The sequence below is a fragment of the Parasteatoda tepidariorum genome, chromosome 1 (genome assembly GCF_982258835.1).
Source record: "Parasteatoda tepidariorum strain Cologne lab strain chromosome 1, Ptep-v5.0, whole genome shotgun sequence".
Taxonomy (NCBI): Eukaryota; Metazoa; Arthropoda; class Arachnida; order Araneae; family Theridiidae; genus Parasteatoda; species Parasteatoda tepidariorum.
The window spans coordinates 125,737,191-125,796,703 of NC_141755.1; the positions used below are offsets into that span (position 1 = coordinate 125,737,191).

General features: G+C 29.0%; 1 long non-coding RNA gene across 1 annotated transcript; it reads left to right on the top strand.

The window, feature by feature from the left end:
- Positions 1-441: 441 nt before the first annotated feature.
- LOC147816900 (uncharacterized) lies at positions 442-59,303 on the top strand. Its single transcript, XR_015429484.1, has 4 exons — positions 442-854; positions 46,087-46,137; positions 48,944-48,985; positions 55,395-59,303. It is a non-coding gene; the product is annotated as an uncharacterized LOC147816900 (long non-coding RNA).
- The last annotated feature ends 210 nt before the right edge of the window (positions 59,304-59,513 follow it).

Here is a 59,513-nt window from a genome sequence, read left to right on the forward strand (position 1 = left end):
ATATAATTTTGGGTTACTTATAAAAACTCGTACCAACTAGATTGTTCTATCTGCATTCTTTATTTTAATTCTAAATTATTATGAAAGTAAATACCATTTTATTGTAAAATGGTTAATAAGTTTTTTGAAAAAATGATAAGATCATGGGATTACTTTGTGAGAGTATTCATACTGAATCGGCCACTTTGATATCCGGCCTGACTGTCGTTTTTACCCTTAAGGGGGATCTGTTATTTGCGCATGAAATCACATGCATTTGAATTCGAGTATCATAACGAATTTCCAGACAGTTAAAACGATTAGAAGCAACGAAAATAAAAACCCGGTGTTTCCCTTTTTGCGGTGAGGAAAGGATAGGAAAAAATAATAAATAAATAAAATAACCAGGTTTTTATCACAGCACTGTCCAAAGCAGGCAGACAGCATTGTTGGTATATTCAACCTTGAATTCCTTTTTTTCTTCTTTCCCCCGCACATTTATTGTTTTGTTTTTATTTCCTCGCTGTTTTGGACTTTTCGAACGTTCTTTCACGCAAGGCGCGCGTCGGTTAGAAAGCGTTTGTTAAAGGGAATAGATCATATATTTGAAAATAAAAAAAATCGCGCGTTCACTGACCCATTCCACCTCCTCTCGCAAAATCTTGCAGAAAACGCAAGATACGAACAAGGATACAAAAAATAAAAAAGAGTTGAATCGATCCTTCGGTATCCCGGCAGCAGTCTAGACACGAGTCTAGACGGCCATTGTACTTGTAGAAGCCCGCCTCTGCTGCTCTACGATCGATGCCGCTTACAGCTCACCGAGGCACTTCGCTCTACGACTCCAGCCGCCATCTTCCACCGGAATTGGGAAGGTAAGAATTCATCTTCTTCATCCTCTTCTTCGGGGGTGACTACATCCCTCTGAAAGGGGTTGGAATCCACAAGTTGTTCTTTTTGGGGCAGACGTTTTTGAATTCCTAAAACATCGGACTTCGAAATTCTTCGGCTACCGCGATCGGTTGAAGCAGACGATACTTTTCTTTCTTAGATCGTTTCTTTAAAAAATAAATAAATATTTAAGAAAGTAACGGATGAAAGCAAACGATGTTTTCTTTTCTTTATTTTAATAAAACAATGCTGTAAATAATCGAAGATTGGGAGATGAATATATTTTTAAGCTTGTTTGCATTGATATTGTTCTTTAAAGTTGCACAACAATTGCCCAGAAAAAAATTTTCTAATGATAAGAATAATAAAAAAATCGTCCTTTTTTTTCTTTTTTAAGGAAGGTTTTAAAAAGTCTCTATCTTGTAAAAATACTTTTTTTTTTTTTTATTTTTTTTTTTACTGTTATTTTCTGAAAATGTATGTTGATAATCAAAATGGGTCAAGTTTTTGTTTATGGTCTAGGATAATATTTGTTATCTTATCAACCTAAAAATACTTATCATTTGGAGTTATCATTATAGTGTAGAACTATTATTGAATATTTTTAGATTTATTTTTCAAATAGACCAAAGCATTACTCAAGATGTTCTAATTATGCAATTATTTCTCAAATTAAAACGCTTGTTTTCTCTGTCGCTTTTTTTTTAAAAATTTTTTTGTTAAGTTGCCTAAAGGTTATTATAACTTAGTTGTTTTTTAAAATGTGTATACTAATTTTAAGTATGGTACGTTGCAATGTTTCTTTCTTATAATTTTTGAACATTAGTTTGTTACATAATGTTTTTCAAAAATATACAATTTATGGACGTCCCATCGTGAAAATATTTAAATACCAATACTAATCATAGTTTAAAATATTCGTTATCTAAGTTTTTATACGATTGTAAGTTGATACAATTTTCTGTTATAACTATTTCTTAAGATATTGTTGTCCTTTAAATATTTATTTTTATTCACTTTTTATTTTACGAACATATCAAATTTGTTTCATTGATTAAGGAAAGATTACAAGTATGTATTAAATGCTTATAATTTATATCAATGACCAAAAAAAAATTGCTATTTTTACTCTTATTTGAACTGAAAATAATAACTTTGGATAAAATGAACACCAGTCCATTAATTGTTTGGAATATTTTGTTCTGCGCAAAACTTTTTTTTTTTAATTGCTAAGAAATATCACTTTTTATTTCTTTTGTATTTAATTGGACTATTTATAGTCGTTTACTTAAAATTTCTTACTAGACTCCAGGTAGAAAAGAACCCCCAAAATTGATTATACTTTTTCAGCTAAAAAAATATTTGAAAATAATAGAATGTTTAAAAAAGGGCTGCATCACTAAATGCATATGTTTTTTTAAATATAATTTTCAAATCTATCCTATTTTCTAAGTTATTTAATTATAAAACTGTTTGTAATTATGAATGCATTTATTATGTTTGCTGTAATAATATTTTCATTGTGATAACAATTCTTTTTTATCTTTTACTGATTATAACTATACTTTCTTTTAATTTTTTCCCACTATATTTTACACCAATTCTGTTTCTGGTTAAGAAAATAAAACTACTATACAGTATTTGAAACGTTCAGTTGGTAGTGTTCATGCGGATATTGGAAACACAAGTTATCAAAATTATAATTTTTATTACCCCATATTTTATGAAAAGTACAAAACTGAAATCAAATAAATAGTTTTTATGCAGTGATTCTCACTTTTTTGGCGTCACTTTTGTGATTTTAGAAATTATATAGTTTAAAATTTGTAATGCTTTTTTAATTGCGAGTAAAGTTTAAATTTATATACATAAATATATATATATTTATATATAAGTTAAAATATTGCGAAAATATGGAAAATAATAAAAAATAATGACAGTAGAAGAAAAATTATTAAAATTATTTTTTTTAAAGTATTTAAAAAAATATTTTTTATTTATCTAAAAAAAAAAGTTATTAAAAATCCGGAAACAATTTGCACTTTTTTTTAACTTTTCCGCTCTTTAACGACGCGAACATCTTTGTCTTCGATAGTCCTGTCTCTGACAATCTTAAAATGTTAAAAAGATTCATTAACAAAAGAAAGAAATCTAAATATTAACTTACAAAAGGAAATAAAAGCTAACAATTAAAACAAGTTATACAATTAATAGTTATAAAAGCAACATTAACAGAGGATAACTAACAAAAAAAAAAACAAGTTGACACGCTAACAAAAAACAAGCTAATAATTAGCAAAAAAAAAAAAAAACAAGTTAACAAGGAATCACAAAAAATAACAATTAATGTAAAAAAAAACTTAACAATTAATAAATCTAAAAAACAAGCCAACAATTAATAACCAGCAAGAAAAAATTTTTTACGACTCAATATTATTGAAATTATCAAAAACCATCAAGCATTTCTCATTAAAGATATTCTTATTATTAACTTATAATGAATCCCTTAATAAAAGTGTTTTTGTAGTACATATTATTTCATTTCACATTCAAGATTATTATCATAAACTATATTACACTGTAGGGTAAGTAAACAACTTTTAAATTGTCAAATTTCAAAATAGTTAAATGCGACAAAAAAAAAATGGTTGAGAATCACTAGATAAAATTTCCACATTTGCCGGAGTTCATCACTCATTATAAAATCATGCCGGTGAAAATTACACACAAATGTTTTTCTTCATGGGTCTGTTTAGGGAAATTTGTGAAGTTTCCGTTAACGGACCCTTCACAAAATATCTTTCCATAAAAACGGACACTTCACAAAATAATTTATCTTTTAATCCGACCCTTCACAAATTTGTTTATCTTCATTATTGTTTTGTAAATTGAATAAACCTTTCCCGTAACAACAAAGAAGGAAGAAAGTAAGTTTCCCTTTTTAGTTTAAATTCTAAATGTAGTATTCTAAGAAAACATTTCTACTGTTACAAACACAGTGTGCACTTTCTTAATCAATGACATTTTTTTGCAAATAAATAATTGATAAATTCATATTTACTCATAAAATTAATTAATAGAATATTATGTAAATAAAAACTAATTTTAGGCAATTTTCTAAATAAAATTTTATAAATTTAAAAATTTTTTCGATTTGCTTAATGCGCAACACATGAAAAGTGATACATAACTGAGTTGTGTTATTTAAAATATGCCAATTGAAAATATTGAAAAGGTGAGTGATTTTTGTTTCCATTATTCGTCCGAAATGAATATTCTGCGTTGAGCAGTATAGGCTAAATGCCAAATATTTGTATGTTGCATCTCTAATTTAGTAGCAGCCATTGCTGAGCATAATCTTGTATCTATTTACAATTTAAAAATTTCTTGAAAAGGTTTTTTAGAAATTTTTGCAATAACAGGACCCTATTTGCACGAAGTTCACAAAAGCAGGACCCTGGTTGAAAGAATGTGACTTAAAGCTTATTTTATATTCACAAATCATGAGTAGTTTTTTTAAACAAAAAACAAAAATTACTAATTACTACTTATTTACATTAAAACAAAAAATCTTTACAAAAAACAGGACATTTCACAAAATCTCTGGACAGACCCCTGGGAATTCTCCCCCAATCAAAATGAACAACTTTGATGACTGTTTGAAAAGGGTGTGTTTAGAATACAAAACTAAAAATTGACACAATATTATTTCACACATCATTAAAACTGAGCAAGTTTTGAAAAAACATCAATATTTACATTTTAAACTAATTTAAAATATGAGATTAAATTATTTAATCGCAGAAAAAAAAAATGAAACTCTTAACATTCATCTAACTGGTTATCAGTCTTTTTGTCTATGAATGGCTCTTATTATACACATTTCACAATAATAATCACAATTTCTTTTAAGTTAAATGTTCAAAAGATCTCAAATTGAATCTCCTTGAGAAAGAAATTTTTTTTTCTTCCTCCAATATGAAATCGTAAGAATTTTTGGAAATCTATAGCAGCTGCATTAAGCTATATAAAATAGATTATTTTTACTATTGAAAATAAACAATGAAAGAGTTTTTTAAAAAAAAAAAGGATGTAAAAGAAAGTAACGAGTTTTCAAACATCACAGCAAATATTTAACTTTTTCTTTTGTCTGATTATCGCCAAGGCCCGATTATCGCCTAGGCCCATTAGGCATGAGCCTAGGGCCCACAATTTCTGAGGAGGCTCAAAAATTAATTGAAGGTCCTCAATGTTACTATTAAATACTTGAAGGAACAGTTTTAGAAAAATGCATTTTCTTTATATTATGATACAACCAAAGTCACGTAAACATTGCACTAATCAAATTCGAAAGTATGGTGCTTCATGTTAATTTAACTAATGACACAGCGAAATCCATGATAGTTCTTGTTTGTGAATGTTTTTAACTATTTTTATTTGAACACAACATGGTTTCATTTTTTATAATTAGCTTTTATATATATTTAAGATCAAATTTTAAAGCAGGAAAAATGTATACGTTGAATCGGAACAAAACAGGAAATTCTCATTCAACTATTTGTTGAAAAAATGTAATAAAAAATCTTTTTTAAAAGTCTATTGCATTGAATACTTTTAAATGTATCTACTATTGAATACTATTAAATGTTTTGAGTATAACTCTTTCATTGATTATGAATTTTAATTTTTTAAAATGTGTTATTTCTAAATAAACGTGTAATTTTCTATGAGTTGATATAATTTTGGCTTTTTTGGATATTTTTTATGTGTTAATGTAATTTTTAATCAAAATTATAATGCATACATGCTGAACTTATCGTTGAAACTAATAAAAGCTGGGCTAACTTTGTGTTGGTTTAAGTACTAAATTAAAACTAATTACAGCTTACAATAAAAAATAATTCAGCTAATCAGTGACTTTAAGCAAAAATCACTGATATCAATTGTTTGTGATCACCAAACTATTTTTATTTTGACTTAACATTGTTTTGTTGTTTTATATTTTGCTTTAATATATGCATGCGTAAACTTTATCTTAAAAAAAAAAAAATCTTGAATTGTCTGCTTTCGAAATTTCGTAGAATGTTTCTCTTGAATCATGCAGTTCAACAGATTTTTTTTTTTTATTGTAAGGACTACTCTTTAGTTATTTAATTTCAAAATGGTGGGCCTGTATTTGACTTGATCGGTCCCTGATTATAGCAGCAAATTTGGCAGTTTCGATAGTATGAAATCTGAAAAGTCATCAAAGGAATGCGAAGGCACAATCAAAACTTTGCCCTCAACATAGATTTTTATTTTTGCTTCAAAAGGTACGCGAGGAAAGATTAATTTATTGATCATGAAAATTGCAGCTCACAAGTAAGATACTGTTTTTAAATTCAATACCAGGACCAGGGCTCGAAAAACCACCCGTCCGCCCGTCCTCGGCGGTCAAAAATTCCCCGCGGACAACGAATTTCTCGAATCCGACGTCCGCGCGGACGGCCCATTTCCCGTTAATGTTCGTGATACATTTTCAGTTTTTGTTGGAATATATCTTAAATTTTAATGGTTGTCATTAAAATTTAAGATACATAACATCGTTAAACACCAGAAAATTTCAGCCCTCCAGCGAAAATTCAGCCCATAAAGGCCTAATGCAGCAAAATGACCCACAATACAGCAACATACAGCGCATGGTGGAATTGATGTTTTCTCTGTCTGGAAGTACTGCAACAGTTGAAATAGGCTTTTCAGCGATGAACTTACAAAAAAACACATTATATACTGTTCTTAAACAAGAATCGTTAAAAGCAATTATGAACATCTATCTAAATGGAAAACCCCCTTCAGATTTCTGTGCAGAAACCTCTAAAAATCATTGGCTTGATTGTGGAACTGGCAAACGTCCTACTTGATTCTTTAAAAAACGCTGTACCCTCGGATAAATTGACATTCCAGATAACTTGACCTTTGTCATTTAAATTATTTCATAAAAGAAATAAATTATTTCATAAAAGAAATACTAGATTATTATTAGTAACTTAGTATTTCATTTATTACTGTATAATGTAATCCTAGTATTTTTAATCCTTGTAACTACTAATTCATTGTGTAATTTATATAAATGTTAGTATTAAATAAGAGAAAATTATATTTTTATTTATTTAGAAGCTACGGGTTAATTTTAAAGGAGGACGGGTACGTTGTTGGGCAAGCCGTCCTCGGGGACGGGTGAAATTTCTGAGTTTTTTCGAGCCCTGACCAGGACCGTCTTAAAAGCAGGGCATCGAAATATTTTGGGTTCCTATAACATGTCATATACTGCTAAAAAATTTCACATGCATAAAATAAAGCATTTTTAAGGTATGCAATAATTTTAACAAACATATATCACCCCAAAAAATTCAATGCACATGAAATAAACCATTTTTAAACTATGCGTACTTTAAAAAAAAAATGAGATGCAAACCAATTGTAATCTTAAATAATAAAATAATTTTCAAAACCATAGAAGCTAATTAAAGTAATTAAATTTAAAAATAAAGGTTTAACAAATACAAAAAAAAATCGAAAGGTATGAATTCACAACTATTAAAATCAGTTATTAAAACATCTTCCAATGCAAATAACCAGTTTTAAAAGTTTCTCTCCTCATTCTTTCGATGTGATTACTTTATTTAACTCATTATAAATACTAAAGAGAGCATGCTAGGGAGACATTATGAGAGTTAAGTACCTAAAAACTTCATTTTACCGTAGAAAAATATATTTTGGTTGACTTTTTAAGTTTTCCTGGTGATAAACAATTCAAATTATTAGTGTTTGCTTGATAATCAATCACTATTGGTTGAAAAAAAAAGGGCTCACTTTTTACGCGAGAATATTTTTATTTTAAAAAATATATATATATAATTCAATGTTGTTTATTCCTAGTTTTTTTTTTTTTAATACACTTTATGAAAAGTGAGATTCTAAATGCCGCCCTGAGTGTTTGGTTCCCCCGGGGCACTGCCAAGATGTGCCCATGCTCAAGGACGGTAGAACTGTTGAATCATCCGATTTTATCTAAAATGTTTTACTGTACACGAAAATTCATTTCTGTGTTATGAATCGAAAGTGAGTAAGGGAGTTGAAATATTATTCTAGCCAGAAAGGAAATCAGCTTTTTATACCGATATTTATACAAAAAAAAAACAAATCATCTAAATGTAATTAAACATATAGCACTACTATTTCAGCCAAAGCACATCGATTATTATCTCTGTTGTGAAAATCCCCAGAGAATCTAAAAAGGAAAAAAAAAATGTAAGTAAGAATTAATAACAACTGGAACTGGCTGTAATTGTGCCACAATTAATTTGAAAAAAAAAAAAAAAAAACATTTTAAACGTTACATTAGCAAGAAGGGGTCCAAACCATGGAGGCCCTATTGTACTACCTCCTTTATTTTGGGGGCAGAAAATAACTAAATTTGCAATTTTTCTTAAATGTGTTTCTAAAAAATTCTTCTCTATTTTCTTCGACAACTAAGCAGATTTGATGATTTCATTATCCGTAATGCTTTGTTGGAATTCGATAGCCTTCGTGTTTTTCGGTAGTACTAATTTGACTTCTCATAAACACCCCTAACGTATGTACTTTTTTTTTTAAACTTTATTTATAAAGTTATTTTTTTGACTTCATATATAATTTCTTATAAACTACTTCATTCAAATACTTCATTTACATATTTCGCATTTTCATCAAAAAAAATACATATTAAAAGTTACGGAACATCCTGGATATGATTCCCAAATTATGAAAAATATTCCGAATTTATATCTTAATTCTAAGAGATAATACCTTTTCCATGATTATTTCACCATGCCCTTTGCTTAAAAGGTTTAAATCTTTCATCCTCTCCCAGCACCCCTTACCATGATAAAAAATTTAGTATTATGAGAATTTTAGTTGCAAGAACAGTTTTGAAATACTTTTAGAAAGTAAAGTCTGTATTTTGTTAAAATATCTTTTTAAAAAAATATTTATTTGATTTCGAAAAATTCTCGAATTCAATAGCCTATGTGTTAAAATGATAGCAATCAAAGTACTTGTATATTGAAATTGTAATATTTTATAATTATAATATGAATAGTAATGTATTATAATTACAACACATTTTCTTTACAATTAAAATTTTTGTAGCAATTTACCACAAAATTTCCTGCCTGAATTTCTCGCTCCATCCTCTGCCTTACATTTCGAAGGCAAATAAATTGCGCCTAATTCGTTTTATCTTTTTTTTTTTTTTTTTGTTTGTCAAATCGAAAATGAATCCGATTAATGCATTATTCATCTAGTTTTGTATAAAAATATAAAATTTTTAAAACATGTAAAAAAACAACAACATAATTTTGATAACGCAAAAAATATTCATTCATTCCCGATAAAAGTGAAAGGTTTTTCAGATAGGATAGGTATAAAGAGAGGTTTTTTCAATGCGGCCAATGTGAGAAAACCCACTGGGTCTTTTCGGGTTGTCCCCATCTTTGCGAACCCTGCCTGAAACCACGAGTTTATTTTTTTATTTATAGTTATGATTTTAAAGCGTGTTAATATAAAATTAAACAATTTATAATCGACGGCAATTGAAATAAAATAAAAAAAATTGTACTGAAATCAAAATGAATGGAGAGATGGTACTAAATCGCTGAAGGTAAATGTGTTAAAAAAAAGCCAATGATAGTCAATAGTTATTATTTGAAGTAAAATAGTGTACTAAATGAAGAAATGGTACTAATGAGTACAGTCAGACTAACCGATCTTCCTCTCCATGTAACGTTTTGATTCCAAATCTATTTTTATGTTTATAACATGATTCATACAATGTAGTGCCGCCACTCTATGTAATACAACATCGGGACAAAGAAATATATTAAAAGGCTGCTAGAAGAAGTACCGATACTCAGGGTGCCTCTCACCATAGTTTAATCAGGAACACTGTGTGAGTGATTTAAAACAATATTTTCAGAAAGCGGGAAATAGAAACTATGTAGCTACAAAGTAGGATTTTTTTTTTTTTTTTATGAAACTAAAAGAACCGTTTTAGCGTGGAACAAATTAAAACTGTTCTTTTCGTTAACCATTATATCCAGCAAAGAGACATTTTCTATTGATTTTTGAAAATTTCGAGATTACTTTCATAAATGACTGCTGCTTCGTTGAAAGACCAAATAACTGCTTATTGAATATTATTAATTATGTTTTATTACATTTTTCGCAATCATTAGGTTTCTAAGAAAACATAATTAATAAAATAGGTGGAATAAAAAAAAAACTTTTAAGTATTTATTGCCTTATCCCTATTACCTATCAGACTCATCCAAATATTCTTAATTGCGATTTTGATTAAATTCTTATTAATATTTGTCTTTTTAAACTTGACAATGGAAAATAAATTTTTCTTCAAATAGATGGAATACCTCAAGGCTTTTTCATCACTTCTAGCTAATTTATTATTCACACCATTCATGATTCACATTCATTTAAATACTACTTTTAATCAAATAAATAGAATGAAAAGAATTTAAATTAATGTATATTTATTCAAAAAACATAGAGACAAACAGTTCCAAAATTTGATTAAAAAAAACAATGATATCCAACTAAGGTAATTACATTCTATATAAAATCATTAATTGTATGTTATAATTAATAATGAGTTTATTAAAAATTTATTTCTTAACTAAATTTACATTTTAACGTTGTGCAAATCCAATCCGGGCAAATCTGTGGCTAAAAATCTTAAGATTAAAGGATTTTTTCAGTCAATTGTTTATCAGTAAATGTTTATAATTTCTCTAAAAATCATTCAAATTAAAATGTTATCATTAAAATTCGATATTTTATTAGTTATTAACTTTGAATTATCCAGTAATTACCTTCCGCACATTCAGTTTCGAGCCAATCCAGGGTAACTGTCAAACGTTCTGAACTTCAGCAAAAACGCGCCATAAGAAATATCCCATTGTCATTTATTTAGTATTATCTTTTATTTTCATAATTTGCAATCTGACAAACTTGTTAAAAAAAATTTTAAATAATTTTTGCAAGATGCGGTAAGTGAAAGGACATTCGCTTTGTATATTTTGTGTTATATCGTGTGAATTTTTCTTGAATTTTTATTTTCTAATTTTTTACTTGATAAGTTTTATTTTGTATTTTTCGATTAATATGTTTTTTTTTCCTTCCAATTTTTCTTGTTTCGTTGCGTCTTCATTGTCTGTTACAGTTTATTGTAAATTTATTTGTAATAATGTACAAAATAAATTTTTATAAATTTATTTGTAATCTACTCACGTTTTTCTCTCATTTTTTATAATATGCTTTAGATATAAGTCTTGGAACATAAACAGAGTTATTAACAATAGTAAAATAAATATTTTTCACGAATGCAAGATATGTTTTTAAAAATGGTTATTATAGAAAACTTTGGTTATTTTAGATAACAATAAGAGGGATTTTTAAAAAGGTCTCGTGTTGATTTTCAATAGACGTCACGATTTCTTGAAAAATATTTTCAATAAGAACATTAGGTAAATTATAATTTTAGAGTTTTCTCTTTTATTTCCAATAGTTAAGTGCAATGAAGCATCAAAAGTCTTACCAACTTTTTCACATTTTGTTGTTTTAGATAATAATAATCTAATTTTCAATGAAAAACACTGAATTATCATTTTAAAGTTGAGTTTTCTCTTTTATTTCCAATTGTTTAGGATATTGAAGCATTAAAAGAGATTTTTTTAATTAACAATGATTTTTAAAAAGATCTCGTGTTCACTTAATAGAGGTCACAATTTCTTGCAAAGATATTTTCAATAAGAACATTAAATTATCATTTTAGAGTTTTCTCTTTTATTTCCAATGGATATTGAAGTATGCGATAATGTTTATGGAAATGGGAGATAAAGTGGGATTTTGGATATCACCTTTAAAAATATCGATATTTCATTATAAATAACTATATATTAATTTATATATTTAATGAATTAGTTTATAATTTCTTTCAACCTAACTCATTTAAATGATGATACATGGGTCGCTATATTATTATATTCAATGACAGTATTCACAATCAAATATTTACGGTGTTTAGTAAAAATGATTTTAAAATTAAAAAATATTGATATTTTTCGATTTATTGGGAGTCAAAATATGCTTTTAAAAGTACTTATTTTCATTCTTAGGATGCACGTTTTAATTTTCATAAATCTTGGACCTACAATCTATAGTATATCTATCAAGAAAACGATAATACAGTTTGTTTATGTGAATTTAATAAATATAAATAAAATCTTGTAAAGTACTCGTGAATTCTTTTTTTATAACCGTCGTTGAACAACCTACCCAATTTACTCATGTTCAACTCCGTAGCCTTGTCATTTTGAACCCAATCCAGAAGACAAGGAAATTCCTGGATCAAGTATTGGCAGACATTTGCCTTTCGTGGATGACTCTTTGATGGAACTAATCCACATTTACGTGGAATGGAACACCACGAAAACCTCCCGCGTTTAGTCCGGTGGCAAGGTTACTTCTCCCATGATCCCACTGAGGATATTTTACGTCAGCACTGTGGTGGGTGCAAGCTGGAATTCGAACCCGGCCCCCGCCTCATTGAAAAGCTCTGTCACGGACCAAGTTATTGGTATCAAAAAAGTTGTCTAATTTCATGAGTTTACTGATGATTTTAGTGTGGCAGGATAAATGATTAGAAACCTTTAATTATTTCTTTCATGGTGTGAATATTTTTAGACTACTTATGGTGCAGCTAATTGATGCTTAGTTATAGATAGTAAAGGTTTTCCCACCTCTTAATGCTATTTTGCCAGACATCTTTCGTCACAGACACATTTATGCTCAAGAGGTTATGGTTGGAACCCTTCTAAGATTCCACCCAATATACGCCTAATGAATTTAAAATAATATATATTTTTTTTTATCATTTTATTGTTTCTAAATTTTAAAAAATAAATAAACGTCTCTATTTCGAGCGATCTTTAACATTTCATTGGTGAAAACTGCTATCAAATCATCCCTTACTCTTCCCCTCCCCCCATCAGAGGAAATATTCGTCCCTATTACTGACCGAGGCAGTGGCTATGTTTTGGGGATGAAACCCCCTCCGAAATGAAGCATTACTTGAATAATGAACTAGTGTAAAGTGAGAAGGATGTAAATGTAAAAAAGTTCTCATTATTTATATATATATATATATACAAAGTGCAAAAATAAATAAATGAACAAGTAAAAATCTGGAAAACGAGAGATATAATCTTTTCATCAGCTCACACAATTATATCCGCGAAAAAGAGTGCACTCCCTTTTGCGGATATAATCGTGTGAGTTGACGAAAAGATTATATCTTTCGTTTCCCAGATTTCCCCTCTTTTTTTCGGATTTTTATTATTTTTATTTTTTTCCCTTTTTTTATTGTTCTGTAATTTTTTCCATGTTTTCTCTACATTTTGAACTTATTTTATGAGTTACTTTCTTATGCGCAGTAAATAAAACGTATTGTTTTTCTTAATTTTCTTCGTTTTTTTTTCCTTTTTGTGTTTATTTATTATGCTTATATATTAGATGGAGATAACAGAATATGAAGTAAAAAAAAAAAAAACGATGGTTAACGAGGAGATTCTTTTCAGAACATCACTGATAATAAATCACACAAAAAAGATTTAAAAAAAAAAATAAATTTAGTTTCCTCACATTGAATAAGCCGAGAATATAACCTTAAAGTATATATAAAAAATGAATGAAAACAATGCTTTCGAAAAGCAGATACAAAAATTGTACATCCTTCCTAACACACACGACTTCTTCACTCATTTGGATTGTTTTAAAATACGAGGAGATAGGCCGCCATTTGGAACATAGTTAAGGCACGAAAAGTGGTCGAAAGTTTGCATATTTCTTCCTACTTATAGTTCATCTTTCGCAAAAACTATTCTGTCGATTGAATTTTGTCTTTTGAAATGACGTACATCAAATGGGTGATCCCAGGCACTCCTATAAACAAAGTAATGAGTATCCAATCCTACGACAAAATATTTATTCGGAAAATGTATATTTTTGTGAATTAAAATATCGTTTGCGCAAAGCACTATTTAAAGTGAGACCTTTCGAACCCATACGATTGAGTTCTAGAATTTTGAAATTTAATCAGCAGATCAAAAGTTTTTTTAAATGCACTTTCCAGTGATCCATATTTCGCCTTATCCATGTGGATGTAATATTAAAGAACAACAGGTTAAATAGGGTGGTTTTGGAAATATGGACTGCATTTCACTTATTATAATTTTAATGTTCGGTATCATTTTATTTTTATTCAAGACATTAAATCTGTTGAGTGATTTTTGACGAGGCTTTATTTTTACAATCTGACAAAAACAGGTTCACCATTATTCACCATTCAGATGTGTCACAAAAATGATACCTATTCCAAAAAGCCCCTTAAAGATAGTGTGAAAAGAAAAGCGTTGATTGAACTGTATATTGAAGTGTGTCATAATCTGTTTATCCTCATCGATCTGTCGTCACCCTAGAATGCGCGTTTAGAATGCTTTTCCCAACAATACCGCCAAGTTTGAAGACTAATTCATTCCACCAAAAAAAAAAACTACTAGAGGTATTTTGGTTTTTGAGACACATTGTTGTAAAGTTGAAAAATAAATAGAGGGATTATAAACAGTTATAACTATTTAACGAAAAATAATTTATCCATAAGATTAACACTCAGATGGAACTTTAAAATTTCTTTAGATAAGGCGCATGCGCAAGATAATGAGTGAAAATGGCGAGTCCCGCGCATTCTGCGTGTTAGAATTTGACAATTGGGTATACTATTGCCTACGTAACAGGTTGTGTTATTCCTACTAATTTTAACCCATGAACGGTATTTTCTGCGAGCCTAACTTCAAGCCACAAATAAACAAACGAAGTGTTTGATCGTTTAAATAGCTGCTCGCCAGATTTTATTGCATTATAAAGAAAAGTAATTGATATTCGATTTTTGATTAATAATTGATTTATGTGGATAGTGGCATTTATGTGGATAGTGGCATAGAATTTAGCATTGCGTCATGGTAAATGTTATTCCTACAAAGTGGAAGTAGTTGTGTTTTTTAAAAAAAATACCCAATTGTCATTCTGTTATGACAGTGCAGAGAAAATTTTGTCCGCGTTACAATCAAGAACCTCCGACAACATACGCAGACATCCCAAAAACAATGTTGTTATTTTATTTTATAACTGTCGTTGAACAGCCCGATCCTATTTAAGGTTTATGACACTCCGTAGCCTTGTCATTTTGAACCCAATTCCACGAGGGAACTCCTGGATTAAGTATCGGGAGAAATTTGCCTTCTTGATGCAACTCACCCAGCATTTGCGCTACATGAAGAATAATCGAAACGATTGAAGAACTGAAAGTTGCACAAATGCTTGAGAATAGACGTTGTGACCAATGTTCCTTCTAGATTCCGTTTTATCGATAAATTCTTTTTCATTGAGTTCAGAATTACCCTCTCGCTTTCTTATAAGAACATAATTTGTTACACTGTTTGAAAATGAATTCTATCCAATATTTTATTTTATGACTGTTGTAAACCCTAATCTCATTTCATACAAAATAAGTCCACGTAGAATTTCTTATGCTCATAAATGCCATTAAAACACATTTGAAAATAAAATTTAATCCATTACTTTGTTTTTAATCTGAAACTATACGGTTGTGTAATATAGCCTGTCATGTGGCAAAGAAGGAAGCTTTATTTTTAATAATGCCTCCTAATGTTCCAGCATCTCCATTTACCCGATAACTAATAAATTTTATTTTTATTCTCACTGAAATTTACAAAAACAATTTCAAACAGGAATTGAAGTATATTTTCAAATATTTAAAAATCACAATAAACGTTTCCACCGATTAAAATATTGTGTGTTTTGTGTTTTTGGTGAAAAGTAAAGGATTGTATTAAGCGCAGACGGGAAATCTTATACTTCGGGACATTATCAGTTCAACGACCTGTCGATCCCGAAGTTCTTTGGGACGCATTCCAGGAAAAAGGAGAAAATCAGGAGCAGTGACCTCGAAGAGAGTGTCTGGACTTCAGACGGTCTCTTCAACACGGTCGATGCGCACCTCTGTATTCTCTCTTAAAATGCAGTTTAAACTTAAATAATAATAATAGTTCGTAAAAACATTATTTTAATGTGATGACGAACGAAAAAAGAAAAGAACTGAAATGAAGAAGTTTTTTTTTCTTGTTTAAAATAGGACCCGCTCCAATGACTAAAAAATCATTTCTACATTATTTCGTACCATTTGAACCATAATTAAAATAGAAGAAATTTTATGAAAGGAAACAAATTGCTTACAGGGCTCAATTTTAATCCGAATTGTTTATTACTCTTACAGCGTATTTAGTGCTCCAAATAATAATAAACGGTGAACAACTTTTAATTGAGTGATAAATTTTTTCCGTTTTAAACATTCCCAACAGTGTTGATGGAAAATTTCTCTTGGACAGTGAATTATTTGGCAACATTTTCCCTGAACAGTAGATTATTTGACACATTTTTTCCTAATTGATTGACGTCATTTCTACTGAACATTTGATTATTTGACACATTTTTCTCTGATTGATTGACGTCATTTCTACTGAACAGTAGATTATTTGACACATTTTTCCCTGATTGATTGACGTCATTTCTACTGAACATTAGATTGTTTGACACATTTTTCCCTGATTGATTGACGTCATTTCTGCTGAACAGTAGATTATTTGATAAAATGTTGTCTGTATGTGGGATAATTTGTCAAAATTTCTTCTGAGGAGTGGAACATTTGATAAAATTTTATCTGTAAGATGGATTATTTGACAAAAATTCGTCTGAACGGGGGATTATCTGGCAAAGTTTCTTCGAAACGGTGTATTATTTGACTAAATTCCTTTTAAAAGGTGGATTATAGGATCAAACTTTCTTCTAAATGATAAGTTATTAGACAAAATTTCTCCTGAATAGTGGATTATTTGACGAAAATTCCCCTACGCACCGCAAAGATTCTACAATGTAATATTCATAATAAAGAGTTTAGACCTTAATAATAGTGGAGAATGCACTTTAAAATATGAACTAAATTTAAAAAAATAAATAAAACAAAACCCCTGAAAAATAGGGTCTTTATAGTTCAGTCAAGGATCGTTAATGTTCCTTTTATTTTTTTAACATTTTAACCTGTAACTAGTTACTTCATTAAAAAGAATTTTTAATTGTTTGCAATACAAATTTTTACATAATTTATTTTATATGTTATTTTAAATGACATAATTTGGAAGAGATACTTTCTGAAATTTGTTTTATAGCAAAAAAATGCTTTCAATAAAATGTAAAAAAAAAAGTCATATTTTTTAATTTTTATTTACGGAAGAGTAAGTAGTCAGTTCAAAAATCGGAAATATCACTTTAAAAACTTCATAATTCTAAATTATGCTAGATTTTATAGAATCTTACAAAAATGGTTTTAAATAAAATGCTCTATAATTTTCGTAGGACACAAGCCAAAGATTCATATAAAAACATCCATTTTAGTAACGATTGAAAATAAATCTTAATAATTATTTCAATTTTTATTTCTATAAGAATACTAAACTATGTAAAATAAGCCCAGTTCTACTTTTCGTTTAATAATGGTTATTGAGTTAGAAACACTTTTAACAAATAACAATTTTAGTTAAAAGGGTGGTTTATCATGTTATCATTATTTTTCAACAAAAAAAAAATCTATCGTTTAGGATTTAAAAAATAAACCACAAAACATGGTACTCAATTAAAATGTTTATTTATATATATATATGTATTTTTTTCACTTGGTCTTAATTGCTCAGAAGTTAAAAAAGTTTTTTTTTCTCTTAAACGAAAATAGTTTGAGTAAACTCTCAAAAAAATAATCGGGCTAGAATTATTTGAATATTTTTAATGTAAATAGTGAATACACGAAGGAGCGGCTTTCATTTATTAATCAGAATTTTTCATGGGGAAAATCGAGACAGAAACTACATCATTTATAGTAATATTTTTTAGCCCCCCTCAAGAAAAAAAAACAATTAAGATATATATTTGGAAAATAATAAATGACACTTAACAGCTATTATATGAATTATGAATTAAATCAAAAAGATTTAGAACCATATTTGGAAATTTCTTGTGAAATTGTACGAATCTTCATAGTTTTTAACTCATTTTAATGTAAATAGTCAACATACTAAGCAGAAGTTGGTTTATATTTGCATTTAGGAAAAGATTCCTTTTATCAGTTATTTTTTATTTTATTTAATAACAGAATGGCGAGACGTAAACTCTATGATATTCATATTTTTTGACCATGATGTATCAGGTATTAACAAGATTATATTTATTTTAAAAAATTGATTATGAAGATTAGAAACATTCGTATTTTTCTTGACATCGCGTGCATCTTGGGATTCTTTTAAGATACAAAGGAAAATATCAATTTTTTTTTGTTTAGAAAATTTATACAAATATTTAAATGTTTTAAGAATGACTTAACTGCCTAATGTGTGTTACTGAATTATATACGTAATAACTACTCACGGAAGTTCCATTTTTGGAGATAATTTTCTTAAATCTCACAGATGTGCAACCTAATCAACTCGGTAGTTTATAAAAATATTGGTTATAAAACCATTATACTTATTAAAAGCTGACTTGTGCGTGTATTAAATAAAATAATGACAGTAAATAAACTCTTCTTTATGACTAAAATCCAATCTTTTTAAAGAAATAAGTTATTTCTCTGAATTCTTTTGTCAAACATTGCATCGATTTCATATCCTATGGGAGGGTGAGCAACATTTTGATAAAATAAATCAGCGCAATTTTTTATATTTGTTCTCTTAAACATTCGTTTTAAAAATTCAGTTTTAAATGATAATTTATTTCTTGGAGTCTCAATGATTGTATCGAAAAACATCGATGATGATAAGATTTAAACTAAATGTTTGCTAAAAAATAATTTTAAAAGAAATTCTTTATAGTATACATACCTTTATCAATATTTATATAAGCTTAATGTGACAGGTAGAATAAAATGGCAATTCCATTAAAAGAATGAATAGTAAGACTTTTTAAAATTCTATCTATTTATGATTGTTTTGAGCTTAATGTATCAAAAGATTTTCAATTTTCTCTTTTGTTTGAAAGTTTTGCATTTTAATTGTAATTTTTATTCGTAAGCCTTCACGCTATTTTGTACGAAATAATGACACAGTTGGTCATTTTTATTGTTATTGACATCGCCGGCCTTCATTTCACCGATAGATCGCCGACATTTTGCTGACACCATTACTTGGCCGACAAGATCAATCTATATTCTGTACCGAATATCTTTCATCTCTGAACATTTTTTTATGAACTCATTATTTTGCGGAAATTTAATTACTCAAAACGCTCGTTAAGATATTATTTTTGATTTATTTTGGATTCAGAAACATTTTGGAAATTATTTAAAAAATCAAAAAAACAAAACAAATATTTTAATTGAGAATAATTGTTATGACTGTGAGGCGTTTGAAAACACCAATTACTATGCATAATTTAGTTTTTCCTAAAACAATTAATTTCTTACCAAACTCTCTAACTATCAGGTTTATAGTAAAACATGCATAGCACAAAAAAGATTGACTGTAATATTGGTTATATTACAAGTTATATTGATCAAGATGTACGAGATCTTATCGGCGGAATGATTATGTCAGCGAAATAATTGTCTTTGTGTAATGACATGTTGGTGAAAAGCTCGTGTCGGTGAAGTGATTACAAAAATATAATTAAAAAATTATCTTATGAGTTTTTGTGAGACGAAAGGGACTTTTAACTATCTTATCATCCATTTATATATTCAACATCCAAAATATCGTTAAAAGCTTTAATCTAAATTTTGAAATACATTTCCGTTGGCAAACAATTCTTTTCATTTTCAGTTAATTTTCATTCATTTTTTATCCATCTCAGCAAAATACATGTTAATGAGTTTGTTATCAATCCGAGGTGATTTTTTCGATGAAATTATGGCATCTGTATAATATTGTTCGTTGATGAAATATCTTTCAAAATTAGAAGATTTTAATTATATTTATTTAATACTAGCCGCCTAAGGCGGCCAGCTGTCCGCCACGCTGAAGGTTTTCACAAATAAAGTTTTTTAAAACATAGTGGACAAAGATTAGAAGATTTTAAAGATTAGTGGACAATTAAAGTGTTCCTGTCCAGCAATTTTGTCTTCCTATCCAGTTCTGCTGCAGATGTGTTATAGCTCTTGAGGATGTTAGAAATTACATAGCTACAACGCTTAAGAAAAAAAAACTAAAATGCTAAATACATGAAAAGAACACGAAAACGAATAAATTTTTTATGGTATCAATTTCTATTTCTATATAATTTTTTATGGTATCAAATTCTATTTCTATATCTGTTACGTCAAGCACTCAGGTATTATAATTTGATCTAGTTGTGCTTGTATAATTTTGATCTAGTTGCGCTTTCTACGTCATTTTGTTAACATCGTTTGGTTTGTTATTTAACATCGTTTGGTTTGTTATTTCTAAGTTAACTTTCAAAAAATTGGCTGGCATCAGCATTTTTATTCTTTAAGTTGTTTATTTTTTCTTTTGGAATTCGTTCCTTTTTAGCGAAATGTTTTTCAACCTAATTGAATTCTTTGCCGACTGTTCTCTGTATATATAAAGAAAATAAAATAAATATTTTTAAAGTGTTGTGAAAAGAATTTTTAGTTGTACAAAGTACTACAATATCGCCATAAAAATTATCGTCTTCGCTTAAGGAAAAAAAAATAGAGCGTGGAAAGAAGAAGAAAAACTTATTATAACAATTATGAACAGTGACAAATATATCAAAGCGAAGCGTTCTATTTACGTATCGAATATGTTGCCACATTTTTAATACAAAAGTTAAACTTTTCTCCACTTTAATAAATGAAAACTAATGCGAACTTTACAATTAAATTATTAATTCCTTCGTATATTATTGGTTTAAGTTGTCGAAAATTAATATTTCAATTGTGAGGTTCGCATTAGCATACATTTATAAGAGTGGGGAAAAGTATATGCATTTCTTAATAGTTTTTTGAATATGGCTCTTTGAAGACGAAAAAGCAGACGAAAAGCATAGACTTACAAAATGACTGATAACTAAATAACTAATCAAAATTTTTGAAAAAGAAAAAAAATACTTCTTCATTATGTCAAAACACAATTATGGGCCGAGTTTCGTGCCCGGGCGAGGCTTCTGGGGCGATATATTGTGATTACAGACACACACACACACACACACACAGCCGCGTTTATTATTATGTATAGATATATATATATAATGCGATAGCATTTTAGAATCAGGAAAGAGGGGTCCAGTCCTTCTTTCCTAAAAGATCGGCGAAGAGCCTTTTCAATGCAATTTTCATGAAACAGTTTGATTTCTGAGCATACATGAAATTCAGTATTTATTTCACATTAAGGGGAACTTATTGACCATGAGCCGCGATGGCTCAGGGGATAGAGCGTTCGCCTTCCAATCTTGTGAACCGGGTTCGAATCCCAGAATGACTGGTTGATACGAATTCCGCATCCGGCTTGCACCGACCACAGTGCTGACGTAAAATATCCTCAGTGGTAGACGGATCATAGGTTAGAGTCCCCTTGCCGTCAGACTGACCGTGGGATGTTCTCATGGTCTTCCTCTCCGTGTAACGCAAATGCGGGTTAGTTCCATCAAAAAGTCTTCCACGAGTGCAAAATTTCTCCCAATACTTGATCCAGGAGTTCCCTTGTCTTCTGGATTGGGATCAAAATGACCAGGCTACTCAGTTGAACATGATTAGTCGTAAGCCCGAAAAATTGGGTCGGCTACAAAACTTCTTGACCATCACTCTTTAACACAATTAAATAGATCATTTTTATTAACAAATTAAATAAAAAAAAGAAACGTTTTTTTTTTTCGATGCAGACTCTCTTCTTTATTATGAATGAAGAATCTTTTTCACGTGTTTATCGTCCTATTGATTACCTCATGAATGAGTGAATCACGATATTGGTCATCATCACGGAAAATGGGAAATTCCAGGCGTAGGTGGGGCGGCGCGGTTCTTAAAGGAGCGACGACATCTCTTCGACCCCCTTTCCTTGTTGTCTGAACGACCGTCTACAATTCGTCAGACGAACTTTTTCGAAGAACAAAGAGGTTTCAAGGTTATTCTGTACTTAACACTCCTTGTTCAGAAATAACACCCTGATTTATTACATACTGTATATTTTAATTTGAAAATTTTAAATAATTTTTAACATTAATATTATGAATAGATTTTGATAGGTCCAAAATGCGACGGTCTATAATTGTGTCTGCTGTCTTTTCCCGATTTCTGCTCTGTAAAAAGTTTCACTGAAATATTGTATTGCAAAAAAAGAAATTCTATAGTGTTCATTTTATGATAAGTTAAGCATTTAATAAAATGCTATAGTTTTAAATAATTGTCTCAAAATAATGAAAACAATTGACTTCTTCCAATCACGTAATAAAGAGACTTTTTCTAACTTTGTTTCTTTTCATAACTATTACTGGAGTCGAGTCTTTAGACAAAGTATTTTAAAGCATATCGGTTTTACATCATTTCGAAACATTTTTGGTAAAAGAATAAGCAAACTATTTTAGTAAAAATGGCTATCTATTCTAGAGGAAACTCAACTTCATAAAAGAACATTTTATGCAAGATTTTCTTTCTTCACAAAAATAATAACCTATCGTACTTTCATCCATTTGATTTCTTTTCGATGGAGCACGAAGAAGAATATGTCCCGTTTCAGAAATGCATTCCCCCCCCCCTGGGGTGGCTACAAATTGTGTGTTATGCGTTGCTATTGGGTACTTGCTCTTCAAGAGGAAGAATATCAAACATACCCACACATGTGACCTGTGACGTCATCGTCCCTAAACAAAATGGCGTGTCAAAATTGAGCCAAGTTCTTCCACATGAGTTTAGAATGTCAAATGAATGTGAAGTTAATTAAATACAGCGCATTGAATTTGTTGAAATATGATTCTTTCTTTAGATGTTTTGGTTATATCACGTGATACATTTTTGTTTTGTGTACAACTTCGATGATAGTTTGCTTATGATCTACACGTCTTTGTGTTAAGTAAGAAATTTATGGTGAAAGAATGTTTGTGAAGGATTATAGAATGTATCACTTAAGACAGGGCTGTCCAACTTCTTATTCAAGCTGATCGGCCTCTGTTTTCCCATTAAAATGTAAGCAAATTGTTTTATAATCCTTCTGTTCTATTGTTTTATAATTAATAATTCAACTATTAATTGTTATTGTATAAGAGGCTGTTGTTCAACTTTTTCAAACTGCGGCCCGCCAGGTGACTCGAAATAGAATTGAAAGAGCCACGTTTTAACAACCCATCACTGCATCACTTGTAGTATCCCCCCATTCTTGAAGGAAGATCTCCACTAGACTAGAAAATCAAAATTGAATTTCCTCTAAATCCGTTGCTGTCATTCTTAAAAAGGAAGAGACAATACTCACTGTATTTAAAGAGAAAATATTTTAAAAGTGTTACATTATTTTATGTAGAATTAAACGTTTAGAGTCTAAAATGAAATCAATATTAATACAATTGTTATATTCCAGATTTTAATGAAATTGATATTCAACAGTTATAATAATACAGATGATCAAAACTGGGCAGTTCTCCCTAAAACGTTCCTCCTGGAAGTACTTATAACTGGTGATGATGAGATTTTTATTGACCTATAATTTATTATTATTATAATAATAATATAAAGACCTTAAAAAATAAAAACTGTAAAAAGGTTAGCCTGGAAAGAACTTCTTGAGAAGGCCCACCCCGGGCTGTGATAATTTATTTAATATTTCGGTTACCTTTATGTTCAAATAAAATATTTCTAATAACAATAAGGAGGCTGGGATAGCGTAGTTGGAAGAGTCCAAGTGTTCGTGGGTTCGATCCCCGCCGGCCGCCGAAGTAAATGGTGACTGATGCACTATAGTCGCAATGACAAATCAATACCTCTGGGGTCTTCTGAATTGGTTCAAAATGACTACGGAGTTGAACATTAGTTGTCCCAGTCTGGATGTTCAACGACGGATATAAAATGTCATCTCTTGGTAGGGTTTTAAACCAGAGTTTTATTATTTTTATAAATAGTTTTAGTTCGAATACAGCCAAGTGAAAAATCTCATAAAATTTTTTTAAATTTAAATGTAGATGCATATTTGCAATAAAAATAAGTATATAATTTTTAAATGCTTGATTGTGTTGTTGCTAAAATATCTGTATAAATTAAAGCGATTAAGTTATGATGTCCCCGGAAATGCTTAAAATAAAATACAGCCTCTCCAAATCCATAATCTGAGAACTTTTTTTAGTCTTAACAAATTTGTATGGTAGTAAAATTTTATACATTATTGTAATGCCTTTTTTTACAGTATACGATATAACTGTATATCATTTTATTCTGCATCATGTTAAGAAGGATATAAAAGACCTTGTAAGGACGAGGGAAAAATTGGGACAACAATAAAAAATAATGACATTTTTTCACTTACAATCTACACATATCAGACTACTTTTAAAAAGGGCACAATTAAAAAGAGTGTAATAAAGATACATTTTGCAATAAAATATAGTTTCAGAGAGTTCTTTTTGTTCAGAACAGTAGCACCGAACAATTCAATATTAATATTTGAGAAGATTTTAGTGGCATAAAACAAAGTATCGGTTAGTTCTCTTAAACCAATATTTAATTAAAATTTATAAACGAGTTCCAAACATCAAATAATTTTAAAGTAGGGTTTCGAAATGAAATAAAAAGCATTTGTGTTCAAAAGGGATTCAGTTAAAAAATTGTGAGATTATTGATTCATCGTGAAGAAGAAACAAAACTCCATCTTAAAGATGCGTTTCTGTATTTAACGTATGAAAATAATAAATTAGCTCATAAGTTTTGACAATTGAATTTCGTGATTTTAATTAGGACTTGATTTTAACTAGTTAAAATAAAAAGATGTTGGATCAAAAATTCGAATCGATCATTTTAAAATTTGCATTTGTATGATGAAATGTTTCGAACACATTGGGACAAAAAAGTTATAAATCAAGACAAATAAGGACAAACTATTTTTTATTATTAGAGGAAGATCCCCATAGTGTTTAAATAAATGAAGGAATCGTTTATTAATCCATTCATACTAAAACTTGCTTTTTACAGTTTTAGATGAAACTCATTTGGCATTTTTCTTCCTTTTCATCATTTCCATTATTTTCAAATATTTTTTTAATGATTATTAATATAAAATACATATAAAATATATTGCTTTAAATATTTCTTATTAAAATTTGTATTCATTCAAACTTTAAATAAAAGAAAAGAAAAGAAATATTTATATAAAGTTCAATTAATAATGGTAATTATTGTATATAGTAAAATAACAGAATACAGATATTTTGATATTATTTTAATATTTCACTTATATTAAAACAAATTGTATTATTAAAATATTCAGCTCTTTTTTTTTATTATTATGTTAGCATCTTTAAGAAATAAAAAATAAGGATATTTTTGAATTATTTATTAAAAAAAAATCGATTAATAGTTAAATGAAGTACTCTGAGATACTTTTGAATGGTTTAGTTAGTTTCAATTTAGGGCTTAAAATATTATTTGAAAAAAAAAAGAAGAAAAAAAAGAGATTTAAACCCAGGTTTTTTTGGCGGGAAAAGCAGGTCTGCGCAGGTATTTCTCTACTGATCAGCCTATATCTCGCTCTTGAAATGCATGCAGTGCATTCAATGCTGAGTAACAGCGACCGAACTGTGTAGGGGTCAGGCAGCTGGCAGTGCATTAGAAAGATGATGCGTTCGCATCCCGGGCAAGGCATGGATGTTCTTTCATTCTCTGTACTACCCGTCCTCATTGTGGGAGTGACGTTGGACCCTCCTAGGATACCCCTGAAAGAGTGACCTGTAAAATGACCGATTTGACAAAATGTTAACACAGGTTGTACTCACACACTTAATGCTTAAGTTTTTAATCGCGATAGAAATGTAAAGACGTCATTGAGGTAGAAGAACGCTGTTTTTCAAAAACTCACAGGAGATTTTTTTCCCAACCTTTCATTGTCATTTTAACCTTTTGCATCGATGGATATTTCTTCTTTATAGACTTTTATGAGTGCCTTTTTAGGTAAAGAAGGAAATCTTAATTGTCAGGTGATGCAGCTTTATTGATGTGACTGTTTGCACTTGCTCGTGTAATGTAGTAATGCAATACGTTGAAAATAAATACAAACAGGAAGTTTATAAAAAAAACCATTACTATTAACTACAAAAGTATTGGATCGTGCAAAACATGTCATTATTAAAAAACACTACAGTGCGTCTCATAATTTAATCTAATTATATATAGCAATGAAGGCGATCTATTGTCATATATCGTTATTATTCGGACACTATTTAAAAAAAATATATTATTAAGACGTGAAGAACGTGTCTTATGATGATCAATAAGGCCCGGATTTTGATGACATTTGCATTTTTTTGCATTTTTTGTCCTTTAGAGCATTTTTTGAGATTTATAGGGCATTTTCTTTAAAATTTTGGGGCGTATTTTGCATTTTAAGCATTTTTTAAATTTTTCTAATTTTTATTATTTTTTATTATTACACTGGCTTTCAAACAATGAAGAAAATTTCTAGGATATTAACAGGTGAAGCAACATCTTTTCAAATTGAAGAAGAATTGTCAGTAAGTGTGACCGTCCTTGAAGAAGGCGATCTATTGTCAAATATCGTTATTATTCGGACACTATTTAAAAAAAATATATTATTAAGACGTGAAGAACGCGTCTTATGATGATCAATAAGGCCCGGATTTTGATGACATTTGCATTTTTGGACATTTTTTGTCCTTTAGAGCATTTTTTGAGATTTATAGGGCATTTTCTTTAAAATTTTGGGGCGTATTTTGCATTTTAAGCATTTTTTAAATTTTTCTAATTTTTATTATTTTTTATTATTACACTGGCTTTCAAACAATGAAGAAAATTTCTAGGATATTAACAGGTGAAGCAACATCTTTTCAAATTGAAGAAGAATTGTCAGTAAGTGTGACCGTCCTTTTCAAGTACGCACCATCAGTAGACGTTGAAAGAAGCTTCTCCTGGTATAAAAATTTGCTTTCAGACAAGAGACGCTCCTTTACATTTCAAAATATTAAAAAAAAAATTTAATAATCCACTGTAATTCTGATATTTAGTAATATTATGAGATGGAAGTTGTTATATTCATTTAAGTTTCTATACAAAATGAAAATGTTTTGGAGTCAATATATTTTCCTTTTTTTGTTATTTTTGGATATAAAACATATTTGTCAAACTTTAATGAACGTAGAACAAGTTTTGCATTGCTTTATATTTTTTGAAACGACTCATAATAATTTTAAAGAGTAAAACATTTAGTTCAATATTTTTACTTCTATTTAAGTCATGTCATAAGGCATTTTTAGCGCAATTTTCGCATTTTAAGGGCATTTTTTGCACTTTTATGGGCATTTTTTGCAGTTCATAAGGGCATTTTTTGCACTTTTTAAGGGCATTAATTGAGATTTTTTAGGTCATCAAAATCCGGGCTCTAATGATCAATATCGAATACACAATAAACAATCCTATTCTACGACAGGTCACGATAACGATAATTATGAACCGTGATAAATATTGAATATGATAATGACGGGAGCATTATAGATAACGATAATTATTGAACACAATTTTGAATATATATTATCACAAAAGTCGATAACAAGCGTTGAATCCTGAATATTGGATCAATTTCATTTGAGTAAGACACATTTCTGTCAAAATAGTATAAGAATTTCTGATGTATCAATATTTTCTAACGATCTATCACGATATTCCAATATAGGAGATCATTAGTTTTCAGTTGTATATACACCTGAATACATAATAAAAGGTTTAATACATACTCAAAATTATAGAATTTCATTTCTTCTTCGAGCACTAAAAAATTTCGTTTGTTAAAACTGTTCTATTTGTTTTGAAAAATAATCCTATTTCTAACATGACTCTTTCTTCGATCGATGTCATGTAAATTCAGTATTTTGTCACTTAAAATGTATCTAGTTAAAAACAAGTTGTTTTTTGTTTAAATTACATTGTAAAATTCAAAAAAGCATTTTTTAACTACACATTATGAAGTAAAATAATAATTATGAAACGTTACTATTGCATTTTTCTATTTAATAAGTTTTATAATTGTGAGAAAAAGATTTTTATTTCACTTAAAATGTATGAATCGAATGTAAGGCGAAATACCACTGCTTTCTTAAGTATTTGGGACTCTACGATTCTAATTTTACTGATTTTTGTGGTTAATTAAATCAATTGAATAAACGGAGTATCGTTCAGCGAAATAACATAATTGTGTAATTTAATTTATCTGTATCTTATTCATGTTCAAGCTTTTGAATCCTAAAGACTGTCTCTAACGTGAAAATTCATTTTGAATGTCATCATAAGAATTGTTTCCTCAAGAAAATACATTTTTACGAGCAAAGTATCGTCCAAATTATCTAATTTTTTTCCATTTCGTTAGTAAAAAAAAGAAGGAAAAAAAAACATTCTTCCGCTCTGACTTTCCATATCCTAGAAATATGTCAGTCGCAGTCTTTTTATCGAAAAAGATAGTACGTAGAATGGATGTATATTTTCAGAGTAATATTTTCTTTTTTATCTCCTTTTTGGCGGTAGTAGCCGTAGTTGCTAGGTTGAAAAACAAGAGTTCTGATTGGCTACGCAGGCTAGACTCTTTGTATCGATCGCAATGATAGGTTTAAGTCTAGGCTGTTTGTCCAATGAGCAGTTTGGAGAATTCCAAGAACGGAGGAGATCTAGCAGTTCAATGAAAGGCTGGACAGACAGACGATTTCAATCGTCTGCGTTGTTGAGTTGTTGAATAAGGGACAGTGAACTGCAATGTCTCAGACGACTATGGATATCTTGCATTTCGGAAGTTCTATTTTCTCCTGCATTCCAAACTGCATTGTCATTCGACAGGTATGTAATCCCGGATACATATTTTGCATAAAAGAATTACTTTACTTACAAAGGAGTCATTTAAATATACATTTTTTTCCAAATATTATATATATTTCTTTTAAATTAATGTTACATTCAGAATATATTAGTAACTATTTAAAGAGTTATCATTATTAAAATATAAAAACACATTGAGTATGCAAATTTTTATTATATTTTATTTATTTTCGTTTATTAATACTTAATTTTATAATTTTTTAAAATTAAAATTTTTAATCATTCTGAATAAAACGCAGCACACTGAAAAATAAATAGTTTATATGGTTTTGCTTAGTTATAATCTGATTGCTAGCTCTGTTTGGTAAAATAAAATTATTATTATTAAATTTTTTTTTGTGTTAAATATTAGTTTCTAATGTTTTAATTTTTCTTCTTCTTATAACTACTATTTAAACGAGTTAATGCTGTTAAAATATAATAAGTAGCTAATATACAAAATTATGTAATTTTTATGTCTTTTTAAATTTGTATTTTTTTGTAAGTTTAATTATATGAATGACTTTTTTCATTTTAAATTAAAAGTATGAATTAATGAAAAATTTCTTTTACTTGAAGTTGTAATTTAATTTTACGTATGTTATGTTACATAAAACCATTGGAGATATCTCTTTTTTTTATTATTGAATGTCAGTACTACAACTTTTAAATTGAGTTGAGTAACTACTTTTTTAATTAAGTTGAAAATATAAAGATTCATCTTAAGATTAACTAGTTAATAAATAAAGTCTTATTATTTGTGCATTTTTTCACGTATTTGTTAAAAGGGTTTTTTACCTATTAATTGTTATCAAATTTGAATTTAAACTATATGCATTAAAAGTTTGGGTAAAGGAAAAAAAGAAAAATGAAAATGCATTCGAAGTTTAAATTCATTTTTACAAGTATATGTTTTTATTGGACACATTTAAGTTTTCAATAAAATAAAATCATTTGAATTTAAAGGCAAAGCTAGTTATTTTTATATGAAGCATAATAATTCAGTTCGAAAACAATATGTGATAAGATATTAGCAGTTTAAAATATGTGTCGACTTAAATAAAGAGATTAACGTAAACCTTTTTTTTTTTTTATTCTTCATGTAAATATTTTATATTCAATATTTTTTAGAGTAGCTAGAACAATTATTTGATCTAGTATTTAGTGACTAAGAAGGTAATACAGTAGGTTTTTTTAAAAAAACTTATGTTTAAATTAACTTTTATGTTGTTATAATGTGCTGCATATTCTCTTAATTAATCGAATTTTAAATTTTACTATGAAAAAAAAAAGAAACCTCTCTGAATGTTTCACCTGTTAAATATTTTGTCGCGTAAGTACAGTTCTCAGTATAAAAGAATCGCTAAGTTTCACCCATGAAAAATATTGATGAATTTTAATTTTTGCGCACGTAGTTTTCAACGTAACCTTTCATTTACTTTTGACATAGATCTGTAAGCTCTTGCATTGTTAGCTATTAGTAACGATTACCTGCATGCTTGCAAAAAATAAAAACAACTAGCCTTTAAACATGTTATCGATTTGCTGTATACAAATGCTTTATGTATGCTTTCTCTATTGCAGTGATTCTCAATCCTTTTTTTTTTTTTTTTTTTTTTTTTGGCCGAGGGATACTTGTAACAATTTCGAAATTTGACGGCACACAAAGAAAAAAATAAGTTTAAAAGTTGTTTATTTACCTATAATACACTACATAAAATAGTTTATGATAATAATTTTGAATGTGAAATAAATTAATATGTACGTTTATTAAGGGATTAATCACAAGAAACTGTATTAAGAAACTGTCGGCTTCTTTTTTATAATTATTAATTGTTAGTTTTTTACAGTTATTGATTGTTAGTTTTTTTACATTAATTTTTATTTTTTGTGATTCCTTGTTAACTTGTTTTTTTGCTAATTATTAATTGTTAGCTTGTTTTTTCTTGTTCGTTATCCTTTGTTCATTTGTTTTTATAACTATTAATTGCATAGCTTATTTTAATCGTTAACTTTTATTTCCTTTTGTAAGTTAGTATTTAGCTTGCTTTCTTTTGTTTATGAATAATTTTAATAGTCATTAAATTACCTATTTATTTTAACATTTTAAGCTTGTCAGAGATTATCGCCGACAATGATGTTCACGCCGTTAAACCGTGGAAAAGTTATAAAAAATATATTTATAATATTATATATCTACTTTTCTTTAATTTAAACTTAACTCGTAATAAAAAAGCATTATAATTTTTACTATATCATTTCTAAAATTTTTTCGGCATACTTTAAGAATATTGACGGCACACAGAAGTGCCGCTGCACTGTGGGTGAGAATCTCTGCTCTATCGAATAACTAGTTTATTCTGCGAAAAACCTTGAGTACACAAAAACTATATTTTAAAGAATTAATAATCCCTGATTTCTAAACTTTTATTTAAATAGACTCTGTGGTGTGTGATAAATATAAATTCCCCTCAGTTCTTTAAATTAAAATTTTCAGTTAAATTTGATATACAAATGCTTTCAGGTGTAGTGATAATTTAAGAATGTTTTATAGTTATAAATTATTTTAACTCTTCGCTCAATAACAAACACTACATTTGCAATTTTTACAAGAAAAATTTCAAAATGGACTTTTCTTAAATTAAATGTACTCTCAGCCCCCGCAACAAATCGGTCGTATTTAAACCAATTCAATTCATGAAGTTTTAATTAGCATATTTTTTTTATACATCTCGATGCATTTATACGGTTGTTAACGTGATTTAATTTCAATCCTTGGCGGATCGTAGAATAATGTTTGCTGTCTCTTATGTATCGAGCAATAGCTGCGCACTAGACAGCAGACGATCGTCCCAAAACCTTTCATAGGTTTGTGTAATGTCACGCATGCCCCTCTAACTTGGTGGTTTAGCTGTAGAGGTTTTCCTTTTGCGTTATTGCGTCACTCTATTACATCATGATCAGTGACGTCAGCTTTGCTCTGAAGAAAAGTTGCGTCATTTGTTCATAGGTGGGAGAATCTCCGTTGCGTGTTTCATCGTAGGCCTGAGTCACTTAGATATTATGTCAAAAAAAGTCTTTCATTGAAATCTAAGATTAAATGAATATGGAAACATTAATTAAACGATTTGGTTATGTTACGCAAGATTTTTTTTAAAATTTAATTTTTAAAATTTATAATTTTTTTTATCTAATGAAGTTTATGTTATTTAATATTTGATTCGATAATTTTACTTCACTTATTTAATTGTTTGAACCCAGTTGGATTTCGTGGCCATTAGTTCAAGTTAATTATAAGATAAAGAGATTACTTATAAAACTTTTTGGTATGTCAAAATCTGAATAAAAATTCGCAAAGAAATAGTATTCTGAAAGAAAGATCCATTTGAAATGCATCGGCTTTTACCAAGTTTAAAATATCGGTCATTTTTAAACTCATAAAATTTCTTGACTGAAACTTACATAATTTCGTTCTGCTGATGGAAATATATTTTTTTGTTTTAATCACTTATCAAAATGACATTATGCATTCAGCTGCAAATTTTTGTTAAAAAAAACATTTTTTTTTTCTTTTATATATTTTTACTCTTGAAAAGTTATTTCAAAACACAAATGATAGAAAGTGATTTATTTTGATTGACATAAACCTAAAGTTTGATTTGAGTCACCCTGCTCAAATGAATTATTTTTTCAAGTTGTGACAAATCTAATAGTTTTAAAATCATTTAGTTTTTATCTTTTTATGAATGACATTTCTCTCTCTGTTTTGTTTATACTCACTGTTTTGTATTTTCTTCTTATAAACTCTAATGACTATATATAACTCAACGTTATTTTTATGACATAACATGCTTAATATATAATTCAGTACCGTCTTTACGCATGCGCACAGTGAGAATCTTATAAATTTTATTAAAAACAGCTAAGAACAGCTATTCTATTGTATAAAGTGTGTCTTTCTACAAATAGTGATTGATTACCCATGCCGATCATTTGGAGTAGTTTATAACGAGAAAAACTTAAAAAGGCATCTATTTTTCTACGTTCCAACACTGTTCCATATCCGCTTGCACAAGGTTCCTGTAAAAAAATGAATGTGAGAAAGTTTTTTATGTTAAGTCATAATGTCACTCTCGACCACTACAGTGTTTAAAATGAGTTAAGTAAAGTAATAATTGAAAAAATTTCGAATGGCACAGCAATGTGATACTACATTTAAACTAGTTATGGCTGATGTGCATTGAAAAATGTTTTAATAACTGCTAAGTTTGACAAAATATTTCATACCATTCGATTTTTGTTGTTGTTGATTTGTTATACCTTTTTATTTTTTAAAATTTATTTAGCTTCCATGGTTTTGAAAATTATTTTTTTATTTGAGGATGGCAACTCATTAGAATCTCAATTTTTTTATTAAAATGATGCATAAGTTTAAAAATGCTTCATTTTATGTTTATTGAGTTTTCAAGGTAATCAAAATGCTTTAAAGTGACTGCATATCTTAAAAATGTTATATTTCAAGTAGTATGACATGCCATAGGGACCTAAAACATTTCTGTGCCCTGCATGCTATTAGGACGGCCCTGATATAATTGCCTAATTCATAGCTATAGCAAATTTTTGAATTACAATTAATCTTAGTCACATTCTTCTTTTAAACAAAACTATTGAAATTTTTTCAACTGATTTAGGAAAAGGATTTTGTGAGGAATAAGTGGATACAAAATATTTTAAAGACGAAAGAAACACAATTTTTCTCTTACAAAAGCCATCTTTAAAAAAAAAAGAAAGAAAAAAAAAGGTATATTGTTTTTTTTTTACACATTTGGATTCTCAAAATGGAAGAATAGGCGCAATCTGAATAGAATTGTCGGAATATGTTGCTAAGAATTTTAAACGTCTTAAATTTTCTACTACCATCGTCCGAAATGTCTTAAAATTTTTTTAATTATCTGGCCACGCGCTGAACTATTCAACCCATTATTTAATTATACTTTTTTAAAATTGTTACGCTACCACGTAGATTTTTTTTTGTTTTCTTTTTATTAGTATACATTCATTTAGGTTTTTCTTTATACTATGCATTGTTCTCAAATTTCTTATTGCTATGACTTATTATTAACCTGCCATTTCTTTCTCACTGCCCTTAAGAAAGATATTTCAAATCATTTGCTATTGTAGCACAAAAAATGTCCTTTTTTTAAACGGTAAATACGAAAAATTGTAAAATAATTTTAGAATCAAACTATTGTTCCATTAAATTAAGATTTAACAAGCTACTTTATAAAAGCCAAATTTATTGACTGAAGCCAAACCCTCTTTGATTATTATTTTTACATTAACGTCACATTACAACGAGGCTATCACCCAATAAACAATTTCTGATATAATAATAATTCTACTTAGAAAAGATATTTATGAGAGTTAATTGGGTCTTAATTTAAACTGTTTCTAACTTTTAGAAAAATTTATTGGCCTCAAACTTGTAAAATATTTTTGTTGAAAGTATTTTGCGTTTTCTAATTAGAAATGTGCAGTGAAATGTCGATTTAAACGTCATTTGCACTGCGTTTGTTATTTCATTGTCTTTTCTTAAAATAACTTCTATCGGTTGGGATCAATCAATAATTCTTAATAAGTAGGGGCTGCTGTTATTTGGTAACAGCTTTATTGATAATTCAAAATAAGTTAAATTAAGATAAGTAACTTTCTTAGCTAAAAATCTTTTTATTAACACACATTACATTGTAATACTACACTGTAGGTAATTTCTTTGAAAATCACTTACAATTATGATTGCGAAATATTATGCTGCCCAACGAATTTATTATTTACCGTCTGGGTGGTGTTAGCCCAATGGTTAGAGGATCGGGTTCGATCCTCGACTCTGCTAAGACCTGCCGAGAAATGATATGTACGTGCTCGTAAAATCTGTGGAATCGAACGTTCTGTGATCGGCCGCTGAGCGGATCCATTACAGAGAACTGGAGAGAATTTCCTTCCCCTTCAGATCTAAGTCTTAATTGAGGAAGTGACCTCACAAATCAATGGTGCTGTCATCTATCCGTGGGTTTCCGAACTAAGACGTACTTTCACCCTTATGGTGCTCTATTGTCGAATATATTGTTCTGTGACACTTTCTGCTTTTAGTATCGTAAATATCCTGATTGATGTAAATTTTAAATATTGAAATTCACTATTCAATTTATTTAGCAATAGAGAAATATATTTCACTAACATGTGTTGAAAATGTACTAATATTTGTTAAATATGTCAAAATTTTATATACAGTAATGGCCGAAATTGTGGACATTTTTTGAAAGTTTCATATTTTTCAACTTTTTGTGCTTGTAGAATATATTAATTTTCATTTAAATGCAAACGTTTATATATCAAATTGAAGGTAATTTAATGTAGAATTTATTAATAAATACAGTATTACAATATTTGCATTACAAAAAAAGTTATGCAACTAATAGTAAGATCTATCTTACATTTGCATTTTTTTAAAGTTATACTTTCACAGATTTGCATTTTTTTAAAGTGATACTTACACAATTAATACTTAGTAGGATAACCCTTATTTTTAAGACAGCTTCACAGCGTCTTTTCATCGATCGAGTGAAAGAGTGTTTAGAGTTCATCTTTCGTAATCACATGGTGCCAAGAATCAATTATTGCTTCAATAAGTTGCCTTTTATTGGATGGACGTTTTTTTTTCGTACAAGAATTTTCAAACGTCGCCACAAATTTTCAATTGGATTGAGATCAGGGCTGTTTCCTGACCATGATAATATATCTATGCCTTTATTTTGAAACCATGCTTTGCATACTTTTGCTGTGTGGCATGGAGCTGAATCTTGCTGAAAAATAAATGGTGCGTTGTTGGGGAAGAGATCCCTGATGGAAGGTATCAATTTTGGTTTCAGGACAGTTTCAATGTATTTTTTGGCATACAAGACGCCATCAATCACTTGAATTCGGCCCACACCATCTGCAGACATACATGCCCAAATCATGACATTTGTTTGGTTTTTTGTAGTTGCTTCAATGCAATCAGGATGAAGTGCTTCATCTACTCTACGTCTCACGTATTTTCTACCATCGCTACCAAAGAGCGATATTTTACTCTCATCACTCCAGATTACTTGCTTTCATTGATTTTCTGACTATTTAATGTGTTCTTTAGCCCACTTAACTCGTTTTTCGCGTTGCTTTTGATTTAAATATGGTTTTTTTCCTTGGAATTCTAGCTTGTAGTCCAAATCCTGATAACCTTCTTCTTATTGTTCTTGAACTTACTGCAATACCCGCTGCATTCATTTCACATCTAATGACATCTGATGAAATTTTTCTATCTTGAAGGCAGAGCCGTTTAATTTTTCCATCGGCAGTAGCACTTGTGCATTTTTTTCGGCCTGATTTGGCTTTATTTTCCACTGATTTCGTTTTTTCATAACGTAAACAGAACTTTCGTACAACAGGACAAGTCACTGAACCACCAACTTGTCTTGCAATTTCAGCATAAGAGAGGCCCTTTTCTCTCAATATGACAATTCGGCTACTTTTTGTAGATGTCCAATTAGTTCTTCTTGTTGATGACATTGTTTAAAATTAGTTTAATTAAAAAAAGGACTTTAACTATCAAAAACAACAATACTCTATTTAATTGTACTGTACTAGTATGCATCATTCCTCAAAATATTTCCACAACAATAACTCTTTTACCATCCAAATAACCTAAACTATAGTTACAGACATTTGATTGGTCCTAAGAACAACAGTGTTTGTGATTGGCTAGTACGCTTTTATTACAAAACACGTCCTTATTCAAAACGATTTGTATTTGTTTGTTCTACTAAAATGAGCATAACTTTTTTCGTGATACAGATATTGTAATACCTTATTTATTATTAAATTCTACATTAAATTACCTTCAATTTGATATATAAACGTTTGTATTTAAGTGAAAATTAATATATTCTACAAGCACGCAAAGTTGAAAAACATGAAACTTTAAAAAAATATCCACACTTTTGGCCATCACTATATATATATATATATATATATATATATATATATAAATTTAGAGAAAACATGGAAAATATTAAAGATTAATGATTAGTTAGTGAAAGATTAATTAATGAAAAGAGAAAGAAAAAAAATTATTAGAATAAAATAAAATATTAATTATTTTTAAATATATATATTACAAAGCCGAAATGCAAAAAAAAATTAAAAAGATATAATCTCTTCGTCAGCTCACACAATTATAGCCGCAAAAAGGAGTGCTTTCTAATATTGAATCAATATAGCCAAAGCAAAATATATCTACAAAACAGAAAATAAAATCTAAAGAACAAAACACAAGAGACATCTATAAAGCGAATTCAAATGAACTTACTTGTACGGGAAGCTTTCAAGAATGATTCAAAATATTTTCGTAATAAGATTGCCAGTCAAAAAATTTAGGAATAGGAACGCAAATAGAGATAAAAGCGTTTATCGAGTGATTTTGTTTAATGGCGTAATGGCAGTACTGAAGCCCTTTTGATTCAAGGATTGGCCTGAAAATCGATGTACGCTAGAGGTAGTAATATTATACTGGGTAATTTAAAGAAGATAATAATTAATAAGTTGGATATTTAATTATGCAATTTTAATGATTTTAGAAAATTAACATTTATTCAAAAAGAGACAGAAAGAGGAACATGATTTGCCCGTTTTGCACAGATTTTTAGCCACGGATTTGCCCTAATCGGATTTGCAGATGGTAAAAATATAAATAAGCAAAGAAGTTTTTAGTAAGCTTATTAATAATAACATAGAATTTACTCAATAATTTTGTATAGAATTTAATTACTTTAGTTGGGTATCCATTGTTTTTTTTTTAATTTTTTTTTTTATTTATTTATTTATTTATTTATTTTTATTTATTTTTTTTTTGGAGAGAGAGTTTGTCTATTTGTTTTTTGGATCAGTAAACATTACTACACATTCTTTTAATTCTCTTCATTTGATTAAAAATGAGATTTAAATAGATGCTTTTAGAAACATTAGTAATTAATTCATCTATATTAAAATTAGAATAATTTCTTTTATCGTATAAATCAACAAAGCAGATATTTTCAACCTTCATAATACCCAAATCCAAAATATTAAAATTAATATTATCATCATGATTACGAAGATTATTTCTTCGGGGTAAATATCGTTTAATAAAATAGTATAATCTTGAAAATTAAAGATAATTAAATCATCAATAAATCAAAAAACAAATTTAATAGTAAGAGTATTTTAATAATAGTACAAAAATTAGTTAGCCAAGAGAGATAAAATTTTTTATTCCGGTGGTATTCCATCAGTTTCATTTTTCCATTGTAAAGATCAAAAATTAATTAGAATTTCCCAATTATGAAAATATTAAAAGGATATTTTTAAATAGTTACTCAGAAGGACATCTTTTAGTTTAGAAAGGGGAATGCTACTGAAGACATCATGGAAATTAAAAGTCGCAATAGAATTAATTTTATTTTTTTTAATAAATTCTAAAACCGGTTGGTTATTAATGATAATCCAAGAAAAACATTCTTTAATAATATTGTTAATAATTTTATTTAAGTAGTTAGAGAAAATGGTGCCAGGTATAGTTAGATAAGTATTAGACCCACATGTGACTGTTCTAAATTTTATAAGAATTTTATGAAATTTTGGACTGAAAATTAGTAGGGAAATTGTATATTGCTGATTTTAATTTTTAACCTCTTATATAAAGTTAAAATATTTTTAATGATAATATTATTTTTCAAATTACTAAGTTTAAAATTTTTACTATTTTTTTTAAATCCGTATTTAAAAGTTCAATATAGAATTTTTTACAGAAGATTGCATAGTAATTGAAATCGTTGTCTATGGGGGTAATTAAACATTTTTTTTTTTGTAGTTGCTCAATTGATTGAACAATGTTAGAAAAAATTTTTTAATTGTTACTGTGGTTTAAATTTTCCTTATTATTGAAAACAAAGTTTTAAAGTAATAATAAATAGCCCTTTTCCATTCACTGTTAAACTACCTAAAGGTAAAGAGAATCTATTTGATATCTTTCAGCAAAAACTATTTAGATCATTAAGTAAGTATTGTTGAATTTTATTGATTGATATGTGGTAAATGGGTCTAAATTTTGTGCCTTTTATCGTCCAATTCCTAAGCTCTAAGTTTTCTATAATATTTAAATTACAAGTGATTAATATGTTTATGATGTCTATCAACAAAATCAAAATATTTCTCTTTTTTATATTCATAATCGGATAGATTAATTTTCCCTAAATTTTTGCTGATATCATTATAATTAAATATAGTATTACCAAGAGATTTATTATATTTAAAGCTTTTAATTATATTAAAATATTTTATTGAAAACAAATTTTTTAAATTTTCAAAATGAAATTTGATCTTATTATAAAATAGGGTTTTGAAAGTTAATAACGAAATATAAATTATATAAATTTTTCTTATGATTTGGGGAAATCATTTCATTTTAGCTTTTATAAGATCGGAGCAAAGAATTTTGAAGTGTAAATTAATAAAAGAAAAGTGAATAATAAGATCTTGAAGTTTATGTACCTTATTATTCTTAAGGGAGAAAACAAAATCTTTCACTGGTTTAATGTTTATTAAAATCTTTTTCCAAATAAGAAATAAAATGTACGTTTGATTTGTTACTATTAAGAGAGTTTTTATTACTTCCTGATCCTCGATATTTGTACGCTTATCTTTAATATGAAAAAGTGAGTAAGTTGAGGAGTTAATCTGTGTATGTTGAAAGGCAAAATTGTTTTGTATGATGGTTTTATGATTAATTGTGTATTACTTTGAACGTAGGAAATAATCTTTCCGTTGATGAGGAACGTGCAATAGAAGTTTTTAATCTTCTACACACAAATCTAACTGTGCTCTTTAGAGAGGATTGTATTAAATGGAAGTCCATCAGTGAGCTACATTTCTAATCCATTCTTTTTTAATTAATTTATTATTGTGAGACATGAACAACGATTAAACCTCGATACCACTTTATTTATACGATTTCTGTCGAATCAGAAATGTTCTTTCCTAAATACAATTAAACTGAATAATTGTTATAACCCGATTAAATTTCTTTGTGATCCTTCAGAGGAAACAGCGAGATAATATTTGCAAGCGAAGATGCTTCCTACTCAATTCATAAGCATTTCTTATGCTTTCTAATTTTCAAAACTTCGCTCAATACAGGACATTATCGTCTTTGCTAGGTGGTCTCATGTTTTTTGTAAATAGTGAGAGAATAAACCGTGTCATTCCAGGGGTCTGTTTAGAAGAAATTTGGGTCCGTTTACGGACCCTTCACAAAATATTTTAACTTAAAAACGGACCCTTCACAAAATAATTTAACTTAAAAACGGACCCTTCACAAAATATTTTAACTTAAAAACGGACCCTTCAAAAATTTGTTTATCTTCATTATTATTTTGTCAATCGAATAAACCCTTTCCAGGGCAGAAAACAGGAAAGATGGATGTAAACGAATTAAGTTTTGTCTTCGGCAGACGATTCTTCCATTATTCGTCCGAAATGAATATTCTGCGTTCAGCAGTATAGGCTAAATACCAAATATTTGTATGTTGCATCTCTAATTTAGAAGCAGCAATTGTTGTTTATTTTTTTAAATTAAATTTTTTTATTTATAATTTTACAGTGTTGAGCATTATCATGTATGTCTTTACAATTTAAAAACTCCTTAAAAAAGTTTTTTTTTTGTTGCAATAACGGACCCTATTTGCACAAATTCATAAAAGCGGACCCTGATTGAAAGAATGTGAGTAATTTTTTCACAATTTCACGAAAAACGGACCTTTCACAAAATGTCTGGACAGACCCCTGCATTCCATTTTTACCCTATTTTTTTTTTTATATAATTCTAACTTAGTGTTCGTTATTACGCAATTATGAACTAGATATACAAGTAAACATATTTTCTCTTCATTGTTATTATTTTAGAAAGACCCAAAATTCTTCTTATTAAACATGATTTTATAATTAGATTATTTATGTAATTAAGAATTATGATTTCATATGTAATTAGGATATGTCCATGAGATTGCAAAAATGTTTTTATAAGATACTGCTTGTCAGTTTTATTTCTATAAATTAAATTACTAATTATTCAATTATTAATATTATGCTTTCAATTATTAATTCATTCAATTATTATTTTATTTACAACTTCCTTTTTACGTAGATTTGATTGGATCAGTGATTCTCAACCTTTTTTTTTTTTTTTTTTTTGTCGCATTTAACGATTTTGAAATTTGACAATTTAAAAGTTGTTTGCTTACCTATAATACACTGTGTAATATAGTTTATGATAATAATCTTGAATGTGAAATGAAATAATATGTACTACAAAAACACATTTATTAAGGGATTCATTATAAGTTAATAATAAGCATACCTTTAATGAGAAATGCTTGATGTTTTTTTTATAATTCTTCGTGCATGGGTACACCCAGGGAGTGCCTCTTGAGAATCTCACTTTTTATAAATTGTATTTAAAAAAAAGGGGGGGGGGCTAAGAATAAACAACATTATATTTTTTTTAGATATATTCTATTGTAGGGTTGCGCAACCTTTTTTAATGAAGGACCAATTGCGCAGCAGGTAGATTAACAAAGGGCCGCATGCATATTTAGTCATGTTAGCGGCTAAGGGGGGTAGGAGGTATAAATTCTATCCAAAGAAAAAAAATATACATATCAATATAAATTTTAGTTTAATATTTTATTACCGAAAATTTATAATGTTTAAACAAAAACTAAAAATTAAGCAAACCCATTATAGTACAAAATAAAATTCAATATTTTTCGGGAAAAAAAAAATCATTGCGTTTAGAAGCTCCCGCTGGCCGCATATCAACAGCTGACGGGCCGCATGTGGCTCGCGGTCCACTGGTTGAGCTCTCCTATTCTATTTTATCAAGTGTGCATTTTTTCCCCTACAAATAGTGATGCTAATACCAATAATTTGGATAGCAGGAAAACTTGAAAAGGCAAAAAAAAAACATCTCTTTTTCTAGATTCCAATGAAAGTTTTAGGTATTTTGGGCATTGAAAGATGCCTTCATAACTGTTTAGTTTGACATTCATACCTTATAGAATTTTGTTTATTTTTCATACCTTTACATTTATTTAATTTAGTTATTTAAATTAACTTCCACGGTTTTGAAAATTATTTTATTATTTAAGGATTACAATTGATTAGCATCTCAATTATTATTTTTTTAAAATTATGCATTATTAACAATGCTTTAAGTTTTTGAGGTAATGAAAATGTGTTATCATTTGTTAACATTATTGCATCCTATCTTAAAAATGATTTATTTTATGTATGAGAAGTTTTTTAGTTCGTTTTTAAACATTATTTCATGTTATAAAAGTCTGAAACATTTTCGTGCCCTGCATGCTGTTAAGACAACCCAATTCAAGACAATATATTTTCTCAATTAAAGATAAGAAATTAAAGATAACATTGATAAATGGGTTACATAAATGTAATCACATATAACGGTTGTAAAGCAATTTACTTTTTTGTATAACATTATTCTTATTCACGTACTGTACCATTAAGAAAAAAATATTTTAAATATTTTTTCTTATATCATTTTTCATTCTAAATATAGTATCATAATTGTAATTTGAAAATATTACAATAGTGAATGTAAGCATACTGGCTATATCTTTGTACAAATATATACAGTGAGCAAACTTTAAACAAAAAGCGGGAGAAAAAAACAGGACCTCCCTGAATAACTTTTAATCGAATGATCAGATCTTCACGTTCTAGGACTCATTCTTTATGGTTCGAGGGGATGACCTCAAATATGCTACGTGCAGGCGATATTTTAAGTTACGATATCAGACACAAAAACGTACTTCCTCTGAATAATAAGTATACCTCTTTTTTCAACGGATTCGGATTTTTGAGCGCATCCTGGGATTTGAGATTTTTAAGCGCAATATAGTCCCCATAGTTTGATTAGGAGATCGTTCCAAAGTTTGAATGTTAATTTTACTTTTTGCGTATTTCGCCATATCTCGAGAAATTTTAAAGCATATCTAAAAAAATTTCCACACGTCATAGAATTCGTTTATCCAAAGATTTATTAAAAAATAGTCGAAAAAATTTTGAATTGTAAGATATACAATTTTTAACATCATTTTAAAGCATGTGATTTTGCATGACTAAAATTTTGAATTTGTAATTTGAGCGAAATCGGCTGAATTGTTTGTGAGTAAAAAAATTTTAAAGATGTCGTATATTTAAAATTCGATTTCTCAATAACTATTCAACCGATTTAACTCAAAACTTGTATTTGATCTTATAAAATTACATACATTAAAATGATGTAAAAAATTGTATACCTTACAACTTCAAAATTTTTCGCCTATAATTTAATAAAAGGTTGCATGGAATTATCATTGCCTAAACGAATTTTTTTAATTATGTGCACAATTTTTAATTTGCTTAAAAAGTTCTCGAGATGTAGCGAAATACGCAGAATGTAAAATTAACATTAAGGGGTTCAAATTTTGGATCGCTCTCCTGATCAAACTATGGGAACCTTATTTCCCAGATTCCGGTTACCTTTAAAAAAAAAGGTATATTTATTCATAGGAAGTATGTTTTTGTGTCTTATTTCGGAACTTTAAATGTCGTCTGCACTAGTCAATTGGCATATTTGATGTCACCCCTTTGAACCACTAAGAATGATTCCTAGAATGTGAAGATCCGATCATTCGATTAAAAGTTATTCAGGGGTTAGGTATTTTTAACAAGTATATAAAAATAAAGTTTGAGAAACTTCATTTCTTTCAATAGTTACAAGATTTAGCTCATTTTAAAAACTAATTATTGATGGTCTATTTTATTTTAATCATTAAGAGATCTCGTAATTTTATCTTCAATTTTGACACATTGATTTATTTTACATAGGTGTTTTGGGGGAAACTCAAATTCTACGCAAACATTTTTAAATTGCAGATTAATATTTATTTAAGATAAATGAATTCTAATGAACAGTTAAGTTGAAAATGGTAAAAAATGCGGGAAAATTTTTTTTTTTTTTTTTTTTTTTGTCATTTTACAATATTTAAACTGAAAAAATTTATATAAATACAAAAGTTACTCATTAAAAAGATTTGATAAAAAAAAACTGACTTGGTCTTTTTTTTTAAAAGCTGTTTGGTTAAACGATTTGAAACAGTTACTAAAACCTCACTGGTTTATTCCAGACAAACCTGGTTTTTCTTAGTTTGAAAATCCCTGTAATATTATAGTGCTTTTTGTTTCTTTTAATTACAATAACGTTTTAAAAATACTTTCAGAGTGTAAAGTTTTATCGTTTATAAAAAAATTTTTTCTTTATTATAATTTTTGATAACAAGGAGAGAAAAAAAAATCTAGCTCTGAAGCCGCCAAACAGTTGTTCTCTGAAGACACTGATTGCTATTCTTTTTTATTGTAATTATTAAGTAAATTTTAATAAATCTTATCCTTGGCTGTCGTGTTAAATAATAAAAATATACAGTGGGTATTTATTTGTATCTTTAATGAGTTTGATTTTTAAAAATATCGGTTTTACTCACTATAATTTTTTTTTTTTTTGCGCTACCGAGGCCTCCTTCAAATCAATGTTAAATAAAAAACTATTTATTAACTCATTAAATACTTTTCATTAATTTATGAATGAACAGTGCACAGCAAAAAAAAATAAATAATGGACCACCCTTAATAACTTTTGATCTGATGATCAGATCTTCACATTCTAGGACTCAATCTTAAGTGTTCGAGGGGGTGATCTCAAATATGCTAATCAATAAGCGCAGACGATAATTTAAGTTACGAAATCAGACACAAAAGCGTACTTTAATAAACATACCTTTTTTTTTCTCCAAAATATGTAGCTGTAATCTGGGATATAATGTCCTAATCGTTTGTTCAGAAGAGGGGTCCAAAGTTTGAACCCCTTAATGTTTATTTGATTTTTTGCATTTTGCTATATATCGAGAATTTTTTAAGGGAATTAAAAACTTTTGCACACCTTGCTTGAAATTCCTTTCTTGAAATATAATTCCATGCAAAAAATAAATTTTAGTAAATATTTATTATTTTTCAGTATTTTATTTAGTAATGATCGAAAAACTTTTAAATTGTAAGGTATAAAAATTTTTGTATCATTTTATAGTACATAATTTTAAATGGCAAAATACAAAATTCGACCGAAATCGGTTGAATAGTTCCTAAGAAATTGAATTGTCTCTTTTAAAATTCGACTTCTCAAATACTATTACGATCGATTTAACTGAAATTTTGTATTTTGCCATCTAAAATTACAATCTTTAATACGATGCAAAAGATTTTTATACCTTACCATTCAAAATTGTATCAATTATTAATAAATAAATTTATAAAAAATAAAAAAATTTTGAAAAAATGTGCTTTTTATCATTCAATTATCTTTGGATAATTGAATGTTTCAATTCGTTGAAAAAATTTCTCGAAATATGGCGAACTACTCAAAAAGTGAAATTAACATTAAAAGGTCCAAACTTTGGAGGACCGTTCTTTTGACCAAACTATTGGGACCACCCCTATTTCCCAGATTGCGACTATTTTGGGTGTCCGTTGAAAGGGAGGATTCAGAGAAAGTACGTTTTTGTGTTTGATTTTTGTAACTTAAAATATTGTCTGCACTCATTAATTTACATGTTTGAGGTCATCCCCTCGAACCATTCAGGGTGGTCCGTTTTCTCTTTTGTTCACTCTACAGTAAGATGTTGCTTAAACCCAAGTAATTTTTTTGTATTATTTTTTTGTATTGCATTTTTAAATCTTTTGATCATTTTATTTCAAAACTTATCTAATTTTTCGTTATTTTTTTTATCTAGATCTGATGACACTTCGGGTATGACTATAAAAGATGGGAAGAAATTGAATAAGTATGCATAAATCTTGAATGTAATTTTTTTTTTTTTGTGTGTGTATATTTTAAGGATGATTATGGTCTTATATTTTGTTTAAAATGTGAGAATTTGAACAGCGTTATGAATGAAAAAAAAAATGCAGTATAAACGTTGTTTCTCGAAATCATGGAGGATTGTCCGAACTACAAGACGTTCACAAGTTTTGAATCGTGAGTTTTACCAGGGTTGCTTTTGATGTAGGGGACCCCATACTATTTGCGAAAGTTTTGTGGGATTCCATTAGCGAATCCGAAAAACGCGTGTCAAATTCTTCACTTTATTGCAGTCTTAGAACAATTCGGAAATTTTAATGAAGTAACAAACTTTTATCATATATTACAATATATCAGAGATGATTGTGCTCCGGAAAAATCCAGATTTCCGGATTTTTTGCTAACTGCGATCCGGAAATTTCCAGAAATCCAAGATCCAGAAGTTTTAAGAAATCATCGATCACATTTATGTATCAAAATTCTTGTATATTTTATTTTAAAACATTAGAAACTAGAATATATACTTGGCATCTCTTTCATTTGTAAATATTTTTTTCTGATAGAGTAATAAATGTGATGAGAGATAAAAGTAAACTTTTACATGATTATTTATTTAAATGATGCTGCATATAATTCATTTAGAATTTCATGTTGTGAAAATATCAATGATTTAAATTTATGAAGATATTTATTTTTTGAAATGCGTTATTCATGATCTTATTCAAGAAATTTTCAGAACTTTTGAGTTATGCTCACTATCACCCCTGATATAATAAAAAATGCTTCCAGATGTTTTTTCTTTGTCTGTATTGCTTTATCTGTTTGTCAGAGGCATTGTGTAAAAATACTTAAATATTGCAAAATGAATATAATAAATAAGTATCAAGCATTTTTGGCGGTATTTTATCTAATTTGTATTTGAAACTCTGTATGAAATTCTTCTGCACACTTTAAAATGTTAAAATATTTGTATAAATTAATTTTACGAAAAATAAATTTCTCCTATGAATGATTTAAAAACATTGAAGAATAGTTAACCAAAAAAATTAATAATGTATTTCATTTTTAATCAGTTAATTCAAATTATTTAAATTGATAGCATGACAAAGATAGAATACTGCACCCAGAGATGTAAATAACTGATTTTTCTTCCAGATTTAACTCTTTCATCATTTGATTTAGAATAGATGTAACGCCATCTATCGGATAGAAATGGAACGCTGATTTCTGAAAAGCGCCGTGAATGAGTCTTCTTTAGAAGCTCTTTTTTTTTTCATTATTATTAATTGAAATAGTAATATGTTTGTTAAGTTGTAAGTTGTTCCAAAGTATTGACACTTATGAAATTTTGAAACATTTTATTAGTGACAAAAAAAAAAATTTGGTTTGTTGAAAAGGGAAGAATTTTTTCTTATAAGTCATTTACAGTGCGACAATTAGCTTTTAATTGTTTTCAGAATCTATTAGAATAAAGTGTAATTTTTCATAAATCTTGACAAGAATTGAGACTATTATTTTTTTTCTCCATTTAAGATGCATTACAAAAAAGAATTTGAAAAAAAAAAAAATTGTTAGAATATGCAGAAGTTCGGGGTAAAAATTTCTATTTACTTAAAACGCTCATTTTATTTTCCTGAAATAATTGAAACAACCCTACTTCTTTATTTTATGTGTATTGAATGTTTTTTAAACTGAATTTACTAGCCAATTGCTTATGAATGCACATTTTTAAAACTATTCACGACTGCCTCAAATCTTTTCTGAATATCGTTTTTCTGCTGCTTCTACTCATTTCATATATATATATATATATATATATATATATATATATATATATATATATATATATATATATATATATATATATATATATATATATATATATATATATATATATATAGCTAAGAATGAATAGACTTTTCCCCCTGATATAAACTCTATCAAACACCAATATCTCTGAAGCATCCATCATCCGAATTGTCATGCAGCGCAATTAAAATATTAAGAAAGGAATATTTTTTAAATTAACAAAAAGAAAAAAAAACGTTCTTACCGATCAGTAAAAGAAATGTGAGTTTAACTAACAGAATCGTTTTCTGCTGTTTCTCAAACGATAGGAAGAAAAGTTTTGTATTGCATTCTTCAGGCCACCCCCAACAAATAATGGCAGGACAACTTCGTAGTCCTCCAATAGTATTTGAAACTCACTCCTCTAAACTACTTATTAATCTCGGTATGCCTCTTTCTTTTTTTACATGTTCCTTTTACGAGAGTCTGGCTGATAGTGCGGACTCACGTTTATGAGAACGGGAGTTCGATCCAGCCGACTCCTCTTGTAGTAAATGCTCGTTAAATCTGTGGGATCACAAAGTCCACCCATAACAAGTAATACCTCTGGGGGTATTGAATTGGCATGGATTGTTCTCAGTCAAAATTGCGATTTGTGGATAAATGAATGGGTCCACCCTATAAACGAGTGTTGGCAGCAGAAGTCATAGAATGGAAAATAAGAGCCTTAATGGCCCACGGTAACAACAACGTCTAACTGTTCTTTTTTTTTAAGCTTTAAAACTCTTTTTAAAAAATGGGGTCCATTACAGAGAGGGTTAAATGAACATTTATTTTGAATTTATATAAGACGCTTCTTGCTCTTGAAGTGTATCCTATCAAAAATGATGAATAACTTTTGTATTTCTATAAGAGAAAGACAAAGGTTATTTATATAGTAAAACAATTTTGTGAGTGAACTGTACTTGTTTCTTGAAATTCTGTTTCTCTCTCTTTTTCAGACGAAAGTATTTGCTGAATCATTCCCAACTGATGATATTAAAGTAAGTTGATTCTAGTTAGATAGACTTTGTAGTAACTCGTTTAAAAATAATATCCCACCAACATTTTTTAAAATTGTGCACTCACACATATCTGCATTTCACCCATGCACTTTAAGTTAAGCATTTTATTTGTGTCCTCGAATATTCAAATGAATTCTAACGCGTGCCTAAGTTTGGTAATCAATTAAAGAAATGTAAGATTTGCAGCGTTCTTTTAATAATTAATATTTATACATTATGTTATGTATATTATATATTTTGATAATTAATACAATTATTATAATGATAACATAAATCTTTAATCAAAAAATTATTTTACTGTGCACTGTTATGTCAGGTTATTTAAATGATCATCGTGATCGTAGTAGCATAAACAAACTACATCACCCAATTTTTATTCCTAAGGTGTCACGATGACGTGTGACGATTTTTTAAAAATCTTCCTGATTAGCCAAATAAATCCTTTTTTTAACAAATTCCTTTCTTCTAATTATTAGTTCATTTTATATTCTTTCACTAAATTTAATTCTTTTAACAGCGCAAATTATTTTATTTTCGTCTACGAATTTTTAACTTTATGACGTGTCCAATCGCAACTACCTCTCATTATAAAACAATGTAGTATTCATTATTTTTTTACCAACTTAATGTTTATCCCACACTCAATTCAAACATTGAATTTTAACCTATTAAATAAAATATTTTAAACATCAAGACATAAGGTTATCTGAAACCACGTATTTATGTTGACTGTAAATGAAATAAAAAATTAAGTTTTGAAATGAAAAGCAAAATTAAAAGAGAAATATTGCGGAATAAGCGTAAAAATTACCAATATTATTATTATTCATGCCAATAATAATGAATTTTGGTAAATTACTAATTAAAGTTAAACAATAAGCTAAATACTAAAAGACAAAATTAAAGGAGAAATGTTACGTTTAAGAGACTATTATTGAAGTCAATGATGCTGGCTGAATTTTGATAATAAGTATTTATTTTATAACCGTCTTTTTGATGGAACCAACCAGCATTTGCGATACAGTGTGAGGAAAACCACGAAAACGTCCCACGTTTAGGCTAACGGCAAGGGGACTCTATCTCTCTACCACTGTTTCGCGTCTGCTTTGTGGTCGGTGCAAGCCGGATGCCGATTTCGTATCGACTGGGATTCGAACCCGGTTCACCTCATTGGAAGGCCATCACGGCCCAGGGGATAGCGCGTTCAATTGAAATAAAATTCGGCTCAATTTGAAGTAAAATTTTAAAAAAATAGAAAGAAAACTTAATCGAGGAGATGTACCGTAAAAAGTCTGTTATGGCCAACAAATATGAATAATTTTAATAGGTATAAAAAATTTCTTTTTAGAGTAAATTTTCAGAACCGAGCACATTTTTTGTGATATTATGAATAATAATTGTATCAAATATTATGAATTGCCTTGAGCAACATACCAGATTTATTTTGATAGGGCTTAATTCAGTAAAGTGAAGAGTAATAAATAGATTGGAATCATTTTATTATTTGTCTTTATACACGACTTCAATACTGATTAGTTGATTGTACGAAGTTATTAAATAATATAATAAATATTTACTAAAAGTTATTATTTTTTTTCTTTTTGCATGGAATTATTTATGGATAAACGAATTGTGTTGCTTAAAAAGTTCTCGTAACAATAAGGGGTCTTAATTCAAACTTGTTTTGGGGTGTCAGAAAACCGTCGAAATGTTTCAGAGAATGTGTCTGATTTCGAAACTTAAAATACTGTTAGCACTTATTAATGAGCATATTTGAGGTCATTCCCTCGAAGGATTAAGACCTAGAACATAAAGATCCAATCATTAGGTCAAAAGTTATTCTGGGTGGGCCGGTTTTTATTTTGTGCATATCTACATTGTAAATACATATATTTCTTGCTCATACACAAATTTTATACATTACATGCAGAGGTCTGTTTAGAAGAAATTTGGGTCCGTTAACGGACCCTTCACAAAATATCTTTTCATAAAAACGGACCCTTCACAAATTATTTTAACTTAAAAACGGACCCTTCACAAAATATTTTAACTTAAAAACGGACCCTTCACAAATTTTTTTTTATCTTCATTATTATTTTGTTAATCGAATAAATCCTTTCCAGGGCAGAAAACAAGAAAGATGGATGTAAACGCATTAAGTTTTGTCTTCGGCAGACGATTCTTCCATTATTCGTCCGAAATGAATATTCTGCGTTCAGCAGTATAGGCTAAATACCAAATATTTGTATGTTGCATCTCTAATTTAGAAGGAGACATTGTTGTTTATTTTTTAAAATTTAATTTTTTAAATTACAATTTTACAGTGTTGAGCATAATCTTGTATGTCTATACAATTTAAAAACTCTTTGAAAAAAAATTTTTTTTTTGCAATAACGGACCCTATTTGCACAAATTCATAAAAGCGGACCCTGGTTGTAAGAATGTGAGTAATTTTTTCACAATTTCACTAAAAACGGACCTTTCACAAAATGTCTGGACAGACCCCTGACATGTAATTATGTACATGCTTACGTTACATGTACATACAATCATTTTTTAGCATGACGCATACATATGTATTAACAAAGTATATAAATATATACATTGCGTGTACTAACTATATATGATTATACATGCAAACGTACATGCATCGAATGTACGTATAAACAACGTTCTTATATTGTGCGTATATAAGTACATTGTATATACATACGTATATTTCTACAATGTATGTACTTGCGTAAATAAATGCAAGTATGCGTATATACGCTATAAGCACATACATACACATACTGCCTGTATGTGCGTACATACAATCATTACATTTACGTAGAAACTACGTACATATATCGTATCAGCATAATTATGTACGTATATTGTACGTACAAACAACGTTTGTGCATATATTACACTACATATGCATACCCTACATTGTATTTGCATTCGTACATTCATACATATATTGTATATGCATACGTACATACCAACATTATGTACTACAGTGTGGAAAATAAGAGTTATTCCTCGGAATAACTTTCGTTCTAATGATCGTATTTTCACGAGTCATTCTTAATGGTTTCTAGAGGTACCTTAAATATGCTATTAAATTGGTGCTAACTATTAAGTTACGAAATCAAACACACAAGAGTACTTTTTTTAATAGACATTTATTTATTTATTTTTACATATTTGGATTTTTAATCCTTAAAATACACTTTTTGAATTTTCAGTCATATCTTTAAAACTAATTACGCTATTTAAAAAAAATTGCACTCTCTGATGAACCCTAAGATAGTTTTATGCAAAAAATAATTTTGAATAATTATTTATTGTAAATTTAATAATAAGCGAATAAATTTAGAATTGTGATCCATAGATTTTTTTTTTTTTTTGTACCGTAGTCATCTACGTATTTTTCTATTGAGAAGTCACAATTGTTTGGTAGAAGCCGAGAAAAATTAAAGATTTAAAAAAAAAGAAGATAATTTGGTGAGAATGAAAAAATATTTAAATAAACGATTCATGCCTAAATGTGAAAGGAGCTTCATTTTCTCAAGCGTAGAGTAAATTTCAGTCACTATTCAATATTGTTTTCTTTTTTTTAATTATAAAATAGGATGTTTCTTCATTTAGTAAAGAGATTTTAATAAAAACACCAAAAATTGTCTGATCACAGGCAACTAAGATCCATTTCAAATGTGGAATTGTACATTCAAAACATTTTGTGGGATGGCTATTTCTCCATGGTGTTGATCTCGTGTTGGGAAAATACCGAATGTTTGCTGCCCCACAACAAAACAGGTTGATTTGCAGTCTAACCAAAATACGGCGGCACAAAGAAAGATAAATGGTTTGGAGTGAATCTTTCGTTGTGCCACTGCAGATGCGCCGGTGGTTTTTCCCTTTGAATAGTGCCAGCCCAGAACTTCTTTAAGTTTCCCATTGCTGACAACAATCATGGCTCAGAGAATAAAGCCTCCAATGCGCACCCGGCTCGCACCGACCACAGCTGTAAAATATCTCCAGTGGTAGACGGATTAGAGTTTTCTTGCTGTCAGATTAACCGTAGGAGGTTTTCCTCGCTGTGTAACACAAATGCGGGTACTTGATCCAGGAATTTTCTTGTCTTCTGGATGAGTGGTCGTCAACCCAAAATGACGGTTATAAAATAAAATCATGCATTTCTTCCTAGTCCTGCAATATCGCCCTGTCTTTTTGAAATCAGTGAGCTGTTTATAATGGCTTCTTCTTCTTAAAAGCCATGACAAAATGTAACGAACGAGAGTATTTAAAGCGACCTTCATTCTGTTTTTATTGTCTGGTTCATGCATTAAGTCAACATTTTATAACCATCGTCGACCCAAGTTGGAGTTTACGATACATGTTCCCACAGCACCTCCCAGAGGTGCTGTGGGAACATGGAGGATTTTGTGACTCGACAGATTTAACGCGCATAAGTCACCATTTACGTCCTCTTAGATATGGTCCCAGTGCCCTACTCACCAGGCTATCCCGTCTGAAAATCGAGCATTGGGGGAGATAATTGCCTTCATGGTGGACTTTTTGATAGAACTAGCCCGCATTTGCGTTACACGGAATGAAAAACCTCCCAGAGTTAGCCTGATGATACCTCTACCACTTCATATATTTTTCGCCAGCACTGAGATTCCGGAGCCCACTGAGGGAGTTCTTACCCTATTACTATATTTGAGGAACTCGCTTCTTTTAGCCATTTTTAATTTCGATGCACTCAAATGTTAGAACAAAGGTATCAAACTTAGAAGGGGAAGCCATTTCTAAAAAAAAATATTTATTTTGCATCTTTCTTGTCGATTCAAAAAAACGGTCATCCAATATAGCAAGAAGATAATAATTTCGTTACTAGAAATACAATTGTTAAGAAGAGGGAAAATATTTCTCATCCTTCAGGAAATATTTTTCACAACCATCTGCCGTAGTTTTTTTTTTTTTTTTTTTTTTTTTTTTTTTTTTTTTTTTTTTTTTTTAATTTAAGCTGACTGTGGCGAGAAAATGTGTACAGAAATATGTAAAAACACTCATTGGAAGCAAATTAAAAAGACGACTCTCTTGATAAATCATTAAATCGAGATATAAAAAAAACAGTTCATAATGAATTGAATGTTCATTTAATGTAATAATAATAATAGTTCATTTGAATGTAATTTTCGACATTCATTTTGAGAAAACATAGAATTAGGATAATTTAGTTAAGCAAAAGTATCTGTTCAGAGTAGCTCTATTATGGAACAGTTCATAATAGCACTCCTAGCTGCGCACGACGACATTTCTGGGCATGGGTCTCTATGTCATTTTAATCCTAATGATGTACCCTTATTTCCCTAGAATAGCTTAAAGAGAGAGAAACCTAATTCCAGATATGAAATCAGCGATGCAAGAGACACTACGATCTGTTAAAAAAAATTTATTATTGCTAGACTATTATTATTATGAGTTAACTATTATCATTAATGTTAAACTATTATTATTCCGAGAAATATCAATGCGCATAATAGTGATAAGTAGAATACGGGAAACTTGGAAATCCTTTTTCAGCCTGTAATGATATTTCGCAGAATAATAACAATACCCGAAGCTTATTATAATAATTGTTTTTTAAAAAAGAAAAAAGTTCAGATGGATAAGGATGTTCTTTTCCTATAAATCGCTTTATTAAATATTCTTTTCTCATTTGACGAAAATACAGGGTAATTCAAAATGAATAGAGCGATCATAACTATTTAAAGAATGTATCGCTAGTCAAACCCCGCTATAGTGAACATGGTTTATAGTGAACTCCCGTATAGAGTGAAGGAAATCCCGTGCCTTGCTATACACATATAATATTATTTTTTGCGGTTAGAGTGAATCGAAAGAAGAGAGGAAACTGAACTTTTTTCGACTGATTTTTCTCTTCTTCATTTTTTGGTCATTTTGAAATGTCTACATAAAATACATAGACCGATTTTTAAAACCATCGATTGAGTGGAATAAGCATTTTTTTCGTGTTTCCTTCTTCTATCTCAGCTTCCCATCTCTAAATTTTTTGTATACCCAAGACGAAGAGTCGTGAAAGTGAACACATTTTTTTGTGACTTACATATTGATTTTTGTATTTCTTTTGATGGGTCATTTATTTATATGATGTGTCATTAAAAGTTCAGAAAGATGTGTTGATGCAGCACGGATAGGAATGAACTCCCATTTATGGTGAACTTAATTTTCGGTCCCCCTGAAGGTTCACTGTCTGACTGCAATCTCTGTATTCTTTTTTTTGATGGACCCTGTTTTAGTTGTCACTTGTATGCGGTGGCTCTAAATTATCAGTTTTACATTGTATTCAAAGACTTAATGATTGTTCTTTCCTCAGATGCTCTCTGGCGTGGAAGAGAAGAAGAAGAAGAAGAGAGGCCGAGGGTCTCCCACGTGCTGCATCAGGTGCTTGTGACTGCGCCCTTTCAGATAAGTCAGGTACCTGAAGTAGCGCGCGGAGAGCCTTGCGGTCATTACTTCAAGACTCCTTCATCCAACAAGTGATGTATTTTCTCTTTCTTATTATAAATACTACCACATTTTACAATTACCCCCCCCCCCAATTAAGATTCTTCAAATGAAATACCAAGTTAGAAATTTATTTTTATGTACGTGTTATGGATGGTGTTGCTGCAAGCTCTCAACTGCCAATACTTAACTGTTTATCTGGTGTTATTATGAAGGCTTACATTCTGACTCTAGTGAGTAGTATTTCTTGTCTTACCTGACTTATTAAAAGAAGAATCGTTATGAAACACTTGTTTAAACCCTAAATGATAATGTGTCAAATGAATCTCGCTACTTTAAAATAATAACATTAAAGTATGAAGGTTTGCAACCAGAACAAACAGCAATAAACAAGAGTTCGAATAGGGACGACTGCCAAAAAAGCGAGTTCTTTCTATATCTAGCCAACCTTTTCTTAACAAGACATCTCTAAAACACATCCAACTCACCGGAATGACTTAATATCTTATGAAATACAATAGATTTGAGTTCAGAAATTACATAATTTACTTCTTTTACTAAAAACAAATGGATCCGTTTGAAAATATCGCCTCGCACAATAAGCAGCTGTATACTTTCTAACCGGAAGAAGAGCAGGTCAAGAGCTCGAGCAGGTTGTTGTTTATATTTTTTAAAAAAATTTTACTATGTGGTTGAAAGTGATGTATGTTAAACCCTTTCTTAACAACGGGTAGAGTGTTTTTTTTTTCTTGCATTATTTCATGTTTTGTAAATGCGTGTCTAGACAAGTAACATTAAATTCTGCATTCATTCACAGAGAGATAAGCTCGCCACGAATGCCTTCTTCAAACTGTTGTTTCTAAACATCTGAACTGCATAGTTTAATGACGCATCAGTGAGAGGAGGCTAGATAGTGCTCAAACTGAAAGTTCGAAAAATAAATTAAAATAAAGGCCAGACGTAAAAAAACTATGCCCTTTGTGAAACCCACCATTTTTGTTCAGATCTGCTGCTTCAACAGTGTTGATATTCCTGGTGAGTGGATCACTGGATTCACAAAAGAAAGCTCTTTACATTCAATCTGACTTTCTTTCCTTTCAATATCCGGGTTGAAAGTATTTGGACACCGAGTGGTCCTTTTGCGTCGATGACAGCCTTCTCTGGAAGACTTCCATCACAGCTGCAGTGAGGACTCCTCTCAAAGGTGTGTGTTCCTTTTTGAACGTCAAACTGCCTCGATGTCTGAATGAAATGGGCCTTCATGGAGTGCAACACGGTCCATCTCAGAGTTTTCAACCACAGAAACTGACGACCCCGAGACCCACACCACTATGCCTCCCTAACGACTGGATTGTCTTTTGGCCAGATAGTAGTGTATATAAAATAAAATTATGAACTTTTCTCTCTCTAAAAATTGTTTTAGTTTAGTTTATGCGCTCAATGGAACAGACATTAGGATGATTTTGAAGAATCCTCTCTACGAGTGACGCCTTTTTTTTGCCCCTTTTTCTCTCAAAACTAATTTTACGGTTATTTTCCTTCATTCTTAACACACTATCTCTCGATAGTTCAGCTCGCATTATTTGACATTTTTTGCGAATATTTTCTATAGTATGTCTGGAAAAAGGCCTTTTTATATATGTGTGTATATTTTGCAGCCGAAACCATTGCCATTTTTGTTGACCCATAAGTCTTGCTATAGGCTGTAAAATATCTAAATATTTAAATCTGTTCCCTAAGTTGACAGTTTTGATGAATGTTATAAAGTAAGAATGATGAAAAAAATGTCTACAAAGCTTATCTGATTGTGGGTCTTTCGACCTTATTTTTCTTTTTTCTTTGTATTTATGTCCTCCTATATTTTGGTGCAGAGAGAGAGAGAATGTCACCAGTTTTTTGTACTTCATTAGGTGCTCTGGTGTAAACGAGATTCCAGGCATCTAAGGGAGTGCAAATGATAGGTGGCTGACATCCATCAAAGAAGTGCTTCTAAACACAGAGTTGACCCGCAAATCCAAGGTCCAGAAGTTTCAAGAAATCATCGATCCCATTAATGTTTAAAAATTCTTGTATATTTTATTTAGAAATATTAGAACTAGAATTTATGCGTGTCATCTCTTTCATTTGTAAATATTTTTCTGATAGAATAATAAATGGGATGAGAGATGAAAGTAAACTTATACATAACTATTCGTTTAAATGATGCTGCGTATAATTTATGTAGAATGTCATGTTTTGAAAATATCAATGATTTATTTTTTGAAATGCGTCATGAATGATTTTACTCAAGAATTTTTCAGGATTTATTGTGTTGGTCTCACAGTCACCCCTGAATAAAAATCTATATGAGAAAAGAAGCCTATGTTTGGTCTTTCATTATAAAACAGGGAAGCGGTGTTGTGCTAATGTTCTTCCTGCAATGAACTCTTTGGCCAACACAGCTCGTCGCATCATTTCTCGTAGTCCGATAAATAAGAATTGAATTTGGCATCTTTTGTCGTACCCATTCGACAGTTTTTATCGAGCTGTTTTAAAGTTTATAACGAGGTGCCAGTAAATAACCCTAGAGAAAAATCAGTTATTTTGTTTTCCTTTTTATGTAGAATGGAAAAACGTTAAGAGTTCATTCCAATTTTTCAGACGTTAATACATATTATTTATTTTTACTTTGTAATTCAAAGTCTTTTGACCCAAATAATATTTATTTCACGAGACACTAATAAATTAAAAATTTGAAGTATGCCTAATTTGAGAACAAACAATTCTGTATCACGGAAATCTTAATTTCACAAAAATTGATGTTAGACATTTTCAAAAAGAAATAACTAAGGTTGACAGTTAATGAAAATGCTACTTTATTGTCTGAGAAAGACTGATGGATATCAATTTTAACGAATCAAAAACATTAAAAAAAAATGCAAAAGTATTAAAATGCTTTAGAACATTTTTTTAACGAGTCTCCATTAAGTTTTTAATAAAATGAAATATTAAAATGCAAAATTATTTTTTGAGGAATATTCAAAATTTGAGCATCTAATTTTCGAGTACAGTAACCACTTATTCGTATAATACAATGTATGAAAGAATAAGAAATTGCGTTTTAGAAAACGCATCAAGAATTTAAAATAAAGTCAAAGAAATACAGAAGATGTGTCAGTAAGCTAAAAATAAACATACTCAGGCTGAGCATTGACTACAAAATTAAATATAATCACTTATTCTGACACAAAAAATGCCAATGTTAGGTACTTTCTTGAAATGCACAGTTATTCTGAATCATCGAATGCAATACGCATTTCATCGTCATTTCTGATCCGATAACCTTATAGAGCAATACATTGTTCTCCCTGGCAAATGATCCAGTTGTGGTAGGTATATGACAAGTATTATTCTAACTAAACAAAGTGCAAAAAAAAAATTATAATAGAAAATGAACTGTATATAATTGTTAGAAAAGAGTCAAATGTGCTAAGACGATAAGCGCATTTTCAATGCAAAAGTTTGTCCTCTTATTTTTCAGAGAATGTTTGATGATGGATGCAATTTATTTGAAAATTGTTTCGCTAATTCATTTATACAATATATGTTTTATTATCATTGGCAAATTGTTATTATATCCATAATATAATATTTTTGTGTATTTATAAAACACCTCATTTAATTATGGCGTATCTATTTTGTATGAATGCAGTTGTCATTTACTAATTGTTATTATAACTTTAATATTTATTTATTTGTTATATTTTAACAAAATATGTTAATAAATATTTTGAGATCATTGTATTGCCTACTTTTCTTTTATATCATATACATGAGATAAATAATCATTGTCATTTTATTTTGACAAAATTATCAAAAGTAAAATGACTCAAACCTGTTATCTTATCATGGCTCGAATCAACTTTTTTTTTAAAAAATCGAATTTACTATCATCTGATCATCAGTTTTCGAAACCACATTTTTTGATCACTACGTAAACCTATGATGT